Raw genomic sequence first — 72,089 nt, forward strand, 5'->3', positions numbered from 1 at the left:
CTTTAATTGAAAACAGAGTATGATTGGTACATATAATAACAATATCGCATATACAATAAAATCACACAATGACAGTTTTACTATATCAGTACTTAACCAGCTGTCTTCTTGTTGGTGATCCTAGAGTTCTTGCAATGTTCTGGACGACTGATGTAATATATCCTTATTCACTTGTCCTGCGAAAATCAGCGAAGTCCATCGTACACTTGCATTTATAAATCCTTGCGTATAAAATCCTCATACGAAAATGATGATGCTTCCTCCAATCTCCTTTGCGCTGCTATCTCCACAAATATATCTCCTTGCGCTGCTTTCTCCACAAATATATCTCCTTGCGCTGCTTTCTCCAAAAATGGTGTTTCTTTCACCAACCACTCTTTTTCCAGGGAACAGGTTTCTTTAACACAGCTCCACTGTTTTTTGACAGATGCGTTGCCTTCACAAACCCAGCAAACTCCAGCAATTTGACAGAAGAACTTTTAATCCTTTGATGAGGAAGAGCACTTTTGTGTGCTCGCTGTCTTCTTCGTTGCTGTATTAAAATTAGCTCAATTATTGGCTATATAAACTGGTTAAAATGTACTTCTTTTTTTGAAGCACGAAGACCATCACACACATGTGGAGTTTTCAATCTCACATGACATTCTGTAAAGTCCCAACAAAAGCCTTCAACTTTTTATATCAGTACTCATGCAAAAAACCCATCATCTATTAATAAACCATTACTTCAATCACATTTTCACAACATTGCTGCAATCTTGGGATTTCCCAAGATTAATTATACACATTCACGTTTCACATTACATCACTTCCTGGGGGGTTTTCCTGACTATGGTGCAATATACTGAACTAGGAATTTCCAAGTTCCAAACATAGATCTGACTTTGTTTACAACAATTTGGGGAATTCCAAAATACAAGGGGTTTCCCATCTCATGAAATACTTTCAGCTTGTAAACAAAGTTAAATAATTAAATTAAATCAAATTACTCAGGGCACATCACACCTCCCCTTAAAGAAGAAAGTTCGAATGTAATGAAAACTTTCTTAAATGCTTTCTTCTTTTACATCAACTTCAACATATTATCAACTTTGAGTATTTAACTCATCATACACAGTGACTACTTGTCACACAAGTTCCCTTTTAAAAGGAATTTTTGTTTATCAGCCCCTTTTATGCAATTCTGGACAGGGCATCAGCCATTACATTGTCTTTTCCCTTAATATGTTTGATGTCCAGATTGTACTCTTGCAAGGTCAAACTCCACCTCACCAGTCTTTGGTTTTGTTCTTCATCCTGTTGATGAAGGTGAGGGATTGTGATCTGTGAAAACAAGCACAGGGCATACTGTGGTACCCAAATACACATCAAAATGTAACAATGCTAATAGCAATGCTAGACACTCCTTCTCAATTGTGGAGTAATTTCTCTGGTGCTTGTTAAATTTCCTTGAAAAGTAACAAATGGGGTGATCTATTTGATCTTCACCCTCTTGCATCACAACACCTCCACAGCCTATGTCACTGGCATCAACAGTCAGCTTGAACTGCTTCTGAAAATCAGGTGCAGTAAGTACTGGTGAACTCATGAGTATTGATTTGACTTTGTGAAAAGCATTTTCACATTGTTCTGACCAAATGAATTTTGCATCTTTCTTCAACAAATCAGTCAAAGGACTTGCTATCTCTGAAAAGTTTGGACAGAACTTTCTATAATAGCCAACCATTCCTAGAAATCTCATGAGTGCCTTCTTGTTTATAGGTGTGGGGTATTGCTCAATTGCTTCAACTTTGGCTTTGATAGGTTTCATCTGACCTTGACCTACAACATATCCTAAGTATGTGACTGTGGCATGGCAAAACTCACTTTTTACCAGATTGACTGTCAACTGTACTTCAGACAGCTTCTCAAACAATTGATGGAGTTGTTCCATGTGTTGTTCCCAAGTTTGACTATAAACAATCAAATCATCTACATACGCTTCACATCCCTCTATGTCTGCCACAATTTGGTTCACCATTCTCTGAAATGTTGCTGGGGCATTTTTCAAACCGAATGGCATGACTTTGTATTGGTAAAGACCAAATGGTGTACAAAAAGCAGAAATCTCTTTGGCACGGTCTGTGAGTGGAACCTGCCAGTACCCTTTCAAAAGATCAAATTTGCTAACAAATTTTGCATTCCCAATTTTGTCTATGCAATCATCAATTCTTGGAATTGGGTACGAGTCTGTCTTTGAATGTACATTTGCAGCTCTCATGTCTGCGACCAATCGGTATGAACCATCAGGCTTGGGAACAAGAATGCATGGTGAACTCCACTCACTACTACTTGGTTCTATGATATCATTGTCTAGCATATAATTGATCTCATTTTTGAGATGTTCCATTTTCAATGGATTGACTCTGTAAGGATGCTGCTTGATTGGTTTTGTATCACCAACATCTACATCATGAAATGCAGCATTTGTTCTACTTGGCGTATCAGGAAATATATTGTCAAATTTGTGAATCAAATTTGCAATTTGACTTTGTTGATCTTGAGAAAGATGACCTAACTTTGAGTCCAAATTAGTGAGCACATCAGAATTGTTCAATTTTACATTATACTCTTTGTGCTCCGGCTCTTTATCCTGGTCAAATGTGACATCAGAATTGTCATCTTTACTCTTGTCTACATTGGCGATTTTGTCTACATCGGCATGTTTGTCTACATTACCAGCATGTTTTACTGTACACACAGGTTTTGGGATGCCACTGTCACTTCTTTCAACATACTCTTTGAGCATATTTATGTGGCATAACTGCCTGCTCTTGCGTCTACCAGGAGTCTTGATAATATAATCTACTTCACCCACTTTTGACTCTACTTCACATGGGCCATGATATCTGGCTTGTAATGGGTGTCCTGGAATTGGAAACAGTACTAGAACTTTGTCACCTGGTTTGAACACTCTCTCTTTGGCATGTTTATCGTACCATTGTTTCATTTTGGCCTGACCCTGTTTCAAGTTTTCTTTGGCAATATCAGTTACTCTGTTAAGCCTATGCTTAAAATTGGAGACATAATCCAACAAATTGATATCTGATTTCTCATTAAGCCACTTTTCTTTCAACAACTTTAAGGGTCCGCGTACTGTGTGTCCAAACACTAACTCAAAAGGACTAAATCCCAAAGTTTCCTGAACAGCTTCCCTAGCAGCAAACAACAACAAGTGTACTCCCTCATCCCAGTCCCTCTGAAATTCCAAACAGTATGTTCTGATCATGTTTTTCAATGTTTGGTGGAACCTTTCTAGTGCACCTTGTGATTCTGGATGGTAAGCACTTGAGGTATACTGTTCTATACCTAATTGATACATGACCTGCTGAAATACTCCAGAAGTAAAGTTTGATCCTTGGTCTGACTGTATGGACTTGGGAAGCCCCACAAATGTGAAGAACTTGGTTAAAGCTTTCACTATTGTCACTGCTTTAATATTTCTCAAGGGTATGGCTTCAGGAAAGCGTGTTGACGCGCACATAATTGTCAGAAGGTATTGATTACCTGACTTAGTCTTTGGTATGGGGCCTACACAATCAATAATAACCCTACTAAATGGTTCATCAAAGGCTGGAATTGGCTTTAATGGAGCAGGAGGTATTTTCTGATTTGGCTTCCCTACTACTTGGCATATGTGACATGTTTTGCAATATTCAGAAACATCTTTTCTGAGAGTGGGCCACCAGAAATGTCTCAGAATTCTTTCATGAGTTTTCTTAACACCCAAATGCCCTGCCATGGGACTATCATGTGCTATGTTAATTACTTCAGTGTGGTAGACTTTTGGTACCACAATTTGGTGCACTACCTTCCACTCTTCATCGGCAGGTACATCAAGGGGGCGCCATTTTCTCATTAGCACACCATCCTGTTCGTAAAAACAGACAGAATTTTGTTCTGCTTCTTCTAGGGTCAATGCCCTTTGATGGATCTCTTTGAGTTCTGGGTCATTTTGTTGCTCCAGAATCAGCTTGTCGTGACTTAATGGGTCTCTCATGGTTTCCCCAATTTGTTCATGCTCAGAGGCTGTGTCATTTTGAGGGGTCTTCTTATCCCCTGGAGAAGGAAGTTTATCTTCTTTCTCATTCAACTGTGACACAAATGTGTCTTCCAAATTGTAGCCTAAGTCATCAATTTGGTTGTCCTCAATTGTTTCTAATGAGGCTCTCTTACTCATTGCCCGTGTCACTGCACATGCAGGAAATATCTCCTCTTCCTCACTATTATCATCCTGTAAACAGGGCTTATCTGTAACTATTGGGTCAGGAAAAACCTTCCCCCTGCCAAATCATTTCCTAGCAACATGGACACTCCTTTGACTGGCAATTCATGTCTAACTCCTATGGTTACAGGACCAGAAACTAAGTCAGATGTCAAGTTAATTTTGTGGAGAGGTACATTCAGTATTTCCATCCCAATACCCTGGATCAAAGCATTACCTGCTGAACTATCCTCATTAAAGGGCAAAGTTCCTTCCAGAATCATAGACCGTGCACAACACGTATCTCGCACAATCTTGATGGGCTTTGGACTACCATTCTCACCAAGTGATACTACTCCCTCTAACACAAATGGTTCAAATTCTTCACACACCTTGTCTGTCTCACCTCCCTTTTGTGGGAAGTCTTGTTTCTTGATTTGACTGACTTGTTTCTTTGACTCAAGTGACACTGCACATCCTACAGTATTACTAGCAGTTTGCTGCTGTTTTTGTGCGTCTTGTCTGCCTTTTAAGAAATAACACTGGGTCATCGTATGCCCTGGTCTCTTACAATGAGTACAAGTTACTTTGGCTTTAAATTCAGTCCCAAATTTTGCTCTGTTACCTGAACTCCCTGGGGTCCCTCTACCACCAGCACTATGCTGTGAATTAGACTGAGGTTTCACTTCTTGTGTACCACCCTGATTTGCTCTAGGTTGATTATGGCTGAACCTGTTTGAATAACTTCTGTTATGACTAAATCTACTCCCATTCAATTTGTGAGTTAAGCCATAGTCGTCCGCCATTGTCGCCGCCTCATTTAGCGTCTTAATTTTGCTAGCGCTTTCATCCAAATGGGTTTTAATGTCAACGTGGACACATTTCTTGAACTCTTCTATAAGAACCAATTGCTTAAGTTGGCCGAAATCATCTTTGACTTCTTTTGAACCAAGCCACCTGTCAAACATTTGTTCTTTTACTCTGGCAAATTCTACATGGGTTTGATCTGCTTGCTTTCTTGAATCTCTGAACTTTTGTCTGTATGCTTCAGGCACCAATTCATAGGCCTTGAGAACTGCCTGTTTGACTTCTTCATAATCATTACACTTCTCTATTGGTAGAGCTGAGTAAGTTTCCTGGCCTTCCCCACAAAACTACTTTGTAACAGTAGGGTCCAATGCTCTGGAGGCCATTTCAAATTTGTAGCTACCTTTTCAAAATGTTGAAAGTACTCGTCAACTTCTTTCTCTTTGAATTTAGGCACAAGCTTTACATACTTTGTAACATCAAACCCTGACTTTGACTTTGAGGAGAAACTTGATGAGTATTTGTCACCTAGCTTAGCCAACTTCTCTTGTTCAAACTCAATTTCTTTTTCTTTCAAATGTGCTTCCAGCGCCATCTTTTCATGGCGCGCTTTGTCTTCCATTGCCATTTTCTGTTTCTCCATATCTAATCTTTCTTGTCTTTCTTGTTTTCTTTCTCTAACTTGATAATTTCCAGTTTTTCTTTTGATCCATTTCCATTTTCTTTTGGTCCATTTCCATTTTCCTCAATTCTAATTGAATTTCCAACTCTTTCAACTTAAATGCTGAGTCCCCACCAATTTCTACTTCAAGTTTCTCTTCCAAATAGGATTCATCAAAAATATCTTCCCCGACCAAAACATCTATCAAGGCAGAATATTAAAGTAGTGATTCATGTCATTTTCAAACGCTAAAAGCAAACCATTAAAATCAAGATTTTACTATCATATTTTGGTAACTACGGTATAAGTAAAAATATTTCTTAAACTATTGATAAAATAAAATACCCTCCAATATCTTGTTCATTTTTTCTATCCAATGCCAGATGTATATGATGAGTTATATTAATGCTTTAGAAAAAGCAATACATGCATGGTGAATTGTTGAATGATCATGTTTATTTTTATTTTTATATTGAGAATGGCCAATCGTGTTCCAAACACTGTAAATCCTCGGCTGAGATTCTCTGAAATTAAACTTACGATTGACAGAATTTCAAAATACCGGAACATATATACAGTTTTTAATATTTTTACTGCATTTAATTAGAAAGTATGGGGTATTTGTAATGATAGAAAGTGGGTAATGACTTCAATTAAATGAACAGTTCCTTTAGTAAAAAAATACAGATTAGCTTTGGGTAAATTTGCATTTTTTTTTCGAATGTCGCTTAATTTACCAAAGGCTTGCTACGCTACAAGTTACACACAATATGCAATCACTTTGGCCTCCTCTGGATGCCATATCTCCATAGAGAAATTAAGAGTCTCGACTATAATCTTAAGTTACGTGTCCACGGGTGCAGAAACAGTATACCAATAAATGAAAGATAAATAATGTATCTTCCCAGAAGGGATTGCACGGTTTTTGTTACCTATAATCCCGTTACGTCCGCACATATAATATTCAAGACAAAATAGATAGTGTTCATGATATTATCTTGGCTAGAAAAAGATAGTTGGAAATTCCAACTACCTGGAGTTGTACATCAGCGGCAAGGTATTGTTTTCAAGGTAGATTTTGAATTGTCTTTAGATCTTGGGAGAACAATGCCAGTGCATTGAAATGTTTACCCAGGTTAAATAAGAATAAAGTAAATAAATAAATAAAAGGATTCAAAAGAATTTTGAATGCATATTAATTATTGTGGCAAACAGGCAAATTGTTTGGTTATTGTTGTGTTTATGTGTGTGTTTGTGTTCTGTTAGCTCATCATCAATATTTATAGGATTTAATTAATTTTCAAGTTATGCAACTATTCGTAAATATATTTTTTGAATATCACAGATGTATAAAAAATAGGCATGTATTTCATCAGTTACACTCAGCAAACACTCTGTTTGAAATTCATTAGCTTTTTAAAGATACTGTTTACAGAGTGTATAAAGCACACGTCCCTGATTAAATAAAGAGTTTGTCAAAAAGAAGTTTCGGTGCGGAAATTCGTTTTGAAGTTATGCTTGAATAACTCTTATATCAATAACATAGATCATAGTAAAAAGGATGGGAATGTTTTATTTTTACATGCCCATAATTTATAATTAGTGCATCAGTGCATTCAAGCTACATGAGTAGCAAAGGAAGAAAGATAAACAATAATAACAACAACAACAACAAAGCAGAACTCAAGCAAAGATTATACTCTCAATATCTACATAGAATAGTTAATTAAAACATGACAGATCGTAAATTGTAACAATCGTAAACAATTTCAAAGACAAACATTGATGTGGCAGCAGTTTGTCTAAAAGAGTGAAGTGAGCCGCTTTATAAGTGATAATATACGGGTCGCCAGAGGCATATAATTCGTTAGATTTTGATCGACATAAAGGAGCTGTATTTCATCGTTTCTAATCGGCCGTGAAGTCTTGTTGCTTTATCTATAAGTCTTCATTAATGAAGGTTGGATTAAAGGAAGTTGCAATTTGCATACTTAAAAGTATCATCTTATTAAATAACTTTCGCTTAAACAAGATGACTGACTGTGCTTATTGTAATGAGCATCAGCCATTTTTTAAAGATACCAAACTGTCGTGACTTTAAACAAATTATATTCAAAGGCAACAAGCACCAATTCTTATCATGAAATTGGCTTCCTTGTATAATGTATGTATTTTTTAAACATTTAGTTACTTAAAATTTGCATTGGAAAGTATTAAAAGACTAGGCGGATTACGCATCCACATGCTAGACAAGTCTTTATAAAGACTTCATTACGTTGTATTATTATCTTACAATACCTCTTATTAAAATATTCAAATATGTATTTCCAACATTTTCCAATCACTGAATTTATTGTACTTGGAACAAGAATATAAAATTACATAAAAAAATTATATTCAAAGTACAACATGAAAAACAGTGGCTTTTTTGGACGGGAATAAGCAAACTATGATACAATTTTATCAGTTTCGCCGTCGAGTAATAATTAAAGGAGGAAATAGAAAAAGTGATCCCGCCCGGGAATTGAACTGATAAAATTGCATGGGTATGAGCTGGGGTATGAGCGTTTGGACAATATTTTTGTGGGACATAAGAGCACATCAGACATGTCGAATTGCATTGTGAATATGTCCTTCTGATATGAACTTTTTTTTTAATTGGCTATTATAATACATATTTGATGGTAAATGATTACAAATAATTGTGATTTTCAATAGTCCTCGAAGAAAACTTTATAAATCTAATGATATGTACTTAAAGTGTCTATAGCCGGGATGAAACTTTTGACATTTTTATTTAAGATATGGATCTTTTTCCCACAAAGGCCTACTTGTTTTGCTGTAAAAAAGTCCAGAGAAATCCAAATCTTCTTAGATTTAGAAAGTTTATTTCGAGGACTATTAAATATTTAAAATTATCACATTCTAATATTTTGTCATCAAATTAGAATCATATCGTGAATATCAAAAGGACATTCCTTGTATTCATAAGTCAATTTGATATATCTAATTTGCTCTCATGTCCCACATAAAATACTGTCGAAATTAACGTTCATCGCAGAGCCCTTAATTATATCTATTAATTTGAACCATCTAATATTTTATTCACTACTGATTCGTGGAGTAAAGAAGTAACGAAGTCACCTTTTTCATAAAACATCATGCGGAAAATATCATATCATTTACAGACATAGTTTCAAACGACACGAAAGTAAGTAGGTAGTGTGCCTGTAATTAAGGTTATTTCTGCATCGTAGAATCTGCAGCTCTGTTGGCAGAACCACGTAATATTATCATCTTCAAAACTATAACTAATTTAACAACGGTACGGTTTACTTTAATTCATAATTGATTGGTTTAAAATGACTAATATATAATTACAATGAAACTAGGTCACACATTATTACAACCAAAAACCGTCCAATTAAAGTAACTTTCTATAGTACGTTATGCATTTAATCAATTTCTTGAGGGCGTGCTAAGGTCATGACGTGAAAGGTACATCATATGAAATTTGTTGGCAATTATTTTGTAAGTATACTGAACACTTTGCTGTTATCTCTTCTAGTATTAATCAAAATCAACGCAAAACGCAAATAAACAACGAGGAACTATATCATGTCATAACCTAGCACGCCCTCGGAGAATTGAAAACATACTTTATAGTCAAATTTTGGTTTCGTTTAAAAATATAGAAACATGATAGAAATAACCACCATAAAAACCACGTGTGAAGTTCACACTGCTTCAGAGACTAAACCTCATATCCTAGTCACCGTGAGAGCACTCATCAGTCGCCATAAGCCTGAATGGTATTATAAGTCTGTTGAAGAGGCACGTCGTGATTGGCGTAGATGAGGGACGCTGGAGAAAGATGCTGACATTGATCGTCAGAGGTACATTGAAGTTCAGCGGACTGTGGCTGATATTACTGAAGCAAAGTCGGCTCATTACAGTCACCAACTGCAATATTCTGTACTAACCAAACATAATGATAATAATAATAATAAAAAATAATGGAGCTATTTATACCGCCCAAAAATCATCAAAAAGATCTCATCAGGGCGCGAAAACAAAAAAGCAAAGAACACACAGTGAAACATAAAAATCCTTAAGATTCAGAGAAAGCATGTCGGAAAAATGAGTTTTAAGACTACATGTGAATTGAGCGAGAGAAGTGATATTGCGGATGGTGTTGGGAAGGGAATTCCAAGCTACAGGGCAGCATAACGAAAGGAAGGCATTCCGACATATGATAAATTAACACACGGGGTTCTAAGAAGTTTTTCAGATGATGAACGGAGGGAGCGTTGAGGAACATAAGTACAGATAACCGAGGGGAGGTAAGACGGAAGGGTAACCTTAAAGTGCCGGTATGCAAACACACATAATTTAAACTGAATCCGGAATTTTATGGGTAGCCAATGAAGCTCATATAGTATGGGGGTGATATGATCATATTTACGTTTTTTAACAATGAACCGGGTGGCAGAGTTTTGGTTCCTCTGGATGCGGAGAATTTGATCGGAAATGATACCAACTAAAGCGGATTTACAGAAATCAAGGCGAGACGTGATAAGAGAGTTAACAAGACACGGCGTCGCTCTCTCAGACAAATATGGACGGAGTATTTGTCTTAAGGATAAAAATAGAGAGCGACATATCCCAGCAAACACAAAAACGTTTTAAAAACGTTATTAATAAGTTATATTTTGGCTTTTGGTTCAGGTAAAAACGTTTTAATAACATTAAAATGTCGGGTTATATAAAGGTCATGAAAACGTTTTGAAACGTTTTATATGAAAACACACTACAACAATATTTTTTTAATGTTTTTAAAAATGTTATTGTAAACTATTTTCGCAAACGTTTTTTGCCAAATATTTTGTCAACACTTAAATAACATTATGTTAAAATATTTGCACTCAGCAAACACAAAAATGTTCTTAAAATGTTTTATTCAAAACGTTTTATTAACATTTAAATGTCGGGTTATATAAAGGTCATAAAAACGATTTTAAAACGTTATTGCAAATATTTTGGGCAAACATTTTTCGCAAAATATTTTTTCAACCCCAAAATAACATTCTGTTTAGAATGTTTTAAAAATTGTTTTGGAATGTTATTAAAACGTTTTTATACCCTTTATATAACCCGACATTTAAACGTTTTCCGTAAAAATGTTGTGTTTGTTGGGCAGTAGATGATCAAAAAATGTTTTTAAATGTTATGAACACGTTTTATACCCTTAATATTCCCTTTATATAAGCCGACATTTAAACATTTTCTGCCAACCTTTTATAACCTTTTGCGAATGATATCGAAAACGTTTTGTGTTTGCTGGGATATCACTTATATGGATAGACATGGACAGCGTTTGGTTCAGCCGAACACTGAGGTATTTAACAAATTGTTGGAAAGATATGTCAGAATTCAAAATCTGGATGGTATCATCTTCTTCTCTGTCAACTTGTTTGATGCGAGAGGACGTACCAACGGTTAAGATCTCAGTCTTGTCAGTGTTTAACATAAGTTTGTTACTATTCATCCAGCTCAAGATGGAACTAATACAGTTTTGAAAAGAAGATATGGTAAGCTCAAAGTTCATGGGAGAGTCAGATTGCGAGACATCCGTGTCGTCGGCGTACTTGTGGAAATCACATGTGTGCATGGTAATAATGTCTGATAAAGGCTGAGAATAAAGAGTGAATAAAATCGGCCCAAGTCCGGAACCTTGAGGGACTCCGTACTGTAATGGAAATGGGTCCAAAACCATTCCATTAATATTAACAGATTGAACCCTCTCAGTCACGTATGAAGTGAACCACTTAAGTACGACTCCTTGGACACCGAAAGTAGTCGCCAGCCGCTCAATGAGAATAGAATGGTCAAGAGTATCGAATGCGGCGCTGAGGTCAAGAAGGGCCACGAGAGAAACTTTTTTCACATCCGTGTTATTAAGAAGGCCGTCCAAGACACTCAGCACCGCGGTCTCCACGCTATGGTGAAGGTCGTTGTCAAAAAGGTGTTTTGGAGCTGTTTGAGGACGACCTTTTCTAAAACATTAGAAATAAAAGGTAAGTTGGATACTGGCTGAAAGTTCTTAAGACAGTTATGATCAAGACCAGACTTTTTAAGGATGGGCACAACAATAGCACGCTTAAACTGAATAGGAACAATACCACTCATAAGGGACTTATTGATAATATATGTAATCAAAAGGTACAAGATCAACAAAGCACTGATTCACAAGAACACCTCGTAACAAGGGTCACTATGTCTTAGGTACAAGAGCACAGATGAACTGCGTTGCAGCAGGACCACCCCGCTCTGGCTGCTCTATAATCTGAGTGGAGCTAGACGTTCGGCTGTGCTAACTATTATCATTAAGGTGTTGTAATCACCTACCTTGCGTCCCATATGCAAGACCCAGTTAATTGAATCTAAGACACAAAATGCTTCTTGTGCAAATAGTAAATAGCACTTAGAAGCCACAAATAGAATTGAATAACAAATATTTAAACAACATTATATACCCAATATGATATAATCCTCATACGTCCGAACACCAGATGGTTCCACTATGACTGCAGCCTTCATAATACATTGTCCAGCTATGTTGCAGCCAGTCTTGGACATGTCGCACCAAAACAAACCACGCCAGCCAGAATTAAAAAGGGTAGCAGGGCCAAGGCGGAGTTAAGTAATTACTTTACTCAGAATGTTTAAGAATATACGTAGTAACATTGATATAATTGTTGATAATAGTACTTGTTATCTATTTCAAGGTTTACTACAAAGTTAACATACAATGTGTAATCACTTTTGCCTCTGGACTCTACATATCTATAGAGAAATTAAGAGTCTAGAATATAATCTTAAGTTACGAATATACGGATGCAGCGCAGGAACAGCATTTCTATAATGAAAGGCAAGTAATATCTCTCCCCAGAAGGGATGACATGCTTTGGTTACCCATAATCCCGTTACGTCCACAGAGATAATATTCTTGATATTATCTTGGTTACAAATATCTGTTGGAAATTCAACTGCCTGGAGTTAAACATCATCGGCAACATTTTGTTTCTAAGTTAGATTTTGAATTGTGTAAGCCAGCAAGAAATATCTTTTACGTATAACATTTAACGTAGACTATTTCAATTGATGCTACGGGAATACAACAAATAACTTACTAATAGGTTATGGATGTATTTCAATGAATGTGGCGAAATGTTTGTTCATTTTTGTGTTTAATCTTTTTCTGTTATCACAAATTATGTTGAGGATTCCAATAATTGTCAAGTTACATAATATATTTTTTTGTTAATGTATGAATATTATGATCGAAGAATCTGTCTTACATCAGTTAGACGCATTAAACAGTTTCTTTTAAATCACATGTCGTTTTTATGAATGATAAAAAGTTTGGCCAAAAGAAGTTTTGGTGCTGTTTTTTGTTTTAATTATATTTAGGCACATGCATATTTGCCTATATAGAGTTAAAGAGAGCCCTCAAGGATTATTTTCAGACTTTCTGGTTGGATGGGTATTCATCTTTAGAGGGGGCTATTTTTGATTCTCAGCAGTCTTCATCAGGTGATGAGCTCATTTGCATTTGCCTGGCGGAAAATTTTAAAATGCCACATGTACACATGTGGCATCTTCATTGGGCAGTCTGCTTGGAAATAGAATCACTTTTGTGAATGCTGTTGGAGTATCAACACCTTGGACAAGTTTGCTGCTGACAAGAAGCAGTTTGTAATTTTCTCATCGGTGACTGCATGGAGATAGAAGATTTTCGAATTTTTTCATCGTTGACTGTGTGGAGATAGAAGATTTTCTGAATTTTGACTGTGTCGGACATCGAGTACGGTGTGGAGAGAGAAGAGATCCTCAGTATCAGTAATTGGAATACTGGTAGGTTGAATTGAAATTTTTTTGTGATACATGGGGAAAGTAAATTATTATCGTTGCATTTCGTTAACACTGCTGTGTAGCCAATTTGAGAGAGAATAGTATGCCTGTTATGGGAGCATGGTATGGTGTTTAGCCGTGGGTGCTATTCATGCAGAGTCATATTATTTGGGTTAAGTTTCTTCTCTTTGCTCAGGAAGAAAAAATATGCTATAGTTTATATTACAAGGGTTTTATGATTGCAATTCATATACTGCTTGTCAGCGAATCAAGGTGGTATTTCTTTGATTTTTAATTTTGTATGACCAAATGGTGTATAAGTTCAATTTTGCTAATGGCTAGCGTGTGTCTCAGTTCATTTGTAGATCCTAGGATGCCGAAAGCAAGACGTGGTCGGAGCTGTCGGTGGGCCAGTGCGACAAGGAAGAAGTTTGGGTCAACAACGGAGACAGATGGCAGAGCCGCAGCTTGAGGAACCATTCCAACTGAAGAAGCTCAGCACCAGTCTCTTCGAGTTGCCAGTCCTCAAAGACGAGTTTCCGAGAGTACAGGTACCCCAAGCTCAAAATCCAGGGCCTTCCTGTGGTCTAGGGCAATGTCGCCCAAACAGTAGTGACGGGATGTTAAACCCCACAAATGGTGAGTTCAATAGTATGCCTCATTTTGCTTTTGTTAATAATGAAACGTTGGGTTGGGGATGAATAAGATACAAAGCATAACCAAATTCTATGAATGCCACACAGACAAACATAAAGTCTGAAAAATCAGTGAAGCATAAAATGCGCACTAAAGCAGCGCATGTAAATCCATCATACAGGTGAAAGCACTTTACTAACTTTATCATGTAACTATCCATTGAGGAAGTTTTGTTTGAATGTTGTTTTTTAATACTGTCGGAGAAAGGGTGAGTTTAAGGGATTGGTCAAGATCATTCCAGAGGAGAGCACCATGTGTTTTGATAGTATTTCTAGCATAAACCGTATTAAATAATTGGATGTGAAAGTCTTTAGAATGTCTGGTATCGTGGGTATGGATGTCATCATTAGTAGTAAAGAAGTTGTCGTAGAGGTCATCTGGTAGCATTTTGTAATGAAGTTTATGCATAAAAATTGCTGTTTGAAATTTGAACATGTCATGGATCTTAAGGGCATTTAATTGGTGGAAAAGTGGGTCAGTGGTAGGAGAAAAAGAGAATCCAGATTGCGTTGTTTTTATCTGCCCAGACAATTGGACAGTAAGTTAAATAGGGAAGGACTATTTTTTATAAGGTTTGCAGAGAAGCCTCCGGTAGAAAAGGGCGGACTTTACGTATAATACCATTATATTGTGACACACTTTTAGTGACGTGTGTAGTGTGGGATTTCCAGCTGAGGTTATCATCAATAAGTAGGCCTAGAAATTTGGTAGTATGAACCAGATTTAATTCTGTGTTATCTATTAGTACTTTTATATTTGTTTCAGATTTATTATTGTATTTATTTCTGAAAGCATGATAATTAGTTCTTTGGTTTTTTTTGGTTTTTTTTAATGTGAACATTTATTTAATTTAAACCAATTTGATATTAAATTAAGCTTAGCATTAATAATGATTCGAGGTGATGGTGATTTTAATGCGACAAAAGCAAGTTGGTATCATCTGCAAAAAGGATAAAGTGTGGGACTTTGGAACAAAGGGGAAGGTCATTAACATATAAGAAGAGGAGGGGACCCAGAATTGACCCATGTGGAACTCCGCAGGTGATATTCGTGAGGAGAAACTGCTGCATTCAATACCACACATTGTTTCCAATCACTGAGATAATTTCGAATCCATGTATTGGCCAGACCTCTGATACCATAATGATCGAGTTTGTTCAAAAGGATGTTGTGGTTTAAGGTATCGAATGCCTAATTACTGAGGTCAAGGAAAATGCCTGCTACGTGCTGCTTTTTATCAAGGTTTTCGGCAATTTTGCAATAAAGCTCTTAGAATATCATGAAGTGAAATAAAATTTAAAATACGATTATAAATGACTTTTTCAAGAAGTTTCATATTGATGGTAGAATTGATATAGGCCTATAATTAGAGAAATTGTGACAATCATATACTTTAACAAATGGGTGTGACTTTAGCAATTTTTAGTTTTGTGGGTACAATACCGGATGTTATCGAGGAATTGAAGATGTGGGTGAGAGTAACGCTTATTTCAAAGATAATTGATTTTAGAAGATTGCAGCTTAGTCCGGCTACACCAGAGCTATATGTGTTGATTTTTGAAGAGATCTTATAATTTCCTCAATTGATGTTGGGGAAAGGAAGAGTCTTTTGTTGTTTGGAAAGTCATTGAAGGTTGACGGGGAATTATTATCGGGTTCGGTATTTTTCGGCCAAAAATGGTCCGATGTTTGTGACAAAGTCATTAAATTTCAATGCAATGTCTTTATGATTAATGGCTTTATGACCGTTAACGGTATTTATTTATTCCTATCTAAGAGTTGTTAGAGTTTGCCACATTTATTTTTTCATGTTATGACTATGAAATTCAATTTCGGAGGTAATGCAGTTTCTTTGAGTACGTAGCAGTGAGTTTAAATAGTTTCGATATTTGGTATATTTTATTTCATTCTCGACAGTGGGCTTAGAGATATATTTTTTATAGAGTCTGTCGTTAGTTTTAATCGATTTTATTAGGCCACTTGTACTGTAATCCATGGTCTCCGAGGTGATTTTTCTTTAGATAATTTAGTGGTCGTGATTGGACAGTGAATATCAATCAAGATGGTTAATTGTTATTGAATTCATTTTAAGCACCTTCTGTGTCATTGTTGTTTGTAATGAATGACCATTGACCAATCCACAAGTGCAAGAGCATTTTAAAACCTCTGATGCTATGGGAAAGTACTTGGAAGTTGTCTCCCAATCTAAAAAGATTTTGCCACTTTCAAGAGCATCCATTTCAGTCTCATTCACTTCGAATTGGTGCAGCAACAACTGCTGGGCAAATAGGCATATCTTTCACCTTAGGTGCAACAATTTGAATTTTATTAGCAGTTCAGGTAAAGCATTTCACTATATGGTGAGCAACCTTTTCTCTTTCTGTGCGGAATTTTTGCCTCCTACCCAACTCATTTGGTCCTGCATATTCCCTCGGAAAATATATCGGGGGGCTACTTTTGTAGATACGATGGGTTGGAAGTTGACGCAAGTGAACAGGAATGCAAAAAATCTCTTCCTCAGGGCAGGTGGCAAGGCCATTGGCCATCCGGAAATCCATCCCTTTGGGTGCAGAAGGGGCGATAATGTTCATTGGGACACGCTTGGATTAGACTTGTTTGTCAATAACCTGAAAGGTGCCTTGGGAGTTTTTCCACCTTCAACCTTAGGCCTTGGTATTTCCACATTGGATGCTGCGGTAAGCTTACAGACAGTTTGGGCGACATTGGTGGGCCCAAAAAGCGTCTTTTTGGGGTGGGTCAGTTTGTTTATAACAAGTTCATTATTCAGCAAATAAAGTAATAAGGTTAAGCAATGTTCAGGCTCTCCACAGGCACATTGTATCCAGTAAACGGGATAATTTTAAATTCCAATTTGAAATGTTGGAATTTCACAATTCCATCAAAAATAGACAATACTTAAGTCACAATCAAAAATTACATCAGTTTGCAATTGCAATAATGCAACAATTAAAGAATAAGAAAGGAATCATCAAGTGCACAAGCACAAATACTGTAATTTCACAATGTTAATCTTAAAGAATAGTAAAACAATCGTCAAGTGCACACGCATGAATTTTATTGATTTTCACACATTGTCTTATAATGACCAAACCGTGTGCCATGAGCTTGAGTACTTGGCACATGTTGATTGTAGTCTCGTATGATCAGTATGATCATGGTCATCGGAAATAAACTTGCATTCACAAATGGCCATACATGTTGTGTTTTCAGCTTCTTTCTTGAGGTGTCTTATTTAAATAATCAACGCATCCAAGCTGAAAGATGAAAGAATCTCGGATAAGAAAAATTATTATTAAATGCAGGTAAGATATTGTAATGCATCAGCAAGAAATGAAAGACAATATTAAAGGGCAGGTCTATTGCAAAAACAACATCATATCATTGGTAAGCTAATATTATGAGGACAATGAAAATGACTCCTTTTGTGTGAAAATAAGACGTTTAAAATGTATATTCCGCAAAAACCAACTTAAGCGGTGAGTTCCTTCGAACGAGACAGATTTGGCCTAGAAAAGAGGCGACGTCATGAAATGAGATGTGCCCGTTTTGAGAAAAGGGACTATAAACGCTCTCAATGGACAAAACGTATACTGTTGTTGTTCACAGAAAAAAAACTCCAAAATTAATTAAGTATTACAAATTTAATGGTTTTTAAACATATGGATAAAATCAGCCGCTTCTTTTTTATATGTTAGTAAATTGTGATATTACAATTCATATGTATATCAATATCATGAGAAATATTAGGCCTAAAAAATAAATACATAATTTGAGCTAAGAATTTCATCTGAGACTAGCATATAAACCGTGTTAAGTCCACAAACTCATGTTTGTACTCAGCCGTGAAAAATGTTATTGTTTCAAATGGGGTGTCATTGTAAAGGGGAGTATTGTAGCTATCCATTGATATGCAACACGATATGAATATGTCACAAATAATTTGAGATACAGATGCTTGAAAAAACATTCCAAACTTTTGTTGAGGAGTTTAGTTTCAATTGGATGAAATATTACAAAGCAAACAAATTGACTTATATTACAATAAAATTAGGTCGTCCATATTTTACTTGATCAATTATTGTAAAACCAAAGTGTTCATGTTACACTTCTACCCAAAGAACTGTCAATACTAAGGCACGTCGGTGTAATATCTTCTACAGCCTTGACATTTAATATGGAAGATATTTTCGCAAAATTTCACGACTGGTCTGGACAGAGTCTGCATAAACCGCACGGGCTAAATATTATTTGGGGTGTGTCGGAGATGGTGTAAAATAATTGTTTGATAGGAAATGTGCTTTCCATTAATATCCATTATGGTGAATATAATGTGGCGAATTTGCCTAAAATGGCGGATTTAGGGAAGCTGAATTTGAGTTTCGTGGGAGACACAATTTCAGACAAATGAACTCACGCTGTTTCTTTGTGTGCAGTAAGTTTATAACATTTTGCCCCAGGGGGCCATTCAAACTCTCTTAGTGCGTACCACTTTTAAAAGCCATATTTTTCAAAGCTCCTCCCACTTTCAAAACTGGTAGATAACAAGTGCATTTCAGTTCTGGTGAACACTTACTAGTATTTAGGTTCAGTAAATATCACATCAACCTCAATAAATTTGATAATATCACAATAATGTTATACAAATTCAGAAATTTTACCCGCACAAATATCAAATTTAGTCTTCTTAAATCCGCCATTTTAGGCTAATTCACTACATTATGAGCGCCATAATGTAAACTAATGGAAAGAACATTTCCTGTCCAACAATTATTTTACAACCATCTCCCGGCACACCCGAATTGATATTTAGCCCGTGCGGTTTATGCAGACCCCTTCCAGGCCAGTCTTGGAATTTTGCGCAACAATATTCCATATGAAATGTCAAGTCTGTATATAACTTGATGCCACCAAATAAGCCTCAACAATCTCTATGTGATGTCTACGTGATCTCATGATATAGGTATGCCTCGCATTAATACAGTGATCAAAATGTATTTCTGGTTTGAAAATATACAAACACATCATGCAATAAATTAGCAAGGTTTGTAGTCCATGTTGATTTTTTTTTGAAGAAGGACAATTATTTTTAAAAAAGTTGCAAGAAACCACCATCTTTGTTTTTCAACTTGTGTGTATCCGGCAATGGTGAACTCCCAAGTTTTGACAAAACAACCTACTTTGAAAATCTGTAAAATTACTAACCCTTCAGCACAAAGTTATATGCAAAAAATTATGCTGGTATTTATGTTGTGTCCTGTGTTTACTTCCACTACATAGAGTCAATATTTATGATATTACGAAGCAATCCCTGTCAGGTATAAATGATTTCCATCGATCACACGGAAATCTTCGAATAGCTGTTTCCAACATTGTATTATTACACTCGCGTGAAAATCCAATGGTGGCTAGGATGGCGATGTTGACCATGGAGATCAGAAGTTGACAAGAGCAACCGCTGGCGGCGCATCGTACTGTGAATCGCAATAGTCGTAGTTCCTTTGTATTTGAAGTTTCTTATATCAAGGAAGATGCTTACCATTTTTTTTATTTAACAGGTGACCCACTAAATGTATCTTTTGCATCCGATGTAAAAGGTTCACTACTGTTGGCATTTGCAGTAGCCAAACACTTCGGGCATTTGAAGCAATATCGTATTCGATTGCGAAGAAATTGCTTTCACAAATATTATCAAAACAAACATTGGAATTTGGACCTCGCCTGTTCTGCAAATGTCACTGTTTGTTAGCGTCTTTTCACCTTACACTGTGGTACAGAATTTCAGCTAAATGCCGATTTGATTTAATATTTTATTTGGGAAAAGAGAGCGTATAAGTGTAGAAACATGAAGCTGGTATATAATCGGGCTAAGATTATATCGTGTAATCTGGATGGGGTTGAATAATGTCATTGGTTGCAAATTGTATCACCGTTCAATTTTGACTTGTGTTTTGACCTGCATTGCCTTCACTACCACACGTTTGGGGAACAATATCAATGTAATAGTAGAATAGCTATTAACTGTTTAGAATATTGATTAAAACTTAAATTCGTGCATGGCTGACGGGTCATTGATGGTAAGAAATCTGCACTTTTTTTTTCTATTTGATAATAAAGGGGTTTTTACTGACAAGTTGTTGTTTTTGGAGGATAAATATTTTTGAAATCCTAATTTTCCAAGTATTAAAAAGATTTTCAAAGTAGGAACATACCATGCATGTCATTGTCGAACCAAACTTAACCCATGCACCAAAATACAAATGTTTTGGTCTTCTATGATTGTTATCATAATATCAACAAGAAATGTCGAATTGATTCAAATATCTTGTGAAAGAGTGGGTATTTCCATTGTTTTTTTTTTTTTTTGTTTGTTTGTTTTTTGCCTGGTAGTATGCACGCGCATCATATTTTATTCAGGGCTCGTGGTTTTAAAACTCACCGATGACATTTTGCAATCCTAGCCCCGGTTTACACAATGCTATTTAACCCCTATTGTATACCAGCCGCATGCATCTGAACGTATAGATGAGTTGACCTCAATGTTTATCAACAAAGGCTAGGAACTGGTATATTGATATGCTCCAGCGAACTGCATAATAACCACCACACTGTTCAATAGCCTTATTGTGATGTGGCGGTGACATGGTTACAAACATTTAAAGGACGTTTAATTATTCCATTTTGATTTTATTTATTGGGGCAAAAATAATGACAACTATTTTAAAACACTATCATATGACACCTATATTAAGTAACCAAATACGTAGATCGTTTTCACTACTGTCATTTGTAGCATTTCTTTTTAATGTAATATACAAGTACAATTTGTTATTGATTCAGCTTAAAACTAATGGAACAAACACGCGGTCTGTTACCTATTTAGTAACGTTTCACAGATCTATGATGGCGAATTGCAATCAAATACATTCAGTTACTCGCTGGAATATATTGTTGCCCAAGGCACTTTAATCACTTTAATGAAGATATTTACGGGCTTCTCTATTTAGCGGCATATAAAGTTCCATTACATACCCTAATCAAAAAGCCATTTTAAAACCCAATAGCCCTAAAATTAGTATCGAGCAAATCACGAACAGCCGAAGGCTATAGACAGTTTTACCTTCCCTTAATTGACCAAACGTCGCTTCATTGTACCCCCGGCAGACACTTCATAGGAGAATATTGAAGTAGTGTAGGTAACACTTTTAAAAATGTAGGCCAAATTCAATTTAAATCAATATAATGAGCGATTTATTATATTTTGGTAACATGTTGCCAATGCCAATGGCCTGGTCGCAATTGAACATGGCCAACCATATTTGGAAGATATGATACAAGAAAAATATGAAACTCCCAAAGTTATTACATAAGAAAAAAATAGTTCACAAAGACCATTGGAAATCATGTCAATTATTAAAAGAGACGGTTTCCTTGGTGACAACAAAATATGATACTTAAATGATACGGTAGCAACTTAAATTAAATTGCTTTTAAACTGAGATAGCAAACTTGTATTTCAATCTGTGTTCTGGTGGCGTTTGTACCGAATGTCTGCTACAAGTTACAGAAAAAGTGCAATCACATACGCCTCTGCTCTTCATATTTCCAGTGAGAAATTAAGCATGGTAAGCGACTCGACTATAATCTAAATTTACAGTGGATCTGTAATGAAAAACAAATAATATCTCGCCCCACAAGGGATTACATGGTTTTTGCTACCCGTAGTTATATTATGTCTACAGAGATAATACTTATGATAAGTTTCGCCAGATAGTATGTGATATTATCTTGGTTTAGAACTAGAAACAACAGTGGGATATTTTACTGCCTGGAGGTTTTTTTAGGAGATACGCACAGCGTCATCATCCCTATATCTTCGTGTCAAAAATTGCCGTGATAGTACGGCGAATCCTCTCTTTTTTCAATAGCTACGCATGGCGATTTTGTTCGAGATAGGCCGAGCGACTCAGGCTAAGCATACCATTTACACCATACGACTATCATATGATGTTGCTATTACAAGAAAATTCGATTTGTTTTCAGGTAAAACCCGGGTTTTGTTTTTAATACACTAACTTGAAATGCAATAAACTAATTAGCGGCCATTGCTGTTTGCTCTGGATATATTTTACTGCATTTTATGCGTAACGATTTTTAAATCGTAAATCAAAATTGTGATATATTTAATTTTGAGAATTACAATTATATATAGGAACACATTTAGCCCATTCATCTAAGATCCAGGTGCGTGTATAGAATATTCAATCACAAGTCTATAACACAATGCATATGTAAACTTTCTTTATCTGTGTCAATAATAGAATATTGATTTCAATAGAACTGAATACATTTTAAATTTGTACTCTACCACTGAGCGATCTAGCGATCGATTTCTAGCCAATCAGATAGGACTCCTTTTCTTGCGTTCGGTGAAATACCAATCGCCCGTCGCTCACCAACGGAGTATGGAGCTGTATGGAAAAAATATTTATAATATAGGGTGTTGACACTGTGTACCGCTGAAGAAACTTGACCTGATGAAGATGTCTCCGCAGATAGTTGGTCGGGGCAGTTTTACAGGACATAACTTGCGTGTAGTGCATCTATATAGGTGCCAAGTTATGAGGCTAAGCAGGTCCAAGGTCAGTATACATGTTGTACAGGGTTGAAAATTTATATAGTTGCTCCAATTCCTAAAAATGGACGCAACCTGTTCCTCAAGTTCAAGGGATTCAGGAAAAGAACAGTTTTTACTATCTGCGATGTGAGTTTCAGAAGATAGATGATAAATAAATTCAGGCGATTGGATCATATGGAATCCTACATATACTTAAACTTATTGCTGTGTAACATGCTAACAAGATATCGCACTTTTACGAATATTGGAACAACTTTGATTTTTGACCCATAGACTATTTTGACTTTAGACTATTTTTGCCAATAAATTCATAATTATATCATCGATCGATTTCTGCCCCCTATACGATTCTATGGGGTCATGAAGGGGGAGGGGTTGGCTTTTGAGGTCAAGGTCTCAAAATACTGCTTGGCAAACAACAGATTCGAGGATACCATACCCCAATTAACAAAAAATAAGCTAGTTGCCAACTTTTACGCAAACTTGCCGGTTAAAGCGCGATTTTACTATTATATTAAAGCTAAAGCTAATCAATGATATTGGAAATACTAAGGAAAGTCTGACTATTAATATGGTTATTTTTTATGTAAAAATCATAATTATAAATTAAAAGGGCATTTCGTGATCCACAGCCTCACCCCCACTTTTCTCAAAAAAGTTGGGATTTTTATTCCACTGGAGACCTCTAGCTACACAATGTTTATGTACCAAAAAATGTCTTGCAGATTAATTCGTTCTGGTACACCAAAACGAAATTACAACAGTGGCCTATGGGGCAGTGTAATACACATAATCATGCATAACTCGCAGACGCAAAAACGGAATCAACTGAAATTTTGGGAGTAAGCCTTTTTGCTGTGCCTCCGAGAACCATTACGGGCCCGGGGGCAATGTGGACGCACGGCCCCTTTGATCAGTGACGACGGTGCAGGACTTCATAAGTGTGTGTGTGGGGGGGGGGGGGCAGCAGTGGTGTAAATTTCTTTGTGACATGGAGGAGGGAGGGTGGTGTAAAATCCTTGAACGTATGTTGAAGCCGAGTGTAAGTAGCATGTTTAGATGCAAATAACCAAATATGAACATTGAACAAATGCGCGCGAAGCACCCATAAATTTGTAATTGGGAAGTGGCATTTTGCTCCCATATTAAGTTTCTCTTAACAACTTCCACGCGAAATGCAAAAATATTTGCCAATTTTAAGCCAATTTGAAGCTAAAATGATTCAAGTATGAACCGTTGAATTGGACAAATGCGCGCGAAAATTTTGCAGTTCGAATTAGCAACTTTTGCTCCCAGATTGAACTTATTGAAACAAACTCCGTGCGAGGTGCTGAAAATTTTTAAGGTAAATGATCAAATAATAAACTGAAAGGCATAATGCGCGCGAAGCGCGCGAACATTTTCAATTTGTGTTCCGTCGATTTAGAACCGAGTTGAAACTTTTAAGTTTTAAAACATTTTATAAATGATATATCCAGGCTAGTAGTGACATTGTGTGAAAAATTCAAGGAATTAGCATTTATTGTTTTGTGTTTATGACACATTTCATAGTGATACCCAATTTTAATGTTTGTCCAAGAGACATCTAAGATTTGAATGTCAGCCCACTCTGTGTAAGATAGATTTGGAACAACTGACATTTTCTTAACCTCATTGACATTGAAATAAAACGGAGCACCTAAATGTTCATTTTATCTTTACTTTGTTTTACCTTTACTATGTTTATTCACTATCAAAAAACATACAAATTTGTAGGCGGGTTTTTCAAATGTCGAAATGAAATGCGTGCAAATTGAAGTGGAGTGAATTACAAAATATCCAGTAAGTTGGACATATCGGGATTTAAAAAACTGAAGTTGGAGGCATGAAGGACTTAACGTAACGTTAGAAAGTTTGTTTGAACCGAAAAAAAAGAAGTTGAGGCAGTTTCAGAGCTGGTGCCTTTCTCGTGCATTGTGTGCTCTCATTCAAAATACATGGTACCTCGTGGGCAAATAATGAAATTGGGCACAGAAAAAGGGCTCATAAAAATTAAATGGTAGTTCATTTTTTCACAGAGTGTGACTATTGAGTGTGGCATTTATAGAAACTTTCAATAATGAGAAAGTTCAACTTGGTTCTTACATAGATATCGATTCTTTGCTCTATTGCATTTTTTTTTCTCACCCTGTAGTTATTCATTGGTAAAATTGATTAACCATAATTTCTTAGAGCGATTTAAATCGGAACAAAATACAGGATAATCGGCAGCTTTGGAAAATACCGATATATTAGGTCTAGCTGAGCCAGTTTAGTATAGTATAGTTTAGTGTAATACTGTATGCCAATATGGTGTATGGGCATTTTATCGGTATCAACAAACACAAACGATGCTACCATTATAGTAGTCTTTATTCAATATCAAACTGAATGCAATGGGCTATTCCAGAAATTAATGGCACCCCCCCTAAAGAAGACAAGTGAATTTGTACCATAAATTTTGGGAATTCCCAGACCAAAATTTTATCCAAAAAATTGGGAATTCCATTTTGATAAAAAAATGCTTAAAAATATTGGGAATTCCCAGTGACCCTAAAGAAGACATGCACATTTTTGCCAAAATTTTTGGGATTTCCCATACCAAAATTTTATCCAAAAAAATTGGGAATTCCCATTTTGATAAAAAATGCTTAAAAAACTTGGGAATTCCCAGTGACCCTAAAGAAGACAGGTAAATTTTTGTCAAAATTTTTGGGAATTCCCAAGCCTAAAAAAGGGTATTTTTCTTGGGAATTCCCATGTCTTCTTTAGGGTTTCATCAATATGCTGCCCTTTTTTTGGGGAATTCCCACAGCCAGAAAAAAATGCTTAAAAATATTGAGGATTCCCAGTGTCCCTAAAGAAGACAGGCACATTTTGCCAATATTTTTGGGAATTCCCAAGTCTAAAAATTTAGACAAAAAATTTGTTCTGCCTTGCCCCTTATTCAGAGATGTAACGCCCGGGCAGTGTTTCATGGGGGGAAATGGGAAATCATTTTGTTGACATATTTCCACTTTTATTTTTCTAAGGGTGGTGCAATAATTATGTGTACCCCCGGGGGGTGAATTATAGGGGGGCAAAGATTTTTTGGCAGGCCAAAAGGGAGGGGCAAGCATTTTTGGCAGGTCGAAAGGGGGGTCAAGCGATTTTGGCAGGTCGAAAGGGGGGCAAGCAATTTTTGGCACAGATATTTTGGGCACCATTTCTATATTACGCCCTAAAAAGGCGTAGGAAAACGTTAGAAACACGTTCAAATATGCAAAATTTCCTGCTCACTGCGCTCGCATTATATGATAAGACAATTGAAGGTTTTAAATTCGAGCTCACCAAAATCTTGCATGTGTAAGGGGGCAAAGATTTTTGGCACGCCAAAGGGGGGGCAAAGGTTTTTGGCACGTCGAAAGGGGGGGCAAAGATTTTTGGCACGGCCAAGGGGGGCAAGCGATTTTGGCAGACCATTTTGAGAATTCACCCCCCCAGGTACACATAATTATTGCACCACACCTAAATGTGTTGCGATTTTAGATTTTTCCAGTGATTTTACTGGAAATATTGTTAAACGATTTTTGAATATTTCCTGCGATGTCACTCTTTAAAAAAAAAAAATTGTTGAAGCGATTTTTGAAGATTTCCTGTGATATTACTAACTTTATGTTTTCACAATTTTTGGGACATTTTAAAAATTCTACAAATGTTTGGGGATGTTATTATATTATTTCCTGTGATTTTGCAATTGTTTGCATTTTTTTAAATATTTCATGCGATTTAACAACTTTTTTGGCATTTTTTTTGTTGTAAATTTCTTTATATTGTATAGCTATTTGGGAAGTTTTAAAATATTCTTACCATATTTTACCATTTTTATAAATACCTCATGCGATTTAACCACACCTTTTTTTGGATTAAAAAAAAATCTTACAATTGTTTGATTTTGGGGGCAGTTTCAATTATTGCCTGCTCTTTAATATAAACATGTTGTGTAAACTCAATCACTTACAAATTTACCCCATAGAAGACACACAGAACAAAACAAAATGTATTTTAGATTCTTTTTTCAGCTACTTAAATTTTTCACCAAAATATAAATGTTTAGTATATAGTTCCTGAAACTTCAACTCTTTATTTTGTGATATTAAAATATCAAGTATGACTTTGTGTCCATTGCCCAACATTTAAAAAGACTTCAAGGGACAAGGGACAAGGAAATTATATTTGTCTGCAAAAACAGACTTTTGCAAAAATATAAATGCTACATAAATTTAACCATATAAGTACTGGTATTCTGATAATAGCCCTCTGGATAATAGCAGTCAAATTAGTTATACAATTTAGTCAACATGTTCAAAACACTGTGCTAGACTGTAGAAACCAGAAACCCTTGCTAGAAACTATTACATAATATGGCCTTGACCTGCAGCTACAAGACTCAATGCATAGTCAGTGTTCCAGTATCTGTGGTCTATCATATGCCTGATGCCTGCAGCATTTACTAGTTTCAAAGTTTGATAAAACCAAAACATTCAGTGCAGCTTTGCATGGATACTTTCTTGAGCATTTGAATTTGAAAAATAGTCACGGTGGTTTGCTGGTTTTATTTCTCTTCATATTGACAATTAATTGAAGTGTTAGTCTGCATGGTAACTTTGTCATTAACCTATAGACCTTTATCAACCAATTTAACTACATCATATGGAGATGGTTTGGCTATATCAGATATAGGTGAAATGTCAAGAACACTTGATGGACAAATTGAAGATCCGGGCTGAATATTAAAATAATTATACTTTTGAATTGAGTTCTAAAGCAAAAGCCTCAATCTAAGACTCAAATGTAAACCAATTGTTGAATTATGAAAAAAAAATGAACATTTAAAAATTCCACACAAGGGCCTATATGGTGAAATAATTTGTGGGCTTTTTCTCAAAATTACGAAATGTAATCATTTATTTCCAGTCAAATTTAATTCAAGATATGGTGATTACATTCAGGTGAATACATGTAGGCCTACATAAAATGGTCACTAAAATTGACCAAATAAGTCTATTATATTTTGGGATTTTTTATTTTGAACCACATGTCATTGTCCCAAGGAAAACGATATTATTAAAGGCGTTTAAAAAAATTTTACATTTTTTTTCATGCAATTTTACATTAATTTTCATTTTTATATACTTTTCAGTGATTTAGAAATTTTGGCTAATTTTTACAATGATTTTTCCTATTATTTCACATTATATCCTGCGATGATATATTTTTTCTTGTGATTTTATATTTTTTCATGTGATTTTAAATTTTTACTTGTGATTATTTTTTGCCAATATTTATTTAGGTGCTTTTGGGTAAAAAAATCTATTATTTTAGTATGAAAGGGCAAAATTTTCATATGATGGACGGCTTTTCATCACAGCTAAATACACTTTGAGTTAAATTGTTAAATTTCAAAAATAGTTTATGAGATTTTGATTGATTTCACTGAATTTTATAATTTGTACAAGTTTTTACCAATACTTTGCAAAATTGTACAAATTTTGTCAAAATGTGTCAACATTTTGCCCCATATGACATGTCAAATTTGTATTTGTTTACAAAACTGAGCCTAAAATAAATATAAATCATGCATATCACTAACGAAAAATTGGAATCAACTAGAATTTGGGGAATTGTTTTTTGTGTGAATATCTACTGAAACATACCCAAAGTTATAAATAGCTGAAATGCAAATCTGCTGCACATCTCGGTACCCACCTTTCCACTAGGGGTCTCACATTAATTCAGAGAGATAAGGTCAAAAAAAAGGGATCATTCCATGAGACTGGGCTGGGGAAAATCATACCAAAAAAAAATGCAGGGGTCTGGCAGGGGTTTGCGCAGTGAGCGGCTCTGACGGATACTTGCGCATTATAAATTTCCATATTATTATTATTATTTATTATTCGGTGAGAGATTATCAAAAATGTGTCCAAAATTCATGAAAAAAGGGAATCTTTTGGTGACAGGCAAACAAAAAGGGGGTAATTGGGTGAGAATGAGTTCAGTTAAACAAATAAAGGGGTCATTTGGGTGAGAGGGAGTTGAAAAATGGGGGTCAATGTAGTCCTGCAAGCCCGGCCTGCAAGCAAGACTTCAGTCTTTATCATAAACACACTGATATTTATACGGACCTGTAACTTAGTATCTAATAACGTCCTAATGATAAATACTCTGAATTCAGATACTGAGTTACAGTTTCACTGGAACTAGGGTCAATGTGGCCACATGTATACATCTCCGTCACCCCCCGATTTAGGGTGAATTTCAGGTTTTCGGAATTACTCTGGGCCAAAATTTAATTTGTATTTTGAGGTATATGTGGTGTTTCCAATTTTTTCCTAAAATCTACAAAATTCTTTTATATGTTTTAGCAAATTTTGCGCAATTTTTTCCATACTACTATAAATAGTTGGGCAAATTTACCATAATTTTAAACAGAAATAATCAAAAAATGTTGGTCACCTCATCAAATTTGGTTTATTTTTTGTGTATGTTTTTTTTTAAAATCCCAGCCGCATAGCCCAACCCAAATCAAAATCAAGAACTTTCCTCATCCTTTTGTAAATACTAACTCAGGCGACTATTAGTATTTTAATTTAATTTATTCATTTTTCTTTATTGTTGTGAAGTTTATGCAGTTTCCTTATAAAAAGTCTTGAGATATCTTTTATAGAACCTATACATTTTCTTTCTTGAGTGTAATCTTTATTTGTCTGAGCTGAGTATTTGAATGGAAACACTAGGTCATGCTCCCCATCCACAATATTTTTTCCGCAGTTAACATTTGCATGGCATACATAATGTACATTAGTATTATGAGGTTAGAGATTCCACATAATGCCATTATTATTTCCTCTTACACAAAAAGAAACAAAATAAAGTCTGCACAAAAAGTAACACAGCTGTTACAAAATACAAATACGTCTATAGCTTCAGAACCAATAACTGTTTTCAAAATAGTTTAACACTGAGGAAAGGATGAATTATTTACGCGCATTTTGAGGCCCCATTTGTCAAATGTCGTTCAATATTAACAACACAGTAGTGTTTTAAAGAAAAATATCTGAATTTAAAAGTTGCCGTTTAGAGCGATCAATGGTTATTATGCCAGCTCTGTAGCACGTAAAGCTCGCCATTATCTTCACGCTTACTTTAAATCAATACAAATAGCTGCAATGTTTAAATTCAAATATTTTTCTTTCAAAACACTGCTGTATTGTTAATATTGAACAAAATTGGACAAACTGGGTATCAAAATGCGCCTTGCGTGTACATAAGCATGCAGACACGCTAAACTGAGCAACAAAATAAAAATAGGTAAAGTTCAATGGCCAAATATGACCAATTCCAGAACCCACAACAGTGCCAGGTAAAAACAATAAAAAGTACAATGGAACAGTGAAATAAGTGAAGAAAATCACTGTTTGTGCACATAAGCAGACAAACCAATCAGAATTGACTAATATGTGAATGTTGCAATTTGTGCTATCTTCAGTAGATAGCAGATGCCTGTCCCAGTGCTGCGGATGCTATAGCTTAAACAATTTTCCACAAAATGTCAAGAGTCCCAAAGATCATGGAAAATTAGTTTTTCAAGTTTCCAATATTTGTCTTGGCCCTTCATATGGCTGATGATGCAAGTCCTGTTGAAATGACAGCAGTGGCCTTTTTCAGTTCTTCGAATTGAAGAAAATGATTGAAAAAATGTACCTGCCTGAAAATCCTAAAATATTTTGTTCTCATCATAGCATAATACATGGGTAATTAGGTGAACACTCAGAGTGAAAATGCCTTCTTTGAGTCACTTTGAAAACAATTATAAGGCTTTGTAGAAATACCAAATTGCTCAATAATATAATTAATATAAATTCTACGAATTTAGAACAAATGGCAATTTATTGTACCTCAAAATGTTAATATTGTCCATGTATAGGCACACTTTATCTCATATTCTATGACTACACCTACATCTCAGTCATTTAAGGAAATGTAGTCGAGCTGAGAAAATGTCATTTATCGAAGCCATTTTACACAGTAAAGGGGATTGTTTTGGGGTGAAAAAATTGGTGTCATTTTAATAAAGACCTATAGCACAGGGTGTCCCAAAAATAAATTTTTTGTAAAGAAACCTTTAATCATTAGCTTTAATAGATTGAAAAAAAATCAATCAGCTCACAACTTTTGAAGATATGCTGGTTTTTTAGAAATGTACCCCTTTTCCCCTCTGTCCGGAGCTCGGAGGAGGTTTGGCTACTTCAAAGATTAAAAAGAAGCACACGTATCATGCATGAATATCAAACATTACTCAATGATAACTTGATAAAATAACAACTTTATTTGGGGAATGGGCTTTACCGGTGGGCTTATGGGCTATGGAATTGTGGGCAAAATGGATGTGGAGTAGCACTTCTTTTGCTATACTTGCAGTTACTTATTTTTTGTCTATTTATGCCTTTTGTTTATTATGTTTCTTACTTTGTTGTTTATTGCTTTCTTTTTATTTACAACATAAGTCATTTCTCTTTTTGGGATAAAAAAGGTAGCTCTGAAAAGGGCTGTTTGGGTTTTCTTTGGTTCTTCTTAAGTGAGTTTACTGTGCTGCTCTGCCCTTAGACTATGCCACAGTCGATTTTTGATAAATAAAAGCACATTATTAATCATGATGAAAGCATTCAGCTGAACTCGAAATTATACTGATATTTATTACATCAAATACTAGTATAAAATTGTTATGAAAAAGTTTATATAAATTTATTAGTGACAGTAAAAGTAAAGTGTAACATATCATAATGTCATAATTATATTGGCACTTCAATACTGAACAATTCTGATTTTAGAATCTACCAGTTTATTAATTGCGAAAGTCCGAGTTAAAATCGACTATGTACTTTGAATTTTAAACGGGACTTTGAACGGGCAAAGTCCCTAACCCACACACTGTCAATCATACTTGTTTATCAATCCAATTAAACCGCAAGCAATTACAAGACGCGCTCATGCACCTACTGAGAGTTTAATGTTCCCGCCAACACAAAAGAGCGGTATAGTTGTGTACCATAGTTATTTTAATAACTACATGTTACACAACTATACCGCCCTTTGTGTTGGTGGTGTCCGTAGGATTTAAACCATAACAAGATCTGGGCGACCAATCACAAGCCAGATCCATTTAAAGATGCATTACATCATGGCCAATTTTAGTAGGCCAGAAATCCGACAATCTCATCCATAGACAGCCGTGTTAAGCATGTAAACCGCAATCCAAAGTCAGTAGTCCACTTGGGAAGCAGACAGAGGGAGTACGGTGACTGAAAAGATCAGTTGTGAAAATCTATCAATTGTGCACACATTAATTAAATCAGAGTTTTAAGCTTAAATACAATATCCAGAGTATGCACAATGGGCAAGTGGTCTACGGAGTAGTCTACTCTGCCTTCTACCTGGACTATGTACTTTGAATTTTAAACGGGACTTTGAACGGGCAAAGTCCCTAACCCACACACTGTCAATCATACTTGTTTATCAATCCAATTAAACCGCAAGCAATTACAAGACGCGCTCATGCACCTACTGAGAGTTTAATGTTCCCGCCAACACAAAGAGCGGTATAGTTGTGTACCATAGTTATTTTAATAACTACATGGTACACAACTATACCGCCCTTTGTGTTGGTGGTGTCCGGAAGATTTAAACCATAACAAGATCTGGGCGACCAATCACAAGCCAGATCCATTTAAAGATGCATTACATCATGGCCAATTTTAGTAGGCCAGAAATCCGACAATCTCATCCATAGACAGCCGTGTTAAGCATGTAAACCGCAATCCAAAGTCAGTAGTCCACTTGGGAAGCAGACAGAGGGAGTACGGTGACTGAAAAGATCAGTTGTGAAAATCTATCAATTGTGCACACATTAATTAAATCAGAGTTTTAAGCTTAAATACAATATCCAGAGTATGCACAATGGGCAAGTGGTCACGGAGTAGTCTACTCTGCCTTCTACCTGGTTGCCTCCTTGACAAATACCTGTTTCAGCCCTGGTCCTCATTACATCAATTGCATTGCATACCAATACTTGTGAATGCAGCAGTAATATGGTTGCGAAGATCTTGGAGTTGGAGGCTAACTGATCCTCGCTTTGGATGTTGCCCCAATGGAAGAAATCAAGCGGTGCATATCAATTTCTTTTAGCAAATTCACAGTTCATTGAATTTACAACCGTATGACAAACCAGGCAAAAATTGTGACTTTTTGCACAAGATTTGCAATTTAAAGAGACACAAAATTTGAAAAATATTGTAAGAAACACTTGAGGTTTTGACTTTTAAAACCTACATTTTGGTAAAAAAATGTGCTTGGATAGGAAGTTTTCAACAGATTTACCACATTCGCCTTGCTATCTGTTGACCTAGTGACGAAAAGTGTTTTTTTGGGGAAGGGAAGTGTTAGCTTTCGTTTGATATAAAAAAAATCTGATTGGATGAAGGGAATACTTGAAGGTTTCGACAAAAACAAATCTAAGAGGCCTATTTTTCAGCTAGAAGCTCCACAGCTCTTCGATGCTATTCACTCAACCGTGCAGTCTAATCAAAGACTGCAGTGGAGACAATCACTGCTTGCTTGAGATCTTTTGGACGAAAATGTGTGCTCAGGGTGGAAAGTGTGCGCATGATGGTCTATAAGAAAATTGTTTTTGTAGATAAACCTTTCCATATGTGAGGTCTGGTGATCTTGCAGACCACTCCAAAGCCAAACCTCATTTGTGTACCGAGTGAAAACCGGGTACATTTCTTTAAAAGAGCATATCTTCATAATTCTTTTGGTTTATTAAAGCTAACGATTAAAGGTTTCTTTACATACCAAAATATATTTGATCATTGTGATCAACTTTTCAGAAATAGGAGGAAAAAGAGGGTGCAATGGGGGTTCTGTTTATTTTTGGGACACCCTGTACCATTATAGAGCTTTCAAGTTCCAATCAGAATGATGTGAAAATATGACTCACGATTTTGTTCGAGATAGGCCGAGCGACTCAGGCTAAGCATACCATTTACACGATATGAGATACCACAGAGCCTGCCACAGAGTTTCTATTCTGCACGTTTTTACGATTTGCGCATGATCAGTACCCCATATGATATTTATTTGAATTGTTTGAATAAAGATGCTTTCTATTAAATTCCCAGCACATGTGTCAAGATGAGACGGTGAAGATTTTTTTATTCACTTATATTGTAAAAAATATCAGCCTGAAATACAACATCCCATTTTGTTGTTGTGATTTACCTTTAACATGTTTACAAATCTGTTGTTGAAAAAGTTTCTCCGTGGCAATTGATATGGTTTGATTGTTAGATTGCCCCTACTTCGTAGAACAACTCCCATTCCAAGCCTATAGAATGACTTCTATGTCTTGAGACAATTAGGACGACCACCAACAAGACAGAAAGACCATGTGTTGAACAATTCAGGAATGTCTATAGGTGGCCAAAAAGTCCAGTTGTTACGCATGCAGGAATGGAGAAAAATGACTGGAAAGGGAGCGAGGGGACCAGGCTCAGGATCAGGCAAGTGAAAGTATAAGAGATGAGCATGCTCCCTTCTTAATATTATTTAATTGCCTTGCTTGGAAACAAGAAAGTAGCAACTGCTTAAATTTGTCTGTGATCATTGTGGACATTGGTGGCAGGCCTCTAAATCATACCAATTAGTTTGCTCTTCCGCAACTATTAACATGATCCAACTTATTCATTGCATGGCAGGAGGGGCAGGAAAGGCCAAGAGTGGGGGAAACTTCAAACCCCTACATCATTTTATAAGCTTCTATAGGTGTAATTTTTTACCACATATCATAGGGGTTATTTTTACTCCATTTCTAGGGGTAATTTTTACTACAAAAACCAGCAAAATGTTTTGAAATATGTTGAAATATGGTCCCACATTGTTTAAAGATTTCTTTAAAGTTTTTGGACTATTTTACTCCCACTTGAAAATTAACCGCCCTTTACACGCCCCGAAAAATAATGGTAATGTCACTGTTACATGGGCATGCTATCAATCCAAAATTTATTTATTTATGCTATACTTTCTTTAAAGTTTATTTAGTATGTTTTTAGGATTAGGTCTATGGTTTAGTTAGAGTTAGGCATCATTACGGTTAGGATTATGTTTAGGATTAGGGCTGTTGTTAGGGTTAGTATATTGGTGAATGGTGATATTATTTAAAAAAAGGACAGTCACAAGTAAAAAGCTGTTCATTGGTACTGAGATACTGCAAAATACTTATTGACTAGTTATTAAAATCTAATTTTCAACTACATAATGAGGTTTCGTTGTAAGATTTCACCAGCAATTTAATATAACTAGTCATCATGGTCATGAAATATTAGGCTGTTTTTGGATTAGGCCTACATAATACATAGAATTGTCCCGAGATGACTTACGCTACACATTACTATTTTTGCTGCATAGTATGAGATAAATTTGCGTAGACTAATCATGCCTACATCAGCAATTTTGATGTCAATGTGGATATCTGTCTAGTTGGGCATGTGCTCACGTCCCGGGGGGAGGGGGCACTCCAACTTTGGAGGTGACGCGTATGTAGAGCTGTTAAGACCCCCTTTTTTCAGCGTCGCTGTCACCCAAAGACCCCATATTTTTTTACGAACACATGTTCTGTCACCCGAAGACCCTTTTTCATTTGATTTGTCACCCAAAGACCCTTACAAGTTCAATTTTAACAGCAACTTTCATTTATCACTGATTTGAAGCCATTTAGAACTAGAAATTTGATTTTGAGGTTTTTGTGGCGCTGTTTCGGCTCTCACCCAAAGATCCATTTAAAAAAAGGTCGTGTTCTCACCCAATGACCCCATATTTTTTACATTTTGCTTTCACCGAATGCCCAAAATCATGCTCTCACCCATTGACCCCATATTTTTTACATTTTGCTCTCACCGAATGCCCCTTAGTGCAAAAGTGCCAGCCCTACACCTATATCCATTTCAAATTGAAGTGTCCCCCCCCCCCCACCGAGCTCACGTCATGTTAAATTTGGTTGGAATTCCAAATCTTACATACCTTTTAATGGACATTTGTATGAAGATGGTTTGATTAGGAAATGGCTCATAGTTTTGATTGAGAAAGTCATAAAATATTTTAAAATTATGTATGATTTTTGAACATACTGTATCCACAGATCCTGATTTCTAGGATCTGTGCTGTATCTCAGCAGCAAGGCAACATAACTCATTATTACAAGTTTGATTTTTTTGAAAGCCTACAATGTTCTTAGCACATTGGTTTTAACACAAGAAGTTTTGATGGTGGTAAATCAGAGAAGAACAAAATTGTGTACTTTTTGAACCAATCTTTTCCACCCTATATGATATGTGCAAGAATAGTTTCTTGGGAATTCCCACTCCTGAAAAAGGTCTTTTTCTCGGGAATTCTAGAGAATCCCCTTTTCGGAATGTCCACTCCTGAAAAAGAAACAAGGGTCTTTTTCTTGTGAATTCATGTGTCTTCTTTTTAGTTCTTTATGATTTTAAGAATAATTACGGGGGGGTAATTCCCACTCCTAAAAAAGGGGACATTTTTCTTGGGAATTCCCATGTTAGGGTTTTGAAAATAATAAAACAATGGCCGACGTGGTGAAATTTTCACTCCTAAAAAGGTGTCCTTTTCTTGGGAATTCCCATGTCTTCTTTAGGGTTTCCAGAATAATGACAACCCCTTTGGGAGGAATATTTGCACTCCTAAAATGGGGAAAATGGGACTAAAGAAGACATGTAAATTTTTACCATCAATTTTTGGGAATTCCCAAACCAAAATTTTATCGAAAAACAAATGGGAATTCCCATTTTGAAAAAAAAAAATGCTTAAAAAAATGGGAATTCCCAGTGTCCCTAAAGAAGACAGGCAAATTTTTGTTAAAATTTTGGGAATTCCCAAGCCTAAAAAGTCGTCTTTTTCTTGGGAATTCCCATGTCTTCTTTAGGGTTGTGAGCATAAAGGCCATTTTTTTTGGGAATTCCCAGAGCAAAATTTGGTGAAAATTTTTGGGAATCCCATGTCTTCTTTAGGGGGTGTGCCTTTAATTTCTGGAATAGCCCAATATATCTCAATACCGATTTTGTCTATATTTAGTCGCGTGTTTAGTTGTTGCATTTCCGGTAGATACATCGATAACACGGGATAACGTTTTCTATAACCTTTGCTTTTTTATTCATTTCCGTCTTGTCCTTGACTGATTGAGAGATCCCAGTATAAATCATCTTCAGTGTCAACGTTTATTAAAAAGGAGATGTTAGAATTGACAATGTAATTAAAATATAGTTGACGGTTAAGGGATCTGGAATGAGCGTTTTGAGCGTTTCGACAGTAGTTTTGTGGGACATGAGAGCACATCAGACATATCAAATTGCATTCTGAATACGAACAATGTCTTTCTGATATCAAATGATTTTAATTTTTTTAAATTCACGATATAATACAAATTTTATGACAAACTATTAAAATTTGATATTTTTCACATTTTTGATATATAACAGTCCTCGAAGTAAATTTTATAAATCTAATGAGCTATTCTTAAAGTGTATGTAGCTGGAGGAAAAGCCGACGATCAATTGAAAATTTTGACCTTTGATATTGAAGATATGGATTGTTTTCCCAAAAAGACCTAATTTTTTTGGTGTTTTGGGAAAAAAATCTTCAATACCAAAGGTCAAAATTTTCAATTGATCGTCGGCTTTTCATCCCACCTACATACACTGTAAGTATAAATCATCAGATTTATAAAGTTTACTTCGAGTACTGTTAAATATCAAAAATATCAATTTTTAATCATTTGCCATAAAATGTGTATTACATTGCGAATTTGATATCAGAATGACATTCTTCGTATTCAGAATGCAATTCGATATGTCTGATGTGCTCTAATGTCCCACAATAAATACTGTCCAAACGTTCATACCCCATCCCTTAAGGGCAGAGTAATGGGAGAGAACATGGACCTTTTCGAGCATCATTATTTCTGAATTGTATCTCCAAAGTATATAAAACTATACATTTTGGAAAGGAAATGAGTCAAGGAATCCCATGGTGACGTCAGATTTTTTCAAAAATCTCGAGTTTTTGATAAAATCACAAAAAATCACTTTTTTACCCCAATTTGTTTGTGACAACTTAAAAAAAAATCAGTTAGGAGTAAAAAAAAATCAGTTAGCTTTTAATGAAGAAGAGACATGAACTTAGGGAAGGTTTTTTTATTTTTTTGAAATTCGTCTCTTTTTTCGAAATATTGAAAAAAACATTAAAAATTGCACATAATGGTGTATATTTTTGTTTAAAACAAATATTTTGAAAAAATGAGAAAACCTTCCCTAGACTTTGATGTACTCTAAACGATAGTGCAAAAAGTTTACCTTTTGCTTGCATATTTTTCGAGTTATCTTGTCACAAAAATCGTGCAATATTGTCAAAAGTGAACTATGAGAAATCGACGTTTTAGTAAAAATATGTCAAAATTATGCACAAAATGTCCTTATATTTTAAAATGGCAAGACTTTCACGCTTGTAAAAGCTGTACCTGGTGCATGTTCTTAATATGCATCTTTTTGCAACAATGAATTTATAATGTCTGCTTTTAGTGCGCCAAAATTCAAAATAATTAAAAAATCTAAGTGGCATTTTGACTGCAAATTTGTGTTTTGTTTACACCGCATTTGCCGGCGTTAAAAACATACCGAATGCGCCTTGACTGCGTTGGACATACGCGCAGAGTTGCGCCGCGTCACGCGACGCGAATCGCGCGCGTAATCACAATATTTCGCATTCGCGCATTTCTGACTCATTATTTCCCGCCAATTTACTAAGCTGTCTTGAGCCATGTGACTTTTTAGAGTTGAAAAGAGTGAAATAAATCAAGCAAAAATACGTGTAAATATTAACAAGTTGTATTTTATCAGTTTCAAGTGAAAGAATACATCTTAGTGTTGATAAATATCAAGAAATCTCAAATTCGGGCGTGAACGAATGTGTCTTCCATTACTCTGGCCTTAAGTCGTCAGTAAAACTTAAAATAAAGTCAATATAGGTGCGTGTGCTGCTTTATGTGTTTGTTATAATCTTCATTTTGAAATTGTAAGGAAAAGAAATGCACAGGTCCATTATGGATACTCTAGGTTATAGGCATTTACTTTCTGAAATGTTCTACAAAAATGTGTTTTATTTTTATTTTTCTAAAATTAAATGATTTCTGAATCTTTACCCTGAATCTTTAATGACACAATAATCAATACTTATTATAATAATCAATTTCTTGATTTTCAACTTGTATTCTCTAAGTTTACATAATAAATTATAATATCCTTATAAGAAATCAATACGAAATATTTGAATGTACAGCCCGGGGATTAAAAGGCATCAGACCTAGATTTTTTTGGTCATATTATAGGGAAGGAGAACAAAAAGCAAAGCAATTGAGAGGTCGTTAGAAGGTAGTAGAGGAAGAGGGCGTCCAACAACACCATGTAGATATGGCATAAAGGCAGGGAGGGGAGGAGGTATGGCGGTTGCAGCGTTCATGGCTAGATGGCGAGCTCTTCATCTGCACACTGCGTTTTGAAAATGCAAGACGCAAGAGAGCCATTAAAATTCTGCACTGTGTTGCAACCAAGCGTAATGCTTTGCGTAAAATTAGTTACGGCGCTTATACTGCATCGCGCTTCACGGTGTGTGAGAGTGTATGCTGATGCGCGAGAAGAACATAAAGTTCATTACCATGTCATTTAATTGATTTTTCGGTAAATCCCATAAGCCTTTGCGAGTATACCTGAGAACTCGTCATTTGACGCAGAATGGCGAGTTCTTAGGTGTACTCGCAAAGGCTTATGGGATTTACCGAAAAGGTCAATTGTAATTTACTGTCACGTGACGTATTTCAACAAATCATAGATTTTAAATAATGCGTCGTGAATACAATTTAATAGTAAATGAGGGTACACGTGAAAACAAGGTAACCTTATGCAAATATCTAAAGATTATTCATGATCGTGACAAAATAAACACCGAGCTTTATGAAAATGTTTGTAAAGGTATAAGCAGCATTGTAAATACCATATAACCTCTACCGCTTGATTTCCCATACGTATACACATTGCCTCAAAGTTTGAAAGAGTATTGTCTTTATTTCGATCTAATCTAAAAAATCTCAAGCCTGGATTATTACACTAAAACATTACACTTATAATTATTTCGGAGTATGGGAAGCATATCTTAGTAAGTTATTATGTAAATCAATCTCTAGATCAAGATCACCTGTGGTTGAGTAAAAATAATAAAAGGGTTCACAAAAAGTAACTCCCCCCTAAAATTACAAAACATTTCTTTGCATAACTTGACATACATTTCGTTGATTTGAAAAATTTAAAAACCTGTGAATAAAGTAATCGTGTTTCTACCCTCCCAAAGTTCGTTCTTCTAAAAATCTTTTTTTTTATATCAAAAATAATCACATTTTTCAAAAATGATGCTTTAAAAAAAGTTGCACTTTTCAACATCCTCATTTATGTCAAAATTAGCTTCAACAAATCATTATTTTGCACTACATCATGATTACATGGGTGACTAAGGGATCAGGGACAGAAAGGTGAAGGAAAAAACAATAATCATAATATTGATATCGAGACAATTTTGTACATTGCATGTATGGGATGTTGAAAAGTGCAATTTTTTCAAAGCATCATTCTTGAAAAATGTGATTAATTTTTACCAAAACAAAAGGATTTTGAGAAGGGATAACATTGGTAGGGTAGCAAAAAGATGCCTTTATTGACAGGCTTTTAAATTTTTCAAATCAACAAAATGAATGCCATGTTATGTATAGGATGTGGAAAAGTGCAACTTTTTCTGAAAGCATCATTTTTGGAAAATGTGATTTTTTTTTTGGCCAAAAGTAAAAAGATTTTTTTTTTAAAGAACGTTGGTAAGGTAGGAAAATGATTTATTTATTCACAGGTTTTTAAATTTTTCAAATCAACGAAATGTGTGTCAAGTTATCCAAAGAAATGTTTTGTAATTTTAAGGGGGGAGTTATTTTGTGTGAACCCTTTATGACGGAGTATAAGATACGGGGTATTTTTAGACAACTTTCTTCGACTTCAGTATTCTTCGGAGGACCCTGTAGGTCTATTGCAGCAATGTATTATCATTATACATGCTTAATCTGTAATGCTCTTAATTTCCGTAACGCTTCGCTCTTATCTAGGTTACAAACATATATCTTGGAGACATGTTTTGTTTTTAGCTTTATTTAAACCGCAACCATTTGAAAATATTAATGATTAATTGCACGATTTTCTAAATGGTACATTATAAATCTTGCAAATGTCGCCGTACTGCATTAAATTGTCAAAAATGTATATATTATGTATAAACCTAAAGATATATATATATATATGAAGCTATATTAACGTATTCGGCTTCAGAACTTTGTAAAAGGAAAACAATTATGCGTGCAGCACGAACCATTTTGATATCTTTTACAGGATCTTGGAAAGATACATTATCGTGAGCACCAATACCTAGTGGTTAACTGATCAGGTTCTTTATCACAAGGGTTTATGTTCACATCGTGGCAGCTGTGTCTTTGGGCAAGACACTTTATCCCTCTTGCTTCACTCTACCCAGGTTTACAATGGGTAGTTGTTAGGGTAGTCACACCGGCGTTGTTGTTGTTGGTAGCAGCGGCAGCGGATGTATAGAGCACTATAGGGCACTATAAGGTACCTTTCTTTTTGATGTAATATTCAGATACTCCTATCTTACCTTTCAAAACAAACTGGGGAACGGTTAAATTATGGGCATTCAAGTTGAATCATAAGATCTTTTGCAAATGTCCACTTAAATGCTTTATCATTGTAATCAATTTGAAATATAATATTGATTCCGTGGGTTGGCTTGAACATTAATTTCTGTTATCATAGCTATCAAACCTAAACTGAATGTATGTCCCGTTTCCTCGTTTTATAAACAATTCCAAATACGTTTCCATTATTCATTATACAAACACATATTGTTGAACAAACCTGAAATGAAAGAAGGAAAGAATGGGTGAATTAATTAGAGCAGATATTTATACTACGTAACCACTCACGATATACAAGAGTGGTAAAAAGTCGGTGTACTACTCTAAGTTCGAGGAAGCAGGCTTCCATACAATTTACGATTTCATTGATGACAAAGGCAATTTTAAGAATTTTGCTAACAGGATGGGTGATAACTATAATAGAATTGATGTGCTTAAATGGGTCGGACTGATTGATGCAATTCCAAAAAGTTGGCGTGACATGATTCGTAAGAAGGGGACAACCCTTCCCGAGAACTTGGGCATAGTGATCAACTTATCGAGAGGAAGTGTTCCACTTCTGAAACTGAAGTCCAGGGATGTGTATAAGTCATATATTGACAGCATAAAAACTGATCCTGTTAGTCAATTTTCATTAAAAGAGTTTATAATATGACTGAAGCCAAATGTTACGAGCTGTATTTAATGCCTTTCAGAGCTACGCTGGATGTGAAATTAAGATGGCTTCAGTACAGAATTACTCATAACATTTTGCCAACTAATGACTGGCTGTACAAAGTTGGGTTGGTTGACAATGATAAATGTGTTTTTTGTAAAACAGAGAAGGAAACCATGGTACATCTATTTGCTAGTTGTAATATTGTGAATTCTTTCTGGCAAAGTATTCAGACTCATTTTGACTTCATACCTGAGTTTGATGAATTTAGTAAAGTATTTGGTTTACTGGATACAAATGTTAATTACTTAGCAGGTATTAATCAAATTATGCTCATTGCTAGAAGATATATTTACAAGTGTAGATGCGAGCAGGTTAAGCTCTCTTTTAATGGTTTCAAAAATATGGTTGTTGATACCTTGAAGCTTGAACATTTTTGTGCACAAAGAAATTTGAAGTTGGATATACATTTTAAAAAGTGGGATCCCTTTCTCAGTTTGTTGTGATGCATTATATCTTGGATATCTTAGCAGCCTTTATTGCATTTTATGTATACTGTTAAGGTGGTGCTGCACCATTGGCCAATTGTGTGCCTATTTCTGCATTTTTCTCCAAATTTGTTGAGAGGAATGCGGGGATGGTCACGGTTTTGTCGAGGGGTGTGGTGCCGCCTCAAATCCATAATAGCGTACTGGAATTATTAATCTCATGACACTATTTATATATTTATATGCTTGTCTCGGCCTCGGTGGTGAATTTTGAATATTGTATTGTATTATATTACCACTGGAATTTGTCTGTATTGTATATATTCTTATTGCATTTTTTTTTCTTTGTACTTGTATCATTATTGTACTGTTTTTATTTGCAACGCATAAAATGTTAAAATAAAAGCCCGATTTCGGGCATGAAATACAAAAAACAAAAAAAAGTAAAAAGTAAACGTAAAACATCGGACAAAGTTGATCTTTTTTAAGAATTTATTATACAAAAAATCCAAGGTGGTGCCACAATTAACTTATCTATTAGTTTCTAATTAGTGCAGTACTCCCAACCTGGAAGTGTAATAAGATCATTCAACTTAAGGGTGGCCTTAATCCTGGAATTATGGAAACTTTTCGGCCTCATAAGTGCTAAATTGTTGGTCTGAAGAATATAAATGATTACATTTTTAGACTTGATGAATTCATCTGTGATGTCAAATTTGGGCCAATATGCTCATTTTTGAAGAAAATTCTCCAAAACATTTTTTTTTTTGCCTAAAATTTTTCGGTTATTCTTATGACCAACTTGCACCAAAAATGGTTTAAAAAATGCGTATAAATGAAGTCAAGTTTTAACACATCGCTGTAGCTTTATTACAATGATTTGTAACAAACGAAAAGGATCATAGCAGCATGAATACTGATATTGGACTCTGTCATTTTTGACATTTGCTTAAAAAGTTACCTTTTTCAGAGTCTCCATTGAGCAGTAGCCTTTCAACAAGGCTCTGCCTGGAGCACCTAAGTGGGAGCGCAACCTAAATTATATTATTCCACTGAAGAATAGATCGACGGGCGTATGATCACTGCGTTTGGAAACTGTCATCTCTCTAATCATTTAGACCCTGACCGTATGCACCAATTTGACGACCAGATTGAACTAGTGTTCGGCAATTTAAAATTTCAGATTGATGGGGCACGTGTCCCCCCCCGTGCCCCTATGACGCTACGCTACTGACTAGTGTCTCATAACATATGTTCTTCGTCTAACCAACCAATATTCGTCCTACAAACATCTATACAACTTCGTCTTCGGTTTAAGGCGTTATATCAGGGTTTTTTCTAGCTAAGAATATTTGGGTTACTAGAATTAAGATACGTTTATTGATTATTTCTATATTGGCAAGAATCTCGGTATTATTTTTTATACCCTCGGTATTATTTTTTATACTCTCATAAGAACAGGTAATATGAATCAATCAATTTAGCACCTGTTTATATTTGGGAGGGGGTGGGTTCAAAATGACCCCATATGATTATACGGGGGTAAAAATTTCAAATTGCTCAAATACCCTTTCAAATATATCAAATTATTTAAATAAATAAATGAATGAATGAATGAATGAATGAATGAATGAATGAATGAATGAATGAATGAATGAATGAATGAATGAATGAATAAATAAATAAATAAATGCAAAAAAAATTGAACAAATTGTAGCGTAGCATTAAAATCATAATAACCATTGCTGGCAGGCGGATTCGAACCAACGATATTGACATTACCAGTCTGATGCTCTAACACTGAGCTATGCCATCATCTAGTAATGAGGGTCGAGTTTTTAGCGTATACAGTGTTTGTCTGTGAAAATGCCGCCTTGTGAAATAAATAAATATAAAGTCTCAATTTTTAATTTAAATTTATTTGATAATTTTCTAACCTATATTTTCTTTAGAGCAGGGACAAATATTTCCCCTTTTATCCAATTTGGCCGCTAAATAAGAATCTACTTCTTTTATTACTGATTTAATTCCGCGATTTGTTCCATTCAGCAATATCAAAGATTAATGTCAAGCATCTCACGACAGATATTTAGTTGGCTTAGTGGTTTTGCACAGTGCTTTTTAACCGGGAGGTACCGAGATCGATTCCCACCTATGCCTGCAATTTTTTTTCAAGACTGGGAAATAATAACCTGACATTCGCCGCTGACATTCGTACTGCAGAAGCGGGGTTGTAACTTGTTAAACTTTGCTCCTTCCGTAAAACAGTACGACAGCAACTTAGCTCACTTCCGGTAATTTTTACCGGCGTGACCTTTGCTGTTACGTAACGTAATGTTGTAAATCAGGTGGCAAATACAGTTTTTCAGAAAACATCAAAAAATTGAATACACGAGTGGTTTCTCCCTTCATTTCCATATTGAGCCCATAGATAAGATATGAAACATGAGTATAAGGCAAACAGTAACGTGTAAAAGTCCAATTATTGTGGAGAAAATGAATGTTTATTGTGCGCGAAGTAGCCTAAAAATTGAGAAAAAATGCATGTCACGATCACCAAAATGGTTTTATCTGCAACTATGCGCCAACGCCGGTCGTATGCTTTTCTGTAATGATAGATATTAGCTAACTTGAGCTTGTATTAAATTTTCAGCGAAAATGATTGGTGGAACAATCGAGTCGTAGGTTGGAAAGTTGCTTCCAAAACGGCTTCCCTCGCAATCGTGCGTGACCATAAGTGACCAGTGTCAGCAGGAAAATTAACAGCCGGCCTTGTCCATATAATCGATTAATAATTGTCAGGATCGTCCAGTTGACTACAGTGATATTTATTTATTCATACAAAATACTGCCCTGTCATACAAAATATCGAAGTCAATATAAAACGTAATTTCAAGCCATTTGACTGAACTTACAAACAGTTTATAAAAGATTATTGTTGAACGAGACACTGAATTAGAAATAACATTGCAAAAGGTACGAGAATAAGTTAGCAGGTTGTGATGGTCTAGTGGCTAAGTCCGTGACTGAAGTGCGTGAGGTTGGAAGTTCGAACCCTACCATAGCGGGGTTTTTTTGTTGAAAATATTTATGATATTAGTAAACAACTTTCAGGAAGGGTTTTTGATCATTTGAAGCAGAAATAATGAGGTAAAATGAAAGAAAGCATTTTTTTATCTTGACCGCTTGTGGTGTTCTATTGAAGATAATTAAAGTTACTCTAGACAACGAAACGCTGATTCCAATTATGTGTATGTCTGGGTATGGTGTAAGAACGGTGTAAAAATTACAAATAATATTGTGCCAAAATATCAGGTTTGAAATACGTAAATTATGGCTGACGCTATCTTATTTTTTAATATGTAGGCCTACGCATAAAGAAAAACATTGCAAACGTGTTGCATAGAAATATTTTTAAATTGATCATAATACTGACGGGCCAACACCATAGGCCTAACAGAACAAGAGAGAAAAAAAATCGAAATGCTGTAGGATTCGAACCTTCAACCTCTCGCACTTCAAACCACGGCGTCAACCACTAGACCATCACGACCTGCTGTAACATACTCGTATCTTTTGCAATCTTATTTCTCATTCAGGGACTCGATCAACAATAATATTTTTAAAACTGCTTTTAAGTTCAGTCAAATGAGGTGATATTACTTTTTATATTGACTTCAATATTTTGTAAGTCAATGCAGTATTTTACTTGAAAAAAGAAATATCACTGGAGTCAACTGGACGATTCTGACGATTATTATTCGATATAATGACAAGGCCGGCTGCTATTTTGCTAGTGACACTTGTCACTAACGGGACACGCACGATTGAGACACGGGCCGTTTTGAGAGTAACTTTCCAACCTACGACTCGATTGTTCCATTTTCGCTGAAAATTTGATACAAGCTCAAGTTAGTTCATATCTATCATTACAGAAAAGCATAAGACCGGCGTTTGCTCATAGTTGTAGATATAACCATTTTGGTGATCGTGACATGCAATTTTTCTCATTTTCCCGGCCACTTTGGACATGTTCAAGCTTCTTTATTTTCAATATTATTCAACTTTTACTCGTTTTTTGTTCTTTGCACAAATGTTTGGTATCTTATCCGTGATCATGGTACACAATTTAAGCAAAAACGACCCGTGTCTCCCATTTCTGGAGCTATTTCGCTAAAACATGTTTGCCGGCCAAATTTTCAACATTTAGTTACGTAACCCGTGTTCACCAACCCGTAAAAATTTTCTATCGAACAAAAGAGGTCACGAAGTTGCCGTCGTACTGAAAAGGGTACATTATTTTGGCACTATATTATTTCTTTTTTTCCACATTGCTGGTAGGCCCTATTAAATATCAAATGGTCATAATTGGCGGTCACTTCAAATCATCGCCAACTGAACGAGGTTCAGGCATGTACTCTCATTGTTAATTGTTGGTTAATCCACCACTTGAACAGGACTTAACCAAAGCAAACAAAGACTTAAGCTTTTTACGAATGCTATACATAAGTATAAGCTTATTATCCTCTTCAACAATAGGATTAAAGATTGGTGCTTGACTGGAATTACGTGCTAGTGTCATTGGTTATTGTTAAAAGGCAATAAGGTGTGTAATTGCAATATTTCCTCTGAATAGGAAAGACTCTCTACATCGAACCATGGATGCTGGTGGTTCGAATTAAGCCCGATCCTGACTCCACTTCGCAGCGGTATGCGATGCTGCGATGCTTTTCAAACATCTCAGCATCCCGCGATGAAATTAAAATGTACAGGTGGAGTCAGTATCGGGCTTTAGGAATAAAAACCCAATTCGAAATGATGCGCTTGAGAATTCAACAATATAAATAATGGTAGCTCTATTATAATACACATTAATGATACAATTCCAAAATATAATACGTTTTCTGTCTTTGCTTGTCACGTGGTAGCGATTATATTTTTAAATAAGTTTCAAATGAATAACAACAAGACAAGTGGCCGAGTGGTCTAAGGCGCTAGGCTCATAGAGTACTAAGCGTTGCGCCGTGAGTTCGAACCCCGCCTCTGCCAAAGTTTAAAAGAAGTAAATTAAAATTTGACTTTTTTTAATTTCATATTTGGGAAATGTGACTGGGAGAATTTATGTATGGTGTGGAGTGGTGTGATAGGGCATGTACTTTAACTGGCCGGCGCGGTCCGGTGACTAAGTCTTTATTGGGCGTTTTATCGGCAGTCAACGAGTAATGCATTCAGATCAAACGTTCTTTTATATTAAGGAAGTTTGAACTAACATGTCAACTGGATTCACTTATAACTGTAACTGACATTAAGATGCTCGCAGTACCTGACCACGGTTCCCACCAAGACAATAAAACATGTTCATACAAGCCATAAAGCCAAACAATGTCTCAAAGTAAGTGCAAACAGGCTACTCGATACTACCATTAGTGTCACGATCGGACTGGTCATAAAATGGTCGCAGCTCATACATAAGCATTGTGATGTTCCCAGAGTAATTATTTAACTTGATTATATATTTCTGTTTACAATTTAAACTACTTCATGGAAATTAGGAATCCCCTTGTCATGTGATCACAGTAAACAAAGTCAGGACTATAGGGAATCCCCGAGAAGGTCAAATGAATATGACATCATTTTGGAAAATCCCCCAGAAAGTGTTGTAATGTGAAAGGTTAATGTTTATAATTAGACTTGAGAATTTCCATTCCAGATTCCATCATATTATTAATATGATGGAAAATGTACATGATTTCGGCCAGAGGTTGTTATGACAGTGGGTTATTAATGCGCTCACAGTCCACGTGTCTTAAAAGAAAATGAGTTATTGCGAACTAAACATATCTTATGCAGTCAATATACTACTATCCAGTAATATCGGAGAAGATCTACGATACGTCAAAGTGCGCACCTCTTCCATGAAAGGAATAATAATAATTATTCTGTCGACTTGCTGAAATCTGGTTTATGAAACAAAACAGCTATTACTGTAGATACTCCTTTAATATACGAAAACACATACAACTATCAAAAATATTATTTCAACATATTCATTTTAACACTTAATATATTATTAAATTGGCAGTCTTCTCATTTTACTTATTTGCACTTAATATCTTAATCCGATCTTCAAAGCATCAAGTGTAATTAGTGAATTTTAAAAACAAGTTTATTTGCAGTCCTTAATTGGTTTACTCTGTTCAATATTCTCTCTAATTCTTGCCAAGCTAACTCTCCTTAGGTATAAAAAACAATTGATAACACACTTGTGGACGTATCAAGTTGTATCGAGCAGGCAACCACTGTCATCGAATGCCTATATCAAAATCTAGTTGCTTTGGAAAATGTAGAACATGAGCGTGGTGGCTTGACGAGCCAGCTAGGCTCGCAACTAGGTGTTTGTTCTAAAATCACTAAAAAAGTGTATATTACATCGTGCTTAACATTAAAGAGAAATAATTCAAGACTTTAGCACTTGATAATCTAGGTTATGAGATCGATACCTCTTGGAGGCTGCATTATTCACAATAACTAAACTACATACGCACCTGATGTAAGTAATATAGTGTTCAGTTATCGCGTTTAAAGGTTTTTATGTTCAGTGTCATTCATTTATCCTTCTCTAGTTGCAGTATAGTGTTCACATAGTATGACGACGAAAATATATATTCACGTTTCTGTGTAAAAATGCATGAGGCAACGTTCAATGACCGTGCAGACAAAAAACATTTAAAAAGCAAAAGCTCAGGTTAATTTTTCATCTCAGTTTGCTAAGTCAAGTGGTAACAATAACTGATTATATCTTACTGAATCTGTGAACAAACATTCCAAAATACACTTCATTTCCTGGAAAAAACAGCCGGTCAAGGTGCCACTTAAATTAATGCTTTGTACTTGAATAATAGACCAGCGAATGTTAACTGTAACGGTTGAAAAACAAATCTCAATAAAAAAGAGAAATAAACACGAAAAAGCAACACATAAAGTGGCTTTCTTTGGAAAGGTCGGCACATGTACACAATAATACATTACGTTCAACGACTGATCAGATCTGTGAATTCAACATGAAAGTAATATCCTCATCCTGGGCCCAGTGATGGCAAAATATAGAAAGGCATAATGTTCTGCATATTTTTATCCTTTTCAAGCACAATTCAAAAATGAAACCACAATCTCCCGAAGATTAAGGGCTATAATACAAAGCGAGCGAGTGAGTTAATCGGTGTCTAGTTAGACTCGACTAGACAAAATTGCTACGGGAGTCATTGATTTTGATGTTGCTTCTCTATGGACAAAACGCCAACGGGCCAGATACACTTTTACCTCAACGCGTCATTGCAAAATTGGATGAAGACTGAAAGACTGTTATTGTTAACCTACAAATTACGACACGATGCTCAATGTGTACATCCCTACTTTAAATTTAAGAATTGTAATTGATGACAGTAACTTACATATGCATATGGTCGAATCCAACGAAAAGTGTACACGGCATGTTCAGGGCCATAACTTAAAAGTATTAATCAATTGGCATTCGTTTTTGTATTGTGTTTATTCGCCTTAATCATACGCTTCGCGCCATATATAATAAGACCCCCTTCTGTGAAAAAGCTTAGACACAGAGACCCCAAAACATGTTATTTTTACCCATTTTTTCATAATATTTCTTAAAGTATTTTTAAAAACATCTAAATCAGAAAAGAAGTCATTGGATTGAATCTAAATTGATTTCCTGAAAGGTGTGTATTCAAAGATTGCCTGTTTTTCACATATTTGTACATAATTATGATTTTTTTGTGATAAGTGGTATTTTTTTTAATACGGCTTAATTGTTGAAAAATATGTACTGAAATAGACGAGGGTCTGCTCATTTGAAAGAAAAATCAGATTCGAAGAAGATTAGAAGGGGATAAATACTTGGATTTGTCAGCTGTCATGTGTGTTTCATTTTAAATGTTTACCGAACTTCTGGTTTATGAGTAATTTGTGTCCAAATTGGTTTATTCGAAAGTAACTTTTGACGTTTTCGCTAAGTTTACCTACGAATACCAAAGAAAAAAACGACTTTTCTCATTGTCTCATGATCTAGACAACACAGTGGTGGACCCTAGTATAAAGCTAATTATAGTTGCCCTCAAACGAAAGGCCACAAGACGTAACTGACTCCAAGATGGACTTCACAAGTCTGCAATAACGGTTTTAAGCGATTTGTGTGCAATTAAGCAAATTAAAGTCACTTTAGTGCCTTTGTTTCTTACTTCAATCCTCTTTCAACCACTGTGAACCGACAGTAAATATACATGATAGGGTCTCAAGTATCAATAAACGCACATAAAGAAAATAATACATTCAAAGTGCTTTATAAAATGAAGATTTGAATGCGATATCCACCAAAAAGTCTAATTCTTACCTACAAATACTGAAATGTTACTTACGAATACAGCATAATACATGACATGTGTAATGAAGTGTCCCTACCAATGGAAATTAATTGTCAAAAACTTTAAGCGGTACCCCCGGACAATATTATTACCCATATACGGATTCATTCAACAATTATTATGTAAATTTGCTGTTTAACTACTTGTATATCAAAATGAAGTGTTCAAAATCTTGCTAAAAGCATCAAAAAATTTTGATCTAAGGTAAAAGCACTTATTCATTTGGACGTACCATCTGAAAGAGATCTAAAAACTACCATTTTATTCATTCATTATCATAATAGCAAAATGTGAAAAACTCAATATATAAATTGTTAAATCGCGCATGTTACCTACGATTACCCGGGTTTCTTCACCTATCATTTTATAAAGCATTAGGTGTATGCGTATAATTCCTAATATTCCTGAAAACAGATATCCCACTCGTTCTTATACAATATGCAAATTTATTCATACTCATTTGATAAATAAAATACAGAAACTGACATAAACTTCATTTTCAAAGATAAACTAGCATAAATTGACTAAGATCATATTGATCGCGTTATAAAAATAAAAACAACTATTTTCTGGTTGAGCTAGCATTTTCCTGACACCCCGTGGTCTACATTACACGACAAAAGTGTTAATGGGAATATTCCATTTGTTTTAGGTTGATTAGTATTGCGATAGTGAAAGCATCCTAGTGGTATTCGTAGGTAACATTGGGTTTTGATGTCACATTTACTATCACACGTCCTGGATTTATTTAGTGATGACACTTTTGGTTCCTATAAGGCCAACATGCCATCAATCAATGGGCAAAAGGAAACAATTGTGGAGACATTTTTATTTTGGACTGTTATTTTTGGCCCGTGGACACTTTTGGTTGGATTCAACCATATACCTGCCCCATTATCATAAAATTAAATGCTTATATGTGTCATGTCAAAAGCAGACACTTTAAGCAGGTTATCAATGTTAAGGTTTTTACAAATCTTACATATAGAGATATTTTTCTTCACATCGCCGTTTTTTCCAATGAAATCGGAAATTCCTAAGCGAAGATATTGAGTTCGTAAGCTATCATGGTTATTGTATTATAAAATTGGAAATTAAGATATCGGCCCTAAAAATATCATTGACAATTTTGAGAGTAGGAATTACCTTGAAAAATGTCTCAAAAATACAAGATGCCAGTTAATATTCCGGTCTGAAACTATCAGACAATATTTTTATAATTAATAACATCACAAATAGGCAAAACAACATGTTTCAGTATAATTAGGGATGACCAATGAACCATCAAATTGATTAGAACACTCCCATAGACATGCAGGGAGCTCAACTGTGCACTGCTTGCAGAGACATTTCTAAATTGAGATCATTCTTTTATTTGTCATAATTTGTCTGTAAAAATTGGAGATGTTAATGGCAATTATGTTTTGTAACTATCCTGCAAATTACAGCAATATAACTTATTTGGTTTTTCTGTAAGTGTGAGTCAAAATTACAAGTACAGCACTGCTCAGAATGGCACAAAATATTCAGATCAATAAGATCAGGTGAAAACCTTGACCTACTGAGCTGTAATTTGGCAGAGTTGCCGTTATTACCTCTATCATCCCCTCTGTAAAAAGGTTAAAAAATTGGACACGTAGATCTTGAGTTAAAAATTAGATCACCAGCTTCGCTTTGGAATTTCCATACACCTTTCGAGTCATGTTAAATAGACACCTTTCTGAACATAAATGTGAAGTTTCGTTTCATTTGATGTATTTTTCACCTGATCTCAACCCTAAACTGTTTCTTATATTTATACCATCTACACTGACTTGCTGCTATACACGCACAGGAGCTGTACTTTGAAAATACGCGCCTAATCAATAATTAGTCTTTCACTCCATTGTTAAAGTACTGTACTCCCTGTAGCATTATGGAGTGACCAGGTTCTAGAGTGTGATGGTTTTGTAGCAGATGACAGTGTTCATTCAAGCCTATCAAGGTCAGTTATTAGCCACTTGCTGAATGGCTGGGCAGTATCAGCTATCAAAGAGAAACCTTATGCAGCTGCCAATCACATAGAGGTTAAACATAACCCCAAAAGTGATATAAGGACAAAGCTGTGCATGTTGGTACTATGTTGAAAATCCCATGTAGTAGTAGTATTTTTGTTATGTGTAGTGTATATTGTTGTGGAAAAAAAGTTCACCTGGACTTTTGATTTTGTGCCATTTCTTTTTCTAAAAGCATGATTTCAGTGCCTCGGTTTGAAGAAATAATTTATGCTATTGGCTATTAAATTTCCATTTCAGAAGAAACCCCTTTGATACTTTCACAATATGCTTGTTTCATGTTTGCATATATATTAAAATAAAGAAATATAAAAGGTAAATATATGCTTATACCAATTTTGCTCCCATTGCTATTTTTGGACTTTGTCATTTTATTTCGTTCCAATGACCGGTCAGAATGGGAAACTTTGAAAATTCATAATTCGAAAAGTTTTTTGACAATTTAACCACCAAAATACTTCTGCTGATGTGTTCTTTCCAGAAAACAACCTTTTGTATCAATAGGGGCAACATGAAATTATGATGGTCATCCCTAGTATAATACTGTCGGAACTCGGCAATAGGCTTGATATGGCGGACTTCATTAGTTGTTACAAGCGACCATTATTGCAACTTAATGCACATAATAGAACAAAATATATTACATTTTTATTTGGTAAAATTAAGTATGCGAGTGATCTTTCCAATAATCATACACCGTTGTGTTATATTCCTTCATCACGCTGCTGGTTGGCTTTGTGCATAATCTTCAGGTGTATAATTGTTAGACCTAATCAAAGGGACTGCTTCATTCCACTTGGGAATTAAGCGAGTAAGATTGATATGCATTTGCCCAACTCTTAAGAGTCAATCTGTCAACTTCCATTAGTGGATATTTAAAATGAGAATTCTTTCATACCGATTCGATTTGGATAAAACTATGGGAATTGAGAATTTTCTCATTTCTATGAAACCTCATCCAAATGAACGGGAAATAATAATTAACGTGTCAACAACATGTCATATTGTAATAAATGAGAAAATGTAACACGGTAATAAAATGTGACAGTTTGATAACATGTTATTTAGTAAAAAGCTCTAAAATTGTCAAGCGAATCGTTTAAGGGTAGACGAGGTATTGTTGGTCGAAGCAACTAAAAAATCAATTTTCATTATCTAGATCCATATATTATTGAAAAATAACAACTTGATGTTTTGCAAAACTTCATTCTACAAAACCTATACCTTGAAAACTTGCTTAATTTATTGTTGTTAATCATGATGAGATATGTACATTTTACAAAAGTGTTGTTGTTTCAGCCCTCTTTACAACATAACTCAAAAACCACAGGACCTACCAAATATATCTGTGATATTTGAATTCTTTTACACGTTCGCTATGAAATGAGCAATGCAGTTTTTGGCAAAGCTCACTACCATTCGCAAGATGCTGTGAATGACCAAATCGCAACAGTTTAAAATAATTAATAACCTTAAGACTAACAGTGTATTTTAATCAAAATTTCAGTCAATTATAGCTAAACTTTTGATTTCAGTCTATTATAGTTAAATAGTCATCAATGCAAGTGCCAAGAATAGTCAATGATCGAGGGTTTGACGTTCGTAACCCTCGCGATAGTTTTCCTTCGAAGAGCACCTGCATCTGGCAAACTGGCATTTATAGACACCAGCCATTGCTGTTCATAGTTACTATCAAACACTGTCTCAAACAATTATGTAAGCGCAAACAATATTATGCAGCATTCAATATGTATTGACTTGAGAGAATAGAAGTACGTCTGAATGGTCATCATGTGGTCAATGTGCATCTTTAAGCATGTTCAAGACTGCACTGTACTCAATGGGTTCATTTTTAAGGCGGACTAAATAAAAAATTAAAAAATTATTATTTACCATTCTATTACCTCCACGACCTATTATTCAAAATCGCGCACTGTGATTTGTTGAAACGCGTCACGTGAGAGCCCATTATTCTGCAATAATGGGTCAAGCGCCGTAACACATTCTACGCACAGCATTACGCTTGGTTACGCGTGCAATATTTCCGCGATACTCGCTGTCACTTACGCGTACGCGCTCCACCTTGAAGTAAACAACTTAAAATATTTGTGCCAAAATGACATTTTCTCTTTAAATTGCACTATTTTCTGGTAATAGAATAGAAATAAAGGATGCAGCATTATCCTTTACACGCAAATAATGTGTCCTCGGCAGTAAAAACGTTTAAATAATGGGTTCGGCTGCGCCTCACCCATTACTTACGTTTTACTGCCTCGTGTAAAGGATAATGCATTACCCTTTATTTCTTAATTAAAGGGATGCAAATTGTCCGTGGTTACAGCTTATTATAGGCATATTCACCCATGAAAATATCAATGTAATTAAAATGTACCTCAAACTAAAGGCACATAAGGCTGAAAAAATATCGTCACCCTCATAACCAAAGTGACTTAAGTCATTATTACATGTTTCTCATTTGCAATTTTGATTTTCTGAGTAATAATCCCATAAGTAATCAAATTTCCAGCCGCATTCTTCATTAACTTGTGGAATTCATCTCTTTCGATGTATTCCGCAAGTTAATGAAGAATGCGGCTGGGAATTTTATCAATTATGAGTTTATTACTACTGTTTTCTTCGTTTTTTGCCAAATTTGTCATTTCAAAAAATACCAAATGACAATTTGAATGACTTATCCTTCACTTTTAAGCAATTTAGAAGCAATTTAATTTTTTACAGTAGCGCAGAGATCACTGAATGGGTCTTTAATACAATACGAGCACAAACAGGGTTATGCAGCATTCAAGATGGATTGATTTAGTGAATCGCCGTACGTCTGGATGGTCATCATCATGTGGTGGATTTATTGTTCAGGCGGACTTAACAATAATTAATAACCATTAAAGGTACTATAGTTGGTGACATCCCGCTATCTCTAAGGTCCGCTATCTCTAAGGTTCGCTATCTCTAAGGTTCGCTATCACTAACGTGTAAAGTCTATGGAGATCAGAATCCCGCTATCTCTAATTGAGAAAAAGGTTCGCTATACCTAAAAAAAGGTCCGCTACTTCTAAGGTTCGATATCACTAATTTAGAATAAGGTTCGCTAGTTCTAAGGTTCGATATCACTAATTTAAAATAGGGTTCGCTATCACTAATTTAAAATAAGGTTCGCTATCACTAATTTTGAATAAGGTCCGCTATCACTAATTTATTGAAGGTTCGCTATCTCTAAGGTTCGTTATCACTAATTCCAATAAAGGTCCGCTATACCTAAGGTTCGCTATCACTAATTTTGTTTAAAGTTCGCTATCCCTAATTAATTAAGGTTCGCTATCTCTAAGGTTCGTTATCACTAATTTCATTTCGATTAAGGTTCGCTATACCTAATTTTAAATAAGGACCGCTATAGCGAACCTTATTTGAAATTAGAGATAGCGAACCTTATTTAAAATTAGAGATAGCGAACCTTATTTAAAATTAGAGATAGCGAACCTTATTTGAAATTAGTGATAGCGAACCTTAGAGATAGCGAACCTTAGAGATAGCGAACCTTAGAGATAGCGGACCTTATTTAAAATTAGAGATAGCGAACCTTAGGGATACCGGGATTGTTAAAATTAGAGATAGCGGACCTTATTTTAAATTAGTGATAGCGAACCTTAGAGATAGCGAACCTTCAATAAATTAGTGATAGCGGACCTTATTTAAAATTAGAGATAGCGAACCTTATTTAAAATTAGTGATATCGAACCTTAGAAATACCGAACCTTTTTCAAAATTAGTGATATCGAACCTTAGGTATAGCGGACCTTTTTCGTAATTAGTGATAACGAACCTTAGAGATAGCGAACCTTAGAGATAGCGAACCTTAGAGATAGCGAACCGTAACCCTACAGTTGTGGGAAAAAAATGAAAAAAATAAAAATATATATAATTGTGATACGATGGTGAACATGGTTAAAGTTATCAAAGACATTATTCTCGCATGAAATAGCCATTAAAATACGCCCTACAATATAATACAAGAACATAACTACATTTATACTCAACAGTAAATAATATTATATTTTTGCGTCGTTATGGTCTGTGTACAGCCTGTCTCAAAAAAAAAGTGTGCAAGTTTAAAGCGCCCTCTACACGCAGAACTATTTTATACATTACATCTATAGGATATAGAAAAGTTTTTTTGTGAAGTATCATTATTTTTTTTATTTGATTATTTTTTACCAAAGAAAAATGGTATTGAGAAGGAAGAACTTTGAAAGGGTAGAAAAAAATGTCCTTTATTCTCAGATTTTAAATGTTTCAAATCAACAAAATGTATGTCAAGTTATGCAAAGAAATGATTTGTAATTTTAGAGTTATTTTTAACCCTTTAGGTGGACTCAGCTATTCAATTAAATACACATTTTATTTATTTTTAACATCACGAGAGACAGGTTAACAAGCATGAAAGAAACATCTTCACTTGTAAAGTACATTATAATTGATGTTACTTGATCTCAGTTTATCATGGTTACAGTAAGATGAGAATAATAGTTTCTCAGAATTTAATGTAATTTGACCTCAGTGTGTTACAGTAAAGATATCTAACAAAAGGTTGTTGCGACTGGCGCTTGACTTGGCAACCTGAGAAGTTTTATTCGGATATTCCTGTGTATTTACAGTGATTGAACATAAAAATAGAACATACAAATAACATGGAAATCCATAATACCTGGAATTCTGGATATACTTTAGGTACATTTATTGATAGATATTAAAATTAATGAAACTGATAAACAAAAACCGTGCATAAAAGCACTCAATTCCGTTTTGCTTTGTTTTGTTTTCGTGTAAAGCAGCTCGAGGTATTGACCTCATAACTCAATAACATGACTTGTTAAATTGTATACTGCCAGTGCGAGGTATGATTCAAGAGATGTCTTATCTTAAAACCTCATAACCTAGATGTTTAGTGTCAGTGCCTTTGATGATATTTTTTTCAAATTTTTATAGAGTATGAAATACATTTAGTGAATTATATAGATCAAAGACCTAATACGAGCCTTCTTCATTGGAATATTTTTTTCTAATCTCAAGATATACTGATACCTTAAGTCTGCAAAAGAGGCACTTGAAGCCTTTTAAAAGACACTATTTAAACATTTTTTATGACATGAAGTAGTTTAGTGACTGGGTATGTCATTGTATTTTTACTTTTTATCAGTAGAAAATAAACCGGCGGTACACTCATATTTGTTATTTGAAGTCGGCCTGTAGAAAAATATATATACATAATTATAAAGATCTGAATAATTAAAACAACCGCATTTGGAAAATGTTATAAAACCAAACATTATTAATCTAACCAAGAAAATTTTAAAACTTTAAACTGAAGGCAAATAAATAAATATTTACCTGCTAATATTTTCGGTAACTAACAGTTACCATCCTCAGGCAGTAATGACTGGCTGACTGTCTTCTTCACACTTGGATGATTTTGGTGTTTCTAGAAGATGAAGATATTAAATATCTTTGATATGTTCACCAATGAAGTTGCAATATTTATGTTTAAGTATAATATCAAAATGTTACCAAGATCTTACCAAATTAATATTTAATTAATCTGTTTGTCCCTTAAATAAGTACATTTTTCAATATTGTTTTTTTTCCTAGGATAAATAACTATCTTTAACACGTAGTTATTAGTTATTGACATTTAGAGAATAAAAGATAGGATTTTGTCTTTTGCATATCCAATATCGTGTCATAATGGATGGGCTGGCCAATATTTTGAAACCTATTTATTTACTTCAATGTTATCTATAATACCTTTAATCAGTTTTAATCAACTTTTCAACATCAAAACATTGCTGGAAAATAACGAAACAAACTTTCTTATGAACGCATGAAAAACCTGTACAAAATCTCAATAGGAAAAGTGGCGGCGCTGTGCTTAATTAGATAATTATGACGTCAGTCCTTGACGACCACCATAACAACAGATGACGCCCGGGGTATTTGAACTCTTTTTTAAATAAAACATGTGATGCATAACAAATGATCAAGGTTATGAATTGTGATACTAGAGGAATAAAGCTATCCCCCGATTACAACGGATTAGTAATTGTTATGCGATTATGCTATTTGCTACGATCCAAAAGAGATAACCATACAGTTACTATCATGCAGCCTCGCTACAGGGATTTCATATCTAGCAGCGGAATATAGTTTAATTTCGACTTCCAAAATTGTTCAGTTTTAACATCAGATCAGGCTCAAAATGCCAAAAATTACCGATCACTAGAAGGGAATGATCGAAGCATATCATAGTGTAGGAAAATCTAGCCGTGCAATTGCAAGATTATGGAAGATTGACGAGTAATCTGTTCGATATAATATGAGAAAAAAGGAGATTCGTGGCTCAATGGACAATCGCCCGAAATCTGGACGGCCGAAAAAAAACAACACCAAGATAATAATAACAACCGAATCCAAATATTGTTGACGATGACCAGCATTGCAGTCGGGATAACTGCAAGTCGATCATGATAACTTTTTGATAGCAACAGGGTATTGATGTCAGAATGAACGTCATTAAACAGCGCCGCCAGTTTTTAAATGGAATTTTACTGTGTAATTTAGCGAAAAATAAAGATATTTTTTCTTTCTTTATTTTTGTAATAAATGATGGTTCCAGGTTTCTGCAATTATGATTATTATTGATTGAAGGGTTTATATTTTAGTGACAGTTAGGTTTGATACGTTTTCCATTTGTAGTATCATTACAATTTAACATTTTCTGCGGTTATAGGGAATGCGGAAAGACATTTCATCGCGGGAGTACGTGGTGCGTGGCCCGTGCGTTTATACGACGGTCGGTCCAAACGGCGTTAAATATTGCTAGTCTCAGTCTAAGCAGGGATAGAATGACATGAAAAAACCCTACTGTTTATACAGAGGCAAAACATTGATCAACAGGTTTATTAAAATACATGGTTTGTTTGTGCACCAATTAAAACAATATTAAAATGGCAACCTCATCTTTCACTACTTACGCTTAGGTAAATTCAAATACAGAGCATCCAGTTTCTTTAGTGAATTATAAAAACAACATTATTTGCAGTACGTACAGTTGGTTTACTCTGCATTTCATACTGCAGTTACTGTCCGTTTTCCTATACACAATACACAGTGCTCTTTCCCATTGCGCGTGACCTCTACAAATAGCCCTACGTTAAAAGTATGGGGATATGACTAGTTAACGTCGCTGTGTGAAAAATAACCGGCCAATATTAAAAGTACTCTTCTAAAGTTCTAGAAAATATAGTTTTTAACATGTCATAAATTTTAGCTAATTTAGATGTTTGGAAATATTCGTACTTTGGTGTTTTAGTTAATGATATAGGTAATAGTACATTGCCTAGTTAACGTCGCTGTGTGAAAAATAACCGGCCAATATTAAAAGTACTCTATTAAAATTCTAGACAATATAGTTTTGTAACATGTCCTAAATTTTTAGCTAATTTAGGTGTTTGGAGAGGGTCGTACTTTTGTGTTTTAGGAAGGATATGTAAACGACAGATAACACCAAAAATATGAAGAAATTATTTCCAAACCGTGTTAAGTCAACAATCATTATGTTGCTCATTTTCAAGAATGCTGGTTTACAAAAAGCACGCCATTGTCTCATTTCGTGAACAATAGTACACATACCATTGTTTCCTTTCGTTTCCTTTATAATCGGTTACCCAACTGAAGCTATAATACAAACTTTATTGCGATATCGCACATGAAAACAGTCACATGTGCACAGCCAGAGAAGATCCGATTTAATCAGTTGAGCTGTTTCAATGAGTGTTATCTTGGTTTAATAGCTTTTAATGGGGTTAAGTCCTGCAAAGGTCGAGATGAATTCTACTGTAGACATGACTGCATCATGTGCTGTGTTTTTTGTTATGCGGTCCATACACGTTCAATCTTATTGATCAATATCAAAGACCCTAGATAAGAGAGTGGATACAAGATCTACCATTGAACACGCACAATGGTAGATTTTGTATCCACTCCTGCATCTAGGGTCCCCAATATTGATCAATATTTTGATCGTGTATGGGCCGTATTACGTTAACCCTCCTATATATTTTGGAAAACAATTCTCGCGATTCACAATACAATGCGCCGCCAACGGTTGCTCTTGCTAGTCTATATTTTGACCTCCTGGGTCGACATCGCCTTCCTAGCCACCATTGGATTTTTACGCGAGTGTGATAATAATAATGCTGAAGACAGATCCACGAAGGATTCCGCGTGATCAATAGATCTACTACAATTAGTGTAAACTGCTGTTTAGTGTACATTTGTGTGTAACATAATTATATTGACATTTAAACACACAAAGACATGTTCCTGTGTTGTATTCGTATTACGCGGGCTTTGGATGTCGACATTTTCCCATGATGCACTGCGTATTTTGGCATTTCCCCAGCTACCGCTGGTGGAGCATCGTATTGTGAATCGACCGAATTGACAACACGCTTGCGGACGTATCAAGTTATATCGAGCAGGAAATCAGTGCCATCGAATGCCTTTATCGAACAATTAAACTAATGGGAAAATGTAGAACATAAATGCGGCTTGACGGACGTCAATATTGTCATGTGCCTTGAGGTAGACTCGTGTGTTTGTTCTAAATTACTAAAGGTGTATAGTACACTAATATAAAACTTTAAATGAAAATTAGTTTAAGACTTTAACCCTAATGAAATGAGATCAATGCATTATGGAACGCATTACATGCAAGTTGCAAACCTGCACTAATTGGAACTGGACAATGCTTTAAAAAAAGAGGGCCGTTTTCTTGGCATCTGGAAACGGATCTTATAAATTTCTGAAAAATATCAAGCTATATGGCCAAAAGTCTGCAAATGTCAGAGTAACATGCAATAATGACATATTTTCCACCATAACTTTTGATTATTGGTCATTGCAGTAGTACGCAACTTTACACTTATTCGGCAATTTCCCCCTTCTATTCATAATTCCTATTTGGAATAGCCACGACAGACTCTTGTACACTATCCTGGCTCGGCACTTACACAATGTCCCGAGCTCATACTGTCCTCACCTTTCAAAGTAGCGCCTCTCATAATTCAGTACTGCCTTAGCATATTTTATGAGTTTTAGTCATCAGAGAAAAGTACTCATTACATTTAAATCAACGAAAATTACTTGTTTTGTCATTTGTCATGGCCAAATAGTATAGACTGGTATAGCTAGGACATCTGCAGGACTGAACAAAAAATATTGACCAATATCATCATCACTCTATTCTTATACGAGTACCCTCACAAATACTAAAGGTAATGGGCGTTCTTGTCTTGGAAAACCCAATATACACAAGATAAAAAAACTTTAAGTAACTTACACGCGGGATCTTTGTACTAAATCTTGTATGTTCCTCTCTGCTTGCTGGTAAGCTTGTGCGAAGAGTAAGAAACCAATTACCGTCTTGATAATAATCTTCAAGGGTGACATTGTTAGACCCAACGGATATGCTCAAACGGACCGCTTCATTATACTTCAGGATTATAGAGAGAGATTGATATGCCTATGTCAGACTCTTGAGAGCCACTTAGTCAACTTGACTTCTTGGTTCGTCATAGTCTCTTTCAAGGACCACCTGAGCCTCGAAAGTGATCATAAATTAGTAGGTATATTACTTCAAATAAAACTTTAAGGGGGTACTACACCCCTGCCCAATTTTGAGCCTATTTTTGGATTTTTCTCAAAAATTATAGCGAATTGGTGACAAGTAAGATATGTATATTATAGGGGCAAGGACTACAACTACTGCACTGGAAATTTTATTCCAGCACAAACAACAGTTGTGGAGTTACAGTCAAAAATGAGGGAAACACAATATTTGATCAATAAATCAATAACTACTTGCCTTGAGTTGTTGAATTGTCAGTGCAGGACTTGTAGTCCTTGCCCCTATAATATACATACCTTACCTGTCACCAATGCAGTATAACTTTTGAGAAAAATGAAAAACTAGGCACATAATTGGCCAGGGGTGTAGTACCCCCTTAACTTGGGATGAATAACAGCAAAATATAATTATAACGAAATTTTTTAGACGAAAGACAATAAGCAAACTTAAAAATGTTGGAGTTAGATTTCTAGATTAAACATTCCATTTTCTTGGAAAAAGATAAAATTTAATTATAGAGGGCGCTATAGAAGGCAAAAAGCATGCTTTTCTTTACTTTAGGTTTGTTTTTCCTTTCATAAGAAAATGCAATATTTGATTAAAAATCTAATTCCAACATTTGTTTTAAGTTTGATTATTATCTTTCAATTAATGAAAGTATTAGGTTTCTAGCATCGTCATGTACCTTTTTATGGAAAAATAAAATAAGATGTCCGATTAATGCAAATTAATGCATTTTTCGCTTTTTTCACCCCCAAGTGTCCTTGACACCATTTATGAAGTGTCTAACATGTTTTATAAAGTAAATGTTTTTGGTGGAATCCTTCCCATAAAAGATACCCATAGCTATTGTATCAATTATATGAATTTTACAATAGAAAATTAGCAAACTATACATGAAACACATCACGTGAAACGAAAAATGTGATCAAACTTACTTAAACTGATTACGCTTTCCTGTATCTAAGTAGCAAAAGCCTCAAACTCTAGTTTCAACCAAATACATTTATATGTCGTGTGTGCTTCGAACAAACTGGCATTTAGATACCGTCATACCAGCCCCTAACTGTCATCAAAGACAACAACACAATGTATATTCAAGTCGTACGCCAGACATTATAGACTTTCTTAAGGGAAAGTTTACACCAAAAACGATTTTTATTAAGCATGCTAGACACTTCATATTCGGTATTGGGATGAATAACAACGATATATAATTGTAACGAAACATTCTAGAAACCCATTCTAGAAGACAATAAGCAAACTTAAAAAATGTTGGAGTTAGATTTTTAGATTAAACATTCCATTTTCTAAGAAAAGGGGTAAAATAATATTATAGAGGGCGCTATTGAGTGCAAAAAAACGTGCTTTTCTTTACTTTAGGTTTGTTTTTTCTTTCATTCGAAAAATTCGAAAAATTCCAATATTTGTTTATAAGTTTGCTTATTATCTTTCATTTCATGAAAGCATTAAGTTTCTATCAGGCGGCGGATGACATGATCGAGCCGGCAACTTGTGAAACCGCCCGGCCGTATGGCATTTTCCAATATAGCCGGTTAGTTTTGTGGGGTTCATTATCGAACCCCAACGGTTTTAACTTGTATTTATATTATTTATCAACATAGGCCTATTTGTTTGTGATATTTCAAGCGTTTTAAAATTTCAAAATAATCCCATTCAATTACACGGTTAACGATGAAAATTTAGAGAATGCCATGCGGCCACCACCTGGTTTCTATAGCATCGTCGTGTACCTTTCCTGTATCTAAGTAGCAAAAGCCTCAAACTCAAGTTTCAACCAAATACACTTATGTCGTGTGTGCTTACAACAAACTGGCATTTTGTGTGTGATACATTGCGTTAAAAAAATTACATTGCGATTTCCCATTTTGGATTCCAACGTAGAATAAAAACGCAGATGCTACGTGAAATATGCTGATTTTACCTCATGTCTAAGTCCATGCAACGCGCCCAATTTTCACATATCACACACATTTCAATGGGCAATCTCTGCGTGTGAATATTGCGTTTAAATTTAGTCCATTTTAACACATCGCTGTACCTTTATTATAATGATTTGTTACAAACAAAAAGGATCATAATAATAATTAGACTATCCTTCATATGTTCATTATCTTTGACTGTCTTTAATATATTGGGAAATGGACAAATTTTGTGAATTTTCAACGATGCATCTACGCCGATTTCGCACGTGGAATATCTTCAAAAATAGCTAAATACGTGACCTCGCATCGATACAGGAGAGTGGTTTTGAATAGATCAACGTACGTCCGATGTCTACGTTTGGAAATCGCAATGTCTCTAATAGAACATTTTTGTCTAAGTGGGACCAAGTTTCAAAAAGCGCACTTTTTGAAACTTACTTATTGCAAACATGTCCATTGAAGATAAAGATAAAAATCGATATTCAGTGCTTTAACATGAAAGTAAGTTTGATTCATATGGTTTTATTATTGCTATATTTGCTAGAACTTGGACTCGGTTTAGACTCAGACTGGTATACACGACAACACTCAAACACATGTTGTTCAAATAAATTGGGTATGGGAATACTGACATTCATTTCCATTAATAACGTATATTTTAGTTGTTTTAGTTGTAAAGCTCCTCGAGCTTTTGTTCGCATAACCTAGATTAGATAATAAGTGCCATGCATTTGATGATATTTTTCAAAGGTTATTAAGGGTCTAATAATATAAATTAAGTTAATTATATAGATCAAAATTTAACAAGAATCTCGCTCTACATGGCACTGGTTTTCTACTTTAGATAAATAGATAATGGAAGTGATATATTTCACGTATTTTTAAAGAAAAAAGTAAAACATAACATCCCCTTTTTGATCAATGAGTGAGGTTAGTGACTGGATTATGCTTGTGTTGATATTTGTAAAAAACTATCAATATACTTTAACAATCTACAAAAAAAAATAAAAGGGCAGGTGCACTGGTATTTGTAATATAAAATAATAGGCCTACACAAAAGTTTAATAATACAAAAAATGTGTTATAAAATTACGCTACTTTACTATGCTTTGACTTTCTTTAACACGCAGACTGCGATTACTGTCATTTAAAAATACGTTCGTCTTTTTTTATTCCATTGATTAATGATGAGGCACTTCAAAATCAGAGAAATCGATTAATTGTATAGCAATGTTTTAATTTAATAAATGGAGCATTCAAACCTTATAGTTTAACTTGCCAATATTGTGTTTCCGCTATACCGTTATTTAAAAAAACACACCTACATTTCCATATGAGACAAAACATAATATCAATAGAAATTGGCATGAAAATGGCAATATTTTTATAGACAAATGCAAGCAGTTATATACTAAAAGTGAACGATACATTTAAATTATCCATCATATGCAAAAGTGAACGATAGGTTAACTTTGGTACAACAATTAAGAGGCTACAGGCGTATCGGATCTTTGAAATAAACCTGACATTTTCGAAATACATCCGCTTACCATATGCCGTATGCGGGTGCTAAAAGCAAGACGCCGCTGTAGCTGCATACTTCAGATGTGGCATATACCAGGCGATAGACAAGTGCAAACAGAAGGGCTTATTCTGAGTACCTCAAGGATTAATAAGGAAACATTGATATGCCTATCTCCAGCTCTTTAGCGTCATTTTGTCAACTTCGCGGTTTATGATAGTCTCCCTCAAGGAGTATCTGCGCCTGGAAAATGAACATTAGTTTATGTATACTAGTTTGAATAAATAATGTCATCACTGTCACAAAATATCATATGGTTTTTCTGGATATAGTAATGAGCTTATTCAATGATAAGGACACATCTTAACCTCAAGCATTCAATAATCTTTTACATTAAAACGTTTTACTACCGACATACTCCTTATTCCCGAAAAAATACAGAACGCATTGTGTCTTAATCATTTACATAGTTATATAGCTGGCAATAAAAGTCCAATTTAGATGGTCGAAATTTGGATTATAGACAATAGTTTTGTTCATACATGTATCTTTTTATTTTAATGTTGGTAAATTTATTACAAAAGATATTAGTTAAGGTTATAATTAAATGGGAGCATAATTATATATATTCTAATATATCATTTTATTTATCAAATTTTCCCTTGACTGATATCTTATTTCTTTTTTAAAATCAAGACAGAGTGGTTAACAATAATAAAAGAAACACCTTCACTTATAAAGTAGAGCTTACGTTACTTGATCTTATTTTGTCACGGTTACAGTAAGACTGAATGAGTTTCCCGGAAATTAATGTTATTTGACCTCAGTTTGTAACCGTTACAGTAAAGATATTGTTGCGGCTTGAGCCTTGTTGAGCTCGACTTGTCAGCTTGAGAAGATTCGGATAGGTCTTTACGAAATTCAAATGGACTGCAATTCGTATGCTTATTCCAGTACCCATTTGTTCATTGAAACGTTTTTATTTAATTACTTTTGTATACTTTAAGAGCGATAGAAACTATACAGATATTAAAATGAAAGTGAAAACAAAAACCTCCACTAAGAGCACTTACGTTCATTTCCATTAAGTACGTAAATGTTGGTCGTTTTATGGCGAGTAAAGCAGTTCCTCTAGGTTTTGATGTTTAGTGCTAGGCCTTTTGATGATATTTTTTATTAGCGTCTGCAAACAGAATGGTTCAATAGACCCTATCGAGTACTGCATCACTCGTCCTAAATTGAATACAAATATGCCACCATAACGTACTAAAGAATAATTCGCATGGTATAATGCTATTAAAAAAAGGGTATGAATGGCTGTGGAAACGATAGAGATATGGTCCTCTGTCTCTTAGAACTAAGAACCAACATGTCGTCCATTTTAATTGTTATATCGTTCAGATTAAGTCTACTCGATAGGATTCGTTTGCTTATTGTGTTTCCGCAATACCACATACATTTCAACAATAAGCCAAAAGATTAATATCAACAGAAACGGGCATGAAAAACATTTAGAGTATCCAACAAAAGGTGAGCGATATGTTAACTTTGCTACAGGTATTAGTAGAAGCTACACGCGTATCGGATCTTTGAAATAAACCTGGCATTTATGAAATGCATCCTCTTACCGTATACTGTATGCGGGTGCTAAAATCAAGACGCCGCTGTTGCTGCATATATACTTCAGATGTGGCATATACCATGCGATAGACAAGTGCAAACAGAATGGTTCATTCTGAGTACCTCAATGATTACTCAAGGGAAATTGATATGCCTATATCCAGCTCTTTAGAGTCATTTTGTCAACTTCGCGGTTTATGATAGTCTTTCTCAAGGAGTACCTGCGCCTGGAAAATGAACATTATAGTTTATGTAAACTAGTTACAGAACACATTGAATAAATGTCATCACTTGTCACAAAATATCATACGGTTCTTTTTCCGCGATAAGGACACCGTCTTAACCTCAAACATTCCATAATCTATTCGTTTCAAACCTTTTACTACCGACGTACTTCCTATTCTCGAAAAAGTCAGAACTTATTGTTTCTTAATCATTTACTTAGTTATATAACTGGCAATCAAAGTCAAAAATTGATAGTTGGTCACAAACGTGCAATCTTATAATTCCATTCACAAAATTTAAAGTCTAAGGCGCATTCACAATTTGGATTATATGATATAGGTTTACTCATAATTTTTTAGTTTCATTTTGATTATAAAAATAGAATGCATAACCTGAAATTAATCTTAGAACAAGTGTTTGGGCTTGATTGTCACCGCAAACGAAAAACACCCTAAACGCATGTTTTAGCTATTACAAATGCACGTACAGACTTATCAAAATTTGCAAAGTCAACTTAAAATGAAAAACAGTGCCAGTGAATAAATTTACTTCATCAGAAAACTAGATGCTAACAAAAATGTGGAACGCTAACGTATGTAGTTTGAAGGTGTAAGTATTCAAAACACGATTAGAATTTTATCCTCTTCGTAACATGTCTTAGTTCTATCATTCTTACGTATGTATTACATACTTGACAAAAGAATCACCGCACTAAATATCTAGGTTATGAGATCAATAGCTCAAGGCACCTCATTTATACGACCATCAAATGCTCTAAAATACACATTACTTGATGAAAAGGAATACACGTGTTTTATTATAGTAGTGTCTTTTGATTCGTTTGCATAATCTTGTCTCATCGGAGACTATCTTGAATGTAAGGGGATTTGTTGATTCCTCGAGTGAATATCGTGAAAAGGCTGCCGTGTACATTTTTATAATTCAAAAATGTTATTGTTGTGTAATATGATCACCTATTAGTATCGATAGGTTTGCTAATTATGGTGAACATTTATGGTTTTCGAAGCTTATGTTCAGTCAGAGTAAATACATACACTTAATGTCAGGTGGCACTCTGTAGCGCTGCTGTTGTGTTCATAAGAGTACGTCATCTCACTCGATCTGATGCCAAGTGCGTTGCACCTTGTATCCCTTGGTTAGAAACCAGCTTCACGTCATTAGTACAATTGGTGGACGTCCCCTTCCTCGTCGGCCTTCCATAACCCCTTGTCATAGTCCAAGACTCGATTCCGTAAGTAGCAATGGAAAACACAGTTGCACGACGTAGGCGTACCTTGAGGTTAATTGATAGGTCTCGGCTTTACATTATGCTTGACATGCCTTGCACAGTTGTCCTTGTCAGTCTTCTTTTAATTTTAGTAGTGCAATCACCAATGTTGTTTTCTCTCTTTCAATTTCTTCTTAAATTGAAAATATTGAACTTGACTTCATGTGTGCATGTTGTAAATCAATCCACATTGTGAAAATGCAATATTAGTCATTGAAGGTTTCATTCTGACGATATCTGTATCATATTATATTCCGAATCATGTATGACGTGTGCTGTGTGTGAATCTACAGATATGGAAATGTCCGCTCAATAGAAATGTTCAAACAGAACGGTTCATTCTGGAAACCTTAAGGGTTAATCGAAATAGATTGATATGCCTATGTCCGATTCTTGAGAGTCACCACGGTTGTTTGATGTATATATAATTGGCTTCATTATTAACTAAATGCAAACTATAGATGGCGCTATTTATCCTAAATCAAATCATTTATATTTGCAAGAGGTAGGTGATTAATACGGCCATTAAAATAGCTGGAATAGGTGAAACAAGCAACAAGGAAATTTTATACACATATTTTTATCAAACAATAAAAGGAATTATTTGTATTAAAAGCTTGAAAGAGTAATTTCCAGTAACTAAATAGCGCCACCAATTTTGTCATTAATAGATACATTTTATATCCGAAAAAGCTATAAAAATGCTATAAAAGAGGGGAAATTAAAGTTGAGAATGACTCAAAAGCATCTGTATACATTAGTATGATATCACATTTAGCTGTTTAAGCCTACAAGTTGGTTGTAAATGATCCCATCAAACAACCGCGTCACTCTATCAACTCTATCGTTTCTGTAAACTAAGTCCAGAGATTAATGTCCTCCCTTATCACAAAATATTACATGGTTCTTGTGGATCAAAACTGTCTTTGTTCTACAATAAGGATACATCTTAAAAACTTATCAATCTGTTAAATTAAAAAACATTTATACCGAGCGAATGATGGAAAGCATTAAATTAGTTGAAGTTTTATATTAAACTTATTTAACTTTTAAAATGCCTTTAACTTATTTATCTTGCTTTTTAGAGAGTAAGCATTTGAAAAATGATTTGAAAATGTATTCTTTATGAATTAGGAAAACGGTTGTAATATTTGCATTAAAGCCCGTCATGCCGACATCAACCATTTGTGTATATAGACATACTAACCAGACATAATCTCTCACCAGTTGCTTACAGACATACATGTATATAGATATGGAATGAGCCACGCGATGGACATGTTCAAACAGAATGATTCATTTTGAGTACCTCAAGGATAAATAAAGAGATACCGATATGTCTATGTCCAACTCTTAAGAGTCACTCTGGCAACTCAGCGGTTCTGTAAACTGAGTTGAGAGATCACTTAAACTAAATGTCATCACTTATCATAGAATACCTTAAAGTTGTTTTTAGATCAATTGCTACCGTTGTCATACGGTAAGGATGCATCTGAACCCTCAAAAAATCACTATATTCGTTCTCAACCTTTTACTGTCGACAATAACTGAAGTGATATCTAACTGATCCATACCATTCATACATGTAATTAGGCTCTTTAGAAAGTGTTCTTGAAAGAGACATCTTCTAACATCTTAATTGCTGCGGCAAAATCAAACCATATTGTAGCATTTAAGGCGATTTAATACCCCGATTTTCATCAGTACCCATGTTCTCTTTTTTTGTTGCAAATTTATAAAGTATATAAATATGTTCATCATCTCATGTCCTGAACTTATAAAATATCTCTACATAAAAAGTGATTTTAAACCATTTTAGAAAATCATTTTAGCCCTATATATTTTTTTTGTTAACTGTATCCTGGTAACTGAGATGTGTGTTTCATAACAAACCATAATTTATTCTATTGAACATGTCCAAGTAGAATACATGAATAGAATACATTAAATCCTTTGTTATACTATCTATAGAAATATACTCACTGATTATAACACTGAATAAATTAAATAGGCCTAAATAATCTCTTCCACATAGACAATTTAATACTACGCCATGTATGTATCTTCTATAATATGTAGTTAGGAAAAGAGATTAAAAAAGGCTATAAGGTCATCAAAGGTCAGGTTATAGGTCAATTGGTTCAGGTCAAATTCAGGCATCAATTTGGAATACATGTGATAGTCTGTGATATCATACATGTCATAATGAGGCATCAATTTTGATATTTTGTCTGTTACTGGATATATAATGGAA

The sequence above is a fragment of the Amphiura filiformis genome, chromosome 11 (assembly GCF_039555335.1).
Source record: "Amphiura filiformis chromosome 11, Afil_fr2py, whole genome shotgun sequence".
Lineage (NCBI taxonomy): Eukaryota > Metazoa > Echinodermata > Ophiuroidea > Amphilepidida > Amphiuridae > Amphiura > Amphiura filiformis.